This window comes from Gymnodraco acuticeps, unplaced genomic scaffold (assembly GCF_902827175.1).
Source record: "Gymnodraco acuticeps unplaced genomic scaffold, fGymAcu1.1, whole genome shotgun sequence".
Classification (NCBI taxonomy): domain Eukaryota; kingdom Metazoa; phylum Chordata; class Actinopteri; order Perciformes; family Bathydraconidae; genus Gymnodraco; species Gymnodraco acuticeps.
In genome coordinates, this window is record NW_022992351.1 from 2,465,849 (window position 1) to 2,537,341 (window position 71,493).

At 40.8% G+C, this 71,493-nt stretch overlaps 5 protein-coding genes across 8 annotated transcripts; 2 read left to right on the forward strand and 3 right to left on the reverse strand.

The window, feature by feature from the left end:
- Positions 1-340: 340 nt before the first annotated feature.
- LOC117541759 (probable E3 ubiquitin-protein ligase DTX3) lies at positions 341-2,489 on the reverse strand. Of its 2 annotated transcripts, none has more exons than XM_034208934.1 (3): positions 2,160-2,489; positions 1,233-1,450; positions 341-654 (listed from the first exon to the last, which is right to left on the reverse strand). In XM_034208934.1, the coding sequence occupies exons 1-3, from the start codon at positions 2,418-2,420 to the stop codon at positions 576-578; spliced, it is 558 nt and encodes a 185-aa protein (XP_034064825.1). In that variant the 5' UTR covers positions 2,421-2,489; the 3' UTR covers positions 341-575. The 2 variants fall into 2 exon arrangements, with proteins under 2 accessions (XP_034064825.1, XP_034064824.1); XM_034208933.1 differs by having other exon boundaries at positions 2,148-2,489.
- An 837-nt stretch (positions 2,490-3,326) lies between these two features.
- dtx3 (deltex E3 ubiquitin ligase 3) lies at positions 3,327-8,704 on the reverse strand. Of its 3 annotated transcripts, none has more exons than XM_034208835.1 (4): positions 7,984-8,704; positions 6,647-7,449; positions 5,464-5,681; positions 3,327-5,235 (listed from the first exon to the last, which is right to left on the reverse strand). In XM_034208835.1, exons 1-4 carry the CDS (start codon positions 7,994-7,996, stop codon positions 5,160-5,162), a joined length of 1,110 nt encoding a protein of 369 aa, XP_034064726.1. In that variant the 5' UTR covers positions 7,997-8,704; the 3' UTR covers positions 3,327-5,159. The 3 variants fall into 3 exon arrangements, with proteins under 3 accessions (XP_034064726.1, XP_034064727.1, XP_034064725.1); XM_034208836.1 differs by having other exon boundaries at positions 3,327-5,385; XM_034208834.1 differs by having other exon boundaries at positions 3,327-5,681.
- Positions 8,705-13,582: 4,878 nt separating this feature from the next.
- Positions 13,583-19,274, forward strand: ptges3a (prostaglandin E synthase 3a (cytosolic)). The gene is given in 9 exon segments (XM_034209569.1): positions 13,583-13,724; positions 14,557-14,670; positions 16,702-16,750; positions 16,752-16,772; positions 16,863-16,961; positions 17,457-17,546; positions 17,632-17,688; positions 17,833-17,860; positions 18,332-19,274. Coding segments are annotated over 9 exon segments (480 nt in total). The 5' UTR covers positions 13,583-13,722; the 3' UTR covers positions 18,352-19,274.
- A 2,180-nt stretch (positions 19,275-21,454) lies between these two features.
- On the forward strand, positions 21,455-23,421 carry LOC117541927 (lens fiber major intrinsic protein-like). The gene is made up of 4 exons (XM_034209259.1): positions 21,455-22,176; positions 22,472-22,636; positions 22,744-22,824; positions 22,917-23,421. Exons 1-4 carry the CDS (start codon positions 21,817-21,819, stop codon positions 23,100-23,102), a joined length of 792 nt encoding a protein of 263 aa, XP_034065150.1. The 5' UTR covers positions 21,455-21,816; the 3' UTR covers positions 23,103-23,421.
- A 2,413-nt stretch (positions 23,422-25,834) lies between these two features.
- Positions 25,835-57,491, reverse strand: stat6 (signal transducer and activator of transcription 6, interleukin-4 induced). Its single transcript, XM_034209203.1, has 20 exons — positions 56,961-57,491; positions 35,574-35,719; positions 35,196-35,340; positions 34,724-34,804; positions 34,195-34,381; positions 33,944-34,044; positions 33,345-33,493; positions 33,035-33,151; positions 30,470-30,637; positions 30,221-30,308; positions 29,582-29,704; positions 29,261-29,353; positions 28,922-29,125; positions 28,745-28,839; positions 28,517-28,650; positions 28,144-28,293; positions 28,000-28,060; positions 27,829-27,915; positions 27,313-27,393; positions 25,835-27,214 (listed from the first exon to the last, which is right to left on the reverse strand). Exons 2-20 carry the CDS (start codon positions 35,705-35,707, stop codon positions 27,154-27,156), a joined length of 2,259 nt encoding a protein of 752 aa, XP_034065094.1. The 5' UTR covers positions 35,708-35,719; positions 56,961-57,491; the 3' UTR covers positions 25,835-27,153.
- Between the last annotated feature and the right edge of the window lie 14,002 nt (positions 57,492-71,493).

The window sequence follows — 71,493 nt, forward strand, 5'->3', positions numbered from 1 at the left end:
GGAGAAATATGTTTTTTGTAAACTGCTAAATTGTGTCCTCAAACAGCTAGTAAATAGTGCATTTGTTGGGGGTTATGTTAAGCCACGGCATACGTGAATATCATATCAGCATTTAAACATAAAAAACGTTGATGATACCAAATACATTATCATCTTATTTCTCTAGCAAGCTTTAACTATCAGTTTGCTAGGTAAGTAATTGTACCACCTGATCTGTGTCCAATGTCCAGACCTGTGATCCAGGTTTCTAAAGATATTAGGAATAACAAAATCTGATGATTGGTACAACCCCTTTCACTTAACTGTAATATTTGTTTTGTTGGATCACATACTGTACAGGTTGTGGTTATAGGGTTTATTTGCATAGACAGTTGATAACTCTTTGGAAAAGCCACTAACCTTCATTTCTCAAGATAATAGTTCCATGTATCGACTTCATAGAGTAAAAACTTAAGCGGCATTAATCTCCATCGCTCAGAGAGTCCTGCACAAGCCTTGAACTTAAAATCAGAGACTTTGTAACAATACAAAGAGTCAAGTTAATTTGAAGGATGTCTTCTCATTGTCTTTACTCATCAATCATCCGGTGTGACTCCTTTAAGACGAAGCTCCTCTTGAACTCTGGACAAATAATCTGGATCTGGATATCCAAAACTGGAATGGAAAAAGACAAGCTGCAGTAAGTAAATCTCAGGATAAAGACTGTACCTTAAGCTTACTGAACCTGGATTTGTAATGTATCCATTGAAATGTATCTTGAAAAGGCTTTGCAACATAGGGTTATACAACTTATCCCACCAAATGTCAAATTTGCTAGACATGTTAACTTTGTTGCTTTACTTTGTTGATCTCTCCACTTAAATATATAGAGCCATCTTCAGATCAGCTTTTTTAATGTATTAAATACTTGTGTCTATAACCAATTCCTCACCTTTCCCAGCAGGCTAATCTGTCTATGAGTTTGAATAAAAATATAAATACAAAATATATATTGTATAGTTTTCTTCGGGCCGAACAGGGATGAAAATGGCTTCTGAATCTGAAAGGTAGCTTAAGCAGTCCAAAAGTAATAAGTCAACTATTTCCCTGTTGGATTTAATAGAGTAGAAGTCAAGTAAAAGCACCTCTAATTTATATTAAATACACTTTTTTTCTCCATGTGCCAACAAGACAGATTTCTGTACACTTACGGTTGACAACAATAGATGACTTTACTGTAATGATGTGCATACCTTTGTGGACCACCATCTATGTTGGTCTTATGATGAATGTCGTTCCAGGTGATGACGTTGTTGAGGCCTGTGGTGACGGATCGACCAACGGTGAAGACGAGTCTCCTGTCAAAGGCCTTCCTCAGCAACTTCAGGACTTTCTCCCCTTCCTCGCTGTCTGGCAGGAAGGCCGTACGAGACGTGCTGCCGTACCTCTTCCCGGGGTTTGGATGTTCAGGCTGTAATAAGGTAAAAAAGAGCAAGCATATATATTACAAAGATGAATGACAACTGTGTCTAACTTGTGATTACACCGAAACCTGAATATTATTTTTCTTTTTTTTGGTGAATAATGTTTGGGTGACACCTTGTGAAACAGCTATTTAACTGGGAAGGACTGTATTTTTAAAATAACATTTTATAGATAAAGTATTCCTGGTTCCTAGTATGAGTGTAATACTGCAATCACTGCAAGGTCACCTGGTATTTTATGTTTAGCAACTTTCAGCTCCAAAATCTATATTTTTACTTCAGCCAACTAAAACATTGTTAAAATAAAGTTTTTGCATAAATTACCATTTGATATTACATTTAAAAGGAATACAGAAAAGCAGACAAAACTATATTAATAACATTTTAGAAGTCTCTTTAATACTTATACATGTGTTATTTTTGTTTCTCTTTTATTGTATCTTCATGGAACTAAATTACCTTTTTATTATCGTTAGACTTTTGTTATAATTACAAAATTGTTTGTTAAACAATAAGAAAAAAATAGAAAACAGGCATGCTGTGTACTTGTGATCAATAACAAACAACAGCGCCATTTAGTGGACATGAAAAATCACAAACAGCTGATGAAGTCAAACAAACAAGAGCTCTGTTGTGTTGATATGTAGCCTCCTCTGGTAGCTTGTAGCTTAGTGTCAGTCTTACCCATGGTCTTACCCCTTGTATCCCCGCTGGGAAAGTGTACTGTATGACGATAGATCCGCAGTGCTCGAAGCCGGGCAGGCGCTGCCAGCTGCGCATGTCCGTCATGCTACCCTCCGGCTGGGTCCCCGTGTACTCTCCGTAGTAGGTATTGCATATCGGACAAGCAGGCTTCAATTTAAAAACCGAGTCGATACAAGCAGAGCAAAAAGAGTGAGAGCACTTTAACGTTTTCCTCTCACGAACTGTGTCCAAGCAAATCGCACAGTCCTCCATACTTTTAGGGACAACCGGAGTGGTTGTTTAGTGTGGTTGCCATTATTTTCCGGTGTGACGAGAGTGTTGTCTTTCCTTATAGGGATATGTGTGTCGGAAATAATGTGACGTCAAGCTAAGGAAAGTACCAATTCATACATAAGAAAGTCTGAAGGAAGAAGCAGATTTTTTTCGGCTGCGTAGTTTCAAATTCTAGCACTCGAGCTGGTTTCTCCAAAATTACCTACCCCACCTTTCAGGACAATCAATAAATTAAATAACACAGCGCTAATGTTATTTTCAACAACTGTTTATTCTAACTTCCTCTGATTAGAAAACGATGATAAAAGTATTCAAATACTAATCAGGTGACACGTTTTTGTTACTGATGTGTCATCATGGATTGATTTTCTAAAAAAACTGTTACTACCCTGGCCAAATAAGACACACCTATTTGTATTGGATTGTTGGGCTTTTTTAATTTACTCTAAATTAAAGCACAATACTCCATTTTAAGTCTGTTTAAATTGTATTTCTGAATTGTAATTATTGATGAATGAATTTGTCTATCAAGTTAATGATTCAGCTGCTAAAGGTGGCACTTATTTAATTACTGTTTATACCACTGGGTAATTTAATTTATAACGAATACATCATTGTTTATTTCTTAATATCTATATGATCATTAGAAGTGTGAGTGAATTCCATTGCAAGGAGAATTATAATGTAATGTGAAAATACGCTACAAGTATTTTAATCAAAATTGTACTGAAGTAATGTACTTTGGTAAATGTACTTAGGAGTTCAAATCAATTCTTGACTATAGGGGACAACCCAAACTCTTTCCAAATGGACACAAGTTTGATATGTGGTTGCTCGTGATGCACCTGCTTTATTTAGGTCCTACATTGAATATCCAACACAAACCCAAACATAACTTTTTATTCAAGTATTAAAATGTAAAGCACATTTTCTGAATATCAACAAAGTACGAATCAACACAATTATAAAAAGCAAAACTCCAACTTCTCCTCAACAATCAACTTGTAATATGTGTAATCTCTCCTACGATCAATTCTGCTGGCTCCTCCTCAGTCACGGTAATGCATAGAAATGTTTGCACAGTAGCTTTAGTGAACTACAATCCTGTGTCCCAAAAATATTTCAGTTGGTCCCATAACTTAAATACAAAGGGTCTGAAAACGGAAGAAAGGGGTCTTCTATGTATAGATCTAACAGGGCAAATGAATGACAGATGTACCACTAGCCAAGCAGGTTACTGCACTTAGCAAAGCATTTTCACACATACAGCTGTTCCAGTCTGAAGGTTTTTCAGCATTATGACGGCAAGGATGTTTTTTTTTATAGAGAAGCTTATTGAAAATACACATTAGTATACATATTTTCATGAACTGTCTTGTATTTGTACTTAAAGCCAGATAGTATAGTTACAAACATAATGCCGTTTACCTATCAATTAACACTGAAATATGCCCAAATTGCTTACTATTCAGTAGTAACATCATGCTAGATTTTTATCAAAAGTGAATGTAGGAAAGGCACAACAAAATGAGATCAATACCCCACCCTAAACCAGATACATTTTTCCTTTTTTTCTGTATCGTAGATTATCGTTTTAGAATTTGCAACAGTTCTCTGTTAAATGAGAAGATTAGCTGGCGAATCTCCCAGTTTGACAGGGAAAGAGGCATAGATAATTAAAGAGCTTTTGTGCCTTTGATTTGGTTTGACTGGTCTATATGCCCTTTCATCTTTGACATCGTCATAAATCTGGTAATTGGATGAACTCAATACCCACAATAAAGGTAATGTGCTCAACACCTGGGAGACATCTTAAAAAAACAGGAGTGAGCAATGGCAAAAACCCAGGGGAAAGTCCAAATGCACATTGAGAAAAAAAGGTGCTGCATTGAGAAAATTGAACATTCTTCCTATTTAAGTAAAGCGGAAGGGGAGAAGTAAATCGAATGCAAATGAAGAGTTCCAAGCAATTGACATCAACTTGTAGCCACCGAGCTTAGAGCCGATAGCCGCACAGACCTGTTTGCTCTGAGCACTCTTCCACGTAGAAGAAAAACTATGACTGACTTCACTGAGAAAAAAGACTCTCTTACAAAAGTGCCTGTGAGTGCTTAAGATTGCAATAACCCTTGAAAATAAATTATTTCTATTGAAGCAATGCTATTCTGCCTTATAACACAAGTACTTTCATTACAACCGATAATTAGTAACAATCAACTTAAACATTTCTGAGGAGATAAAACAAAGTATGTGTGCTTGTAGGAAAAAAGATTGTTATCCCCAGAGTAGAAATGAACATTAATATAACATCGCCTGTCTTTATAACATTAAACTTAGATGGCCTAAATAATATATAAGTACCATGATTTGCAATACGCCACGATGCTCTTAAATAAGTGCATCAGATACGGGCCCTGTTGCGAACAGTGACAGGTGGAGGATTGTGTAATACAAGAATGCACTGCACTCAAACTACTTTCCTCCAACTGTAGCACTAGGTTAAGCTGAATTATGGAGGAAAGATGAACAAACAGAGGAACAAGTAGTGGAGGGAAGTGGGCTCTGCTGCAGCATTAGACGCCTGTTTGCTGAGGGCCTCGTCTTCAGCCATCCTTTAAGGAACGGGCAGTCTCAGAGCACAACCTGGAGCTGAGTCATGTCCACCGCAAGGACACTCGGAAAGTCTTACATAGTCCTGGAAGAGTCTTTTTCCTGCTGTCAGTCGGCCGTGATGCCTTTCTCTCTGAGCTCCTCTGTCACTCGCACCAGGTAAGTGGGGTCTGGGTAGCCAAAACTGTCAGGAGAAATAAAAAAGCCATCACTTCATCTGAATGAGCTCAGGCAGCAATAGTGCCATCTAGCCAAGGACATCAACTGAAAGCATTTCCTTGTCAGGAACTTGAATTACATCTGTCAGTCACATCTGAGCCTCTTTCCCTGCTACCTGTTGGGGAGATTGTTGAGAATATTACCAAATCTAATCTCAGTGGCCATTTGCCTCCAGCTAAAAGCCCATACATACCAGCGGGGCCCGCCCCATAATGAGGTCTTGTGGTGAATGTCATTCCAGGTGATGACATTTTGCATGCCCGTAGTCATGGAGGTACCGATGGTGAAGATAAGGCGCTGTTCGAAGGCCCGGCGCAGCATGCCCAGCACACGGTTCCCCTCAGGGCTGTCAGGGAGGTAGGCCACACGGTCAGTTCCTGGGTACCGAACACCTGGGTTGGGGTGTTCTGGCTGTTGAGGAGGTGTAGAAAACAGGATCAGTTTAAATGAATAGCTTAAAAAGAAATGGTCTGTCTACTTGGATCTGGGGCTCTTTGCCTCTACAGTGATTGTTTTGCCAAGGTCATGTCTTGTACAGTATTTTTAACTGCATTTGCTACATGCTTTTGTAAGAACTATGTTTGCAAGTGTGTTCTTTTTTAAGAATCATTTGTGACAATACCTTTTTTGAATGCAGCATTTCCTTTTAATCCAAAACTATTTATCTGAATCTATTTCGTGAGAAAGGGGAACTCCACTGATTATTCACAAAACGGTCAGTTTGTAGAACTTCTCTGGGGAATTACTAATCAGCCTGTAATACAGTTTCATTTCTTCTTGGGGAAGTGCATCGTAAAGTCCAAGACTAAAAGGTGCTGATGTCATCAGGGGTTATGTTGTCCTTGATAGAGTTTGAAATATGTTGGCAATTACGAGTCAGGAGCTAAAGAAAAAATATTTTTCTATGACATCATATGAAATTGAGGATCGGGCAAATAGACAAGTTCGACCCATAACATTTATAAAATCATAGAAGATGCAATAGAGAATGCACAGTTCTTTGCATGGTGTCCTGTTATTTCACAGATCATCAAGTGGCGGTAAAGCGCCAAGATGTGCTGCAATGGGCCAGAAAAAACGTACAGATACTAAACCAGCTTCGGAAAACAATCAATTTTGATGAATCTAGTTTTCTTCTTTGTATCACAAAAGACAGGTCAATCAATTTGAGAGTGAAAGCCGGTTCAGTGGGCTGTACTACAAAGTGAGATTAGCAGGTATGCGAGGTATATTGAGTCTTAAGTCACGGTTTTTGTTACGAATGTGGTTGTCGTTTTATCCGGCTAAACTTGAGCACATTTTGCTAACATTTTATAAACCCATAGATGAATATATCAATGAGACTTAATGTCTGCATCTTCACATGGTCTACTCACTGCCTGTAGGCCAGGAGGGAAGCTGTAGATGATGCAGATACACCCGTAGCCGTCATGGCCAGGAAGCTCCAGATGAGGATCTCTCTCTACGATCATTGTACCGTTAGCAGGCTGGTTCCCAATCAACTGGCCATACACAAGCCTACAAACAGGACACGCTTTCTTCACCTTAAAGGCTTGATCCAGGCAAGAGCGACAGAATGAATGGCCACACCTCTCCAAGGTAGTCTTCTCTACTATGTCCCCCATGCATATTGAACATGTACCATTGTCCTCCGCCTCACTACGAGACGCCAAGCTGGAGTCAATGTCCTTCCTCTGGGCTGCCTCGTGGAGCATGGCACATGCCTCCTCATCTACAGGCTTCCTGAACTTCTGCTGCTGTCTCTGGGAGCGCCGAGGCTGGGGAGGTGGAGGCTGGAGCAGGCTCCCCTCCCCGTTTGGTTCCAGGAGTCCCACACAAGGCAGCAAAGCCCTCTTCCTCTTGGGTCCCCCATCCTGTTTGCTCATTTCTTTGCGGGCACAGCGGCATAAGTCAATGAAAGCTTTTCGTGTCTCGCTGGAGATGGGTCCATCCATCACCCCAGCTCCACCGTTCCTGGAGCCTTCTACAGGCTGCAGCCTCACAGCGCAGCATCCCCCCCTCTCTCCTCGCCTGACGATACCAGCGTTCATCCCCTGCTTGTGCTGGAAGTCAATGAGCCAGGGCCGCCCAGCTGCAGCCAGGTAATCCCACACTGCCTGTGAAACCAGCACCTCATCACTGCCCTGGCCAGCACGCACACTCATCTCATCAGAGGAAACTGCAAGGAGAGGCACATAAAAGTAATCAGCACATTATTATATGAACAAAAACACAACTCACTTGTTTGATCAAGCCTACATCAAGTTACAGAAGTTGCTCCCTCAGGTTAAGTGCTAACACATGATGCTATTTTCAAAGGCATTACAGGGAAATATGCTATATTTTTGCTCAGATCTGGTTACAATAGTATTTGGGTTTCTACTGACTGGGGCTTTACTTGTATGTCTATACCTGGCCTATAAGCTCGCAAAACGCAAATGTTAAGCAACATCAATTTAGTTTTTTTGTTTGTAGTGTGCATGACAGTGCAAGTGAATCTAATAGCTCTACATGGACAGCTGTTGACAGTGGATGTAGCACGAAATATACAACAGGCAGCATCACAGCATTGCTGGGGACGCATCAGCTGTTCAGAGATTCAGACTGTAAACAAAGGAAACTAAACCCGTCATACTGTACGCGGAAAACATGAAAGCCCACCGACAGCCACATGCAAAAACAAGATTGACACTTCTTTAGGTTGAGAGGTTACCTTGTGATCCCATAAATCCCTTCAATTGTGAATAAAGCGTCCTGTTGAACAGAAAAAGAGAGGAAGAAAAACTGAAGGGCTGGAACAAGCGTTATCACAGCTGCTCGGCGATATTTTGACTGAGCCATCCTCCGCAGGAGCAAAGGGAAATTCAGCGATTTCGCAACGTTAGCCTTTGATACATTTATCGTCAACAGTTAGCTAAGTGGTTTTCCCCTTTGATTTCTTCCGTACGTCACCCTCTGCCGTAGCTCGTCGCGGTCAGGGAGGTTTAGTGGATTAAACAGTGCTCCATCAGAGGAGGCCTTTATTTCTGACGTGCCGCTGCAGCTAATCCGCAAATAATTCCTTTTTGTAGTCAAGACATGATATCCCAAAGTATATCCAGTTCAAATCTCTTTAGATCCTTGTCCTGGCTCTGACAAATGCCATCCAAAGCCTGCACCTAGTCCCCAGTCTCTCCTGTGTTTGCCTTCCTCGTACGTCCTTGGGCTATGCGTATCACAGAGTATAGCATTTGTAGTTACTCTTCTTATCTGGCTTCAACCATGCTAGCTGTGTGTCAGCTTTGTCCAGGCAGATAATTTGCTCTTTCTTCTCATGTTGAGTGTGTGCCTGTGCTTTCACACCGCGTCCTCCTCTCTGTTGACTGTGCAGGAGCAAACATACCCATTAATAAGGGGACTGGGATTTACGAGAAAGTGTGACCAGGAAGTTCGTCACTGAGCTGACATGATTGGCTGGCTATGGTGGTTTGTGTTTTTCCTCCTTCATGCTGTGGCTGAATCATTTCTTTTGTCGTGATGACAAGCTTTAATCATAACGCACAATACACGCTTAGTTCACACAAGAGTCAGCCTACGCTCCATCGAGGGAATACCCACTCATTCAATTATAATGCAAATGAAGCTATCTCTCAGGGTACACCGACGTATTGACAGCAATTATGTAATTTTTGATACTTTTGACAAGATGTATTGTTTGGACATAGCTTTCTATGTGAGCACACAATAGCCTACACATTGAGCTGTTCCCAGTTTTTAGTTTACGTTTTCAGAATGTACTAGTTTTCTCTTTAAAAAAAAAAAACATCTCCACAAGTGTCCCTTGCATAAATAAAGTGCTTTCTCTCTCTCTATCTATCTCTCTATCTCTCTATCTATCTCTCTATCTATCTATCTATCTATCTATCTATCTATCTATCTATCTATCTATCTATCTATCTATCTATCTATCTATCTAGTAAAATTTAAAAGCACTCAGGTCAGATTAAAACTTAGAAGCCGGTTATTAGCACCATGGAAGTAGCAAAAGAAAAGAGAGAACATTCATTTTAGTAAGCTTTCCAAATAAAATATAGTAAAAAATACATTTTTAAAAAAAAGGATGTGATGTCCAGTATCTGCAACTGGATAGGACATATTTTCTCTGTTGAAGTAATGATTTACTTTAATGATGCTAATATTCTATTAAATCATAAAATGCTTGTAGCGACGCTGTCCACATAGCCTAAAAAGTCTACTTTTCCCAAGCTCAAGTAACATCCTTCTTTTCAGATGTGTAACAATGTGCATGTTCCAACTGATCCAAGCAGGTTTTTAAATAGTTTATTTAACCTATGAAGGAGTTCACCAACATTTTGAGATTCATGGTTTTCATCTGAATCTAAAGCTGTCGTAAAAATTATTTGGAGTAAAGTGTTTGATATACTTTATACTAGTATAAAGTACCATACTGAAAATGGAAATACTTGAATGTTCACTTAAATACAGTACCTGAGTACATTCCCTAATTATACCACCACTGAAACATGTTTATATTGAAACTATAGCCAAACAGAAGGAGAATCCAACCCAATACATATGTTACATTGTGTATTCTATTGATATTGGAGAATAAGGTGAACTTATTAATACACACAAATACCTCTCTCAGAGCCCAGCACATGTCCTCATAACACTGTTGTAGTCAGTTCATTAAAACAGATTTTTTTTTTTTGTAGATTTTGTGTCAAATGAGTTTTACATGAATGTAGGTCTTCCAGCTATGTATCACAAAATGTACTCATATGCCGGTAAAGCCTTACATGACATAGTGTACCAGGGGGTTGCTGCATTATTTATTGTATATGGAGCAGCTCTAGCATTTTCATCTAGCTGACGTCATCACTGTCTTGTCCCTTGCTATTTATAGGAAAGGTGTCATAAATTAAACCTTGTTATCAAGAGTTGGAAAGTTGTATTAAAATGATAGAAATTCTATTTTAAGGTTCTGACAAAGACAAAAAAAAGGCTGAGAGAATAGAGGGTTTTCCTTTTCTTTGCTTTCTGCTATTTTATTAAATGAAACTTGAAATTAGTAAAAAATAGTATTTTCTTGTTTTTGGCTTGTGACACTTTCCTGTTGTAACAAAGTAATTTTTCTAATTCAGATAACATTTGAATTTACAACTAATACAAGCATGTTAACAAATCCCTCTTTGACTATCTGCAAGAAATTATGTAAATGTATGAATCATCATCACAAATCTGTTATACCAAAACTTTTATTTGCAGTTATTATATCTGGAGCTATAAACGATCTTTACCACATCCGGAGTTTCAGCGGCTTGACAAATTATATAAATGGCATCATTAAAGTAAGGCTGGTGGGGAAATGTTTGTCAACTGGACCACAGTAATGTATGATATTATGTTTTCAGATCAGAAAAATGCATACAAATTAGTGACTTTTAAAAAAGACAGCAGCACAGCAAGCTATTACTAATTCCCTCTTTACTGTAAGTCGTTCTAGCTGCAGAAAGCTCTTGGAGAAATTCTGGTTACACTGATGTATTTTTTCTTAAATGATAATTAATTAATTTACATTGTAAATGAGCAAAAATAACCCAATAAAACACTATTTACTTATTTTGTAAAACATTACAGAGAAGATAATGTTGCTATAGAAATTTGAAATTGTTGCATTACTCAAATGTATTAATATTACAGATCGATTAGTTTGCTTCAAAGAGATTTATAAACCTAAAATCCATTGCTGACAATGTCTTTCAATTTGAAAGCGTATAATTTCCTCTCATCTGGCCTTAATTTCTCCTCCACTAAATGGGCTAAAATTAGGATTGAACGGTTATGCTGTGTACTCTAACTACAGCTTTTTCCGTGGCCAATAGAAACTCCCATCAGTCAACTACCTCCAGCCTCTCATCTTCAAAGTGTCTACTTCCCCAGTGTCCACGTCCCCCATAAGGCCTGACATGGTTTTGGCTCCACTTCTATCCATTTAAAAGCACATGTCTGGCACTAGGTGGAGAGTTGGAAAGAAAAAAGGATTGTTTTGTCACCATACCCATCCACCAAGCCCTTCACTATAATGTGCCAATCAAGTCTGTGTAAAACACCTATTCTGTCAAATATTTTCATCTCCATTGTCCCACACATTCGGCAGCTCCCTGGCAATGGTATTCTATCCCAGTGGCTCTCTCATTCCCTGCCTTCATGCTATTGTTCGCTTGTTTTATCGAGAGCTGCAGCCTCAGTGAAACTGCCTCTCAGACTATCCTGTCTGAGTCCAACGGCTTGAAGCTGCTCCCAAATTGACCATGTTTGCCTTTAAAGTCATCTGTCAGTTGACATGTCTTTTTCTGCTGCTTGAGTGCTTTGGCCTACTAAGACAACCACTACAAGTCAAACACCACCGCTAAGCAGGTGCATCTGACAGCCTCCACTCCTATGGGGGACTTAAACTGATAAAGCTTCACTCTGACATCATGGAGTGCTATGCTAAAAAGGCATCTGTTATTAAGCCGACTGAGAAGCAAGCTGTGAAGTGAAATGCTTTGGCTCTCAATACTGCATGTGTGCCTGCCTCTGTTCAGACATTAACAACAAGCCAAGTCCTACATCTTTTTTTTAATATCTCCCAATGCAGAAATGCACTAACTGTGCTCTGCGCATATGATCAGCAGAATCTTTTTGGGGGATGGTGTCTGTGACGTCCTGGACTCATGACACAAAATTAACCTTAGTCTTATTCGCTTTGGAGGAACTTGCAGGGGATCCAATGACGCATCATGATGAAGTTAACATTGAATGCGCAATACAGTGTAATGGCTAAGACACCATCTGTGTTTAGCTAGCTTCAATTTCACAATGCAATTCTAGCTGCCTACGGTTTGAACTTTAATATCCACAATACTTGAGGTCATGTATTTTACTTGATATTTTGATCCATGCCACATTATTCTTAAACCCCTCTCAATTAGGCAAATATTGCTACATTTGCTCAACAACATTTTTGATAGCTAGTTCAAAATTATAAAGCAAGCACCCCCCCCCCCCCCCCGTCGACCAGACGTGTAAGTAATGCTTACAAAAAGCCTAATGCCATTGGTGTAAAGTAACTAGATTTACTCAAGTACTGTACTTAAGTAACATTTTGAGTGACTTGTACTTTACTTGAGTATTTCAATTTGTTGCTATACTTTGTTCTTCTTCCCCACTACAATTCAGAGTTACATAGTGTACTTTATCTCCACTACATTTAATTAATAGCTCTAGTTACTTTGCAGATTTGGATATTAATGTGAAATATAGACAACACTTAAATAAGACTTTATTTACACCTGGAGTTACATTCACAAGCTACCCTGCAGCATACAAAGTAATTCAAACTAGCTGCACCTTTACCAACTTTGATAAACACATTAATGCATTAATAATTATAATCATACATTTGGTATATTGTTCTGAAATGGGCAAATATACATAATGAGTACTTTTAGTATATGTTGATGCTAACACTGTTGTACTTTTACTTGAGCAACATTTGCAATGCAGGACTTGTGCTTGTAACAACAGAGTATTACTACACTCTGGTACTTCTAATTTTGCTCTTTATACATCCATGCATACATTCAGATAAAAATGAACACATAATGAAATATGACCCCCGGTTTGATGATTGACAGGTCACAGAACAATGGGGGGCTTCTGGGGTTGGGTTTTCAGCTTGTGTGCCTTTTTATAATACAGTTCAACTTTGATTCCATCATCTCATTAAACCTTTTTTAAAAGCATACTTTAGTTCTGTGAATGGATATGCACTGTACTTCACCACTTTAATTAATATAATCTGCTGAAAGAGGTATATATATATTACAGCACACATTTTTGTTGAATAGATTTGAGTGGTTCAAAATTTCGGGTCGCGATTTATTGACAAAGGAAAAAGTGGGTCCCGAAGTTGAGAACCACTGAACTAGAGTACTTCTTCCTCCTCTGCCTCGGCCTGATTTTACTTGATGAGTGCATTTGGCAGTACACTTTTCAATGCAGGGACTTATTTAAAGGATCTTAATACTCCTCTTAGTCTAGACAAGGAAGGTCGAATGATTCCGGGTTGGCCCTGAAATGATCAGCTTGCACCCGTTTACACAGCTATGAGGATAATTTGTGTTAGACTGTAGTAGTCACCTTCTGGTGGTGGCACTGGCAGTGGAGCTCTCCCGTTCTAGAACTGTCTCAAACGGCTTCGGTCTGAAGCATGGTCTGAAGCCCCCGTGCAACGCGCCCGTGTCCACCAGCAGTAAGCAAAATCACGCGAGACTCAAACTGCGGTTTGAACGTTAGAGTTAACTGTTTCGGTTTCATTTATCATTTTACGTGGCTCCACTAGCTAGGTTACATTATAATATATACTGCTGTACGACGAGGAAGATACATTGCTAAAACAGTGGAGATGTAAGTCTGGGCTTAATATTTAGTCGTCAACGGTGTTGCTAAGTAGCTATAACAGTCTTGGTAACCAGCTAGTATTAAAGCTAACAGCTAATAACACGAGTTAGCCTCAGCCGGGGCTACTAGATGACTGTCAATACATCGTTAAATCCAACGACAGCTAACTTTATCAAGCCTTGTGTTACGTGGCATCATTGTGTTCCAGAATATATAAACCTCTAGTTAAGTTTGTCTTAATGCGCTTAAAGCCAAACCGTAAACTAGCAGGCTAATGCCAACCAAGGAAATATGAATGTTAGCACTGGAAAAGCGTGGTGTCACGATTATCTCTGAAGACTTTACTTGAGCTAATTTAAGCTAACACCACTTTAAAAACACCTGTCAGCGAAACGCTTAACACACGCTGCCTGCCTTCTTCGAATCAAATGTTGTCCTCACTGGTTTTAATAATAAACCATAACGTACTTGCCTCCCTAAGTATGATAATCTGTGATATATGTGCACTGTTTGTCATAATATGCTAGCAGGGGATCCTTTTTGATTGAAGGGCATAGTTTGTTTTATAGGAAGCAGTCATTACTGTAAAGTGAAGATGTGCATAGGACTACAGAGGCTCTTATGCTAATCTGGAATGAATGAGTGTCGCTTTCGTCAACGTGATTTTAAATGTATATGTGGGCCACCCTCTGGCTGTGAAATACGACACCGACCTACTTTTTCAATAAACTACACGCTTTAACTGTTTTATTGATTACCATGTCAGATTAGAAGAATCATGGGTGATATTGGTTTATATCATTGACAACTATTCCGTCTTTTTTCTCGTTGTCTTCAGGCAGCCTGCAGCAGCCAAGTGGTATGACAGACGTGACTCTGTGTTTGTAGACTTCTGCGTAGAGGACAGTAAAGATGTAAAAATACATTTTAAAAAGTCCAAGTTTGAATTCAAGTAAGTACAAAAATATTCCTATGAGGTTAAAGATGCTTTTTGGAATCACGTCCTTGATCTGTACTGTAGTGTATTCCAGTGGCGAACCGTGTCTCACAACTGGACCTTCTGTAGACACACACACCCCCCGTCGCAGTGCATACATTATTTGAGATATGACCATGAACAGTAATTTACACACATCTGGCTAACTCCATAGGTAACCTATATGCGGGTGTTCCCAAAATAAATTAGTTTAATCTTAATCTCGATGTAGTGCTAAATGCTGTCGGACGTGCACCGGAACGAACGTCACTATCATAATATCTCTGAAAACAAATGCCAGTCACACCACCACACACACCCCTCCTTCATAATGCGCCTTCTCCTTGTTTTCCCATGATTAGCCGGTAAATCATACAAACAAACCAAAACGTTGATTATCTATTTTCCCGTTTTGGTTTAAAAAACTGAATAACGTTGGTTTCCGTTTTTTCCTAAAAACCAAAAAAACGACAACCGGTTCTTTTTTAAACATTAATATGTTTTGGATGCATATTGTTCTAGTATTTGTTCAGGCTGTTACATTACATAGGCTACAATTAGCCTCTGTTGCTACCTGCTGTGGTGAGATAAAATATTAAAATCAAGTTAAAATGTACAACCGGTCCGCGATTTTGTTTTAATGTATCTGCCGGTCCTTGGCACAATAAAGGTTGGGAACCCCTGTTCTAGAGTACCCTAGAACCGAGGGGAACTCTGAAAGAATACGCCCATTGGCTACAAATCAATATATGATTGGTTTGATCAAACTGTCAGTCCAAACGTACACTCTCATTCAGTGCAACGGCCAGGGCATTCGATCAAGGATGTAGAATACCTTGGTTGAAGGACAAGATCTGATTGGTGCTTTCTTTTCCAACACCAAATCACTGAATATGCGTAGTGCTGGTCCGAGAAGGACAAACAAATCAACGTAACACTAATATTACAGATCAACAACACAGATACCATTCTCATTTATATTCATTTGATATACATTAGGGATGCACATATTGGTTTTTTGAAACCGATACCGATAACTTCCTGCTTCTCAAGACCGATACCGATAATAATATAATATATATATATATTAAATGTACCTGTAGTTTTTGCACACCTGGTGGTAAAAAAAGACTAGTAGTGAGCAAATGACAATGAGCATTACTACTATGAACAAAACAAAGCCAAGGACAGTTTTGACTCTTCAAAGTGACCATATTATTTTCCCAAATAAAGTCTTGCCTTTTTTCAAAAGCCTCGTCGATAGGTAAAAGCCCCGGTGCCTTTGCGCTGGCTTTGGATTCGCCGCTAGTTTAGCAGCGCAGGCGTCTTCGTACGCTTTTAACACACCATCGTAGCGATGGCGATGTTTCAGGTGACTAATCAGGTTGGAAGTATTATAGCTTGTTGCCTTTTTCCTCCTCGTGGAACTTCCTGCATTGCATTTGTTCAATACAAATAGCAAGCGAACTATCTAACCTCTGAAACTTTGAAATAGTCCCATACTACCGACGACATGTTTGTTTATGTCCTGGCTTCACGGCCGCACACCATTTACGTCACAGTCAGGCATGAGTTAGGGAGCGCTGGATTTGTGAAAAAAACTCCCCTCTTCCTAACCACTAATACCACAGTACTGGCAAACGGGAGGAGCCGAGTGAAAAAACAAGCGCCCCTCATCCCAATCCCAACCCCACACCGCAGTATTTTTTTCTTTTTTTTTAACCCAAAAAATATATTGTATATTATCGGGGGGCTATTAATACTTTTATCGGGTTTATCGGGATGACGTCATAATTCCTAATATCGGACCGATAATTATCGTGCACCACTAATATACATTTTATTTATATAATTAAATCGATGTTTTTGTTTGTTTTATCTGAGTGTTCCAGGGTATTCTCTGAATACCTTGAAGGCCCTGACGGTTCGCCACTGGTGTATTCATGATGACAATCAGAATTGTTGGCGTTTTTAAAGGAAATCTCATGAACTCTTTTCACCTTACAGCTGCGTCAGTGGAACAGATAATATCAAACAACAGAACTCAGTGGACCTGTGTGCGGGAGATTGACCCCAAAGTAAGTTTGTCAGCACAGTAGACGTAGTTGCAGTTCCCTACATATCTGATTCTTTCAAAGCCTTCATCAAACTCTCTCTGTTCCACACAGGAGTCTAAATACAGGCGCACTGACAGGTCTGTGTTGTGTTGTTTACGAAAAGTGGAGGCTGGGAAATCATGGCCACGTCTTACAAAAGAAAAGTCAAAGGTAACTTTCATTCTTTAGAAAAACTAAAGAAAAAAACTTGTGGCAATACGGTAGCTCACCTGTTGGGGCAGCGACCCATGAAGCGTCCTGACTGCATGGGCCTGGGTTAGAATCCAACTTTGATGCAATTTTTCACTCTGTCCTTTAAAAGTCTTGAATTTGATGTTTAAGAAGGTGTGTAAACACTGTTAAAATAGTTCAAGCATAGCAATTCTTCGTTCTAACAATGGTAATATAGCACTGAGTTAAAAGCTTGTTTAATATCAACGTAATCAATTAATGGCTACAATGCTACTTGGAGTGCACAGACATCTGCCAGACAATTTTTTTTGTGAAAATAAATGTGAGGAACCGCACCTTGATTCGGATCAATGTAGACACAGCCAGTAGTTGTGACCCTGTTGACAAACAACCATAATCAAAAACAAAACTGCCTGGAGGAGATAATAAAAATGATTACCTGTTGTGAACATTGCGGTATATATCTTCTCTTAGTGCAACTGGCTGAGTGTGGACTTCAATAATTGGAAAGACTGGGAGGAGGACTCAGACGTGGACTTGTCAAGTTTTGACAAATTCTCAGAGGTAAGTACAGTGAATAAAGTGGGAGTACGTCCAGGTTTACTGTGGTGGTGACATAATGATTTCGGTCTCCTGTGCAATTCTCTAGATGATGAACACAATGGGAGGAGATGATATACCTGATTTAGATGGTGCAGAAGAAGAGGTATGTATGTTAGTACACAAAGTACTTTTTATATGCTTCATATCTATTACAGCGACAGATGTTTTGTTTAAAGTCATTTTAACAAAGTGAAATGTACCATCTGCAGTGTATGACCATTTGTCTTTCATTGTTTTTGTTTTGCAGCATGAGTCTGCAGACAGCGACGATGAAAGTAAGTACTATTCTGAAAGAGCTATCTGTTCAATTGTAATCGGTAGTCACTTATCCCATAGGATAACAAATATTACTGTCATGCATCTGTTAAGTAGGCTATAAAATGTTTGGGGGGGAAATGATATGAAAGCCAATGTAGGATGTTATTAAGTTTCTACGGGCTTTCATTTTGATTGCTGTTCTTACTGGAGTATGAATTGTATTCAATCAAAAATGGCTTCTATTAGGAGTTACGTAAGAGCTGGTTAACTTTTGCATGAATTCTGAAATTGGTATGTTTAGTGAGTTTGAATATCCTGAACTCCATCCAAAAAATAAGACGTGATTTTGTCATGGTGTCATCATTTGTATTTAATTTCTTAAGTACTTCCTGTTATAACTTGATTTTATTGTGCGTTTGTTGTATATTACAATCATAAATAGTTGAGTTTAAGATTTAAATCTGATCAAAATGTTGTCTCTTTTCCAGAAATGCCTGACCTTGAGTAGAAGAATATGGCCACCACCTCAGTAGCTATCAAAGCAAGTTTAAAGTCTGTTGAAGAGAGAGAGACGAGACATAAGTTGGCAGCCATGTTGGAGAAGGGACCTCCTCTCTTAACGCAGTTTCCAAAGTGAAGCCCCTCCAGGTAGAGATGGTTGGATTCTGACATGCACAGGAGTCCATGGTGACATTCAGTGCTATGCTTTGCTGTTCTGTTCTGCATGGACAATTCTGTTCAAATGACATTGTTATTGTTCTTAAATGACTGTAATGGGATGTGCTGATGTCTTACACTTTCTCTCTCTGTTTATTAGCGTGGGGCTGTGAATTGTGATTTGTAATGAAGAAAAAATACCTATTTTCCAAAACTTAGATTTTTTTAATGATAGAATCCCCCTTGTAATGTTTGATTTGTAAAATGCACTTATTTTATTTGTTAATTTAAGAAGCAGGAGTTCCGCTTCAAATGGGTTTACAAATGTATGCCAATATCTGCAAATATTTAACAATTTAATTTTAAAACATTCAGAATATATAAAAAACACAGATGTTGGTGCAACTAAAAGCTTGTGTTGAGATTATAATAGTAGAGTGGTGCATTTTCGCAAATGATCAAATCTTAGCTAAGAGTTTTCTATGCCAGTGTAAGTACATTGCACATTGTAGCTGATACAATATTAACTTTCTTCCATATGCATACTGAGGTGAGGGCAGAAATCCTATGTAGTCTACCAAGAGTTTCCCCAATTACTTTAAACAATACAGGTTCTGAATGTTTGTTTATCAGATACACTAGTTCTTTGCTTTGGAGGCTTGTGTGTTTGATTGAAAACGTGCTGAACATTTGCGTTTGTATTACTTTTAGGCTTGGGAGTTTTAGTATACATTTCTAATAAACAGTTTCAGATTGTTGAACACAAAGCCTTAATATTTCCACTTCATGTGTCTAACTCTTTGGTCTGCTGAAACCTTGTATTCACTTTCAAATGAAATATTGAACTGTGCCTCTCATTCTTGCATTGGAGTAACTCCGGTTGGAGCCAGTATAAAAAGGGAAAATTACTTATTGTATACAATTACAAATAGCTTCTTCAATATACGTAAGACAATGTGAGCAATAAATGAATAGTCTTCAGACAAATTGCCATGAAACCGTTTGTAACCACTTGGGAGTGCCACTCTCATTTCTCTTTAGTGTTACACAGAGTATTTCCAAACGTAGGGAAATGGAAGCATGAATTTCCTTTATGGTTAGGATTTTCCGTGTGTTTTGTTTTGTCATTTTAAAACAGCATCGGTAGAAGATAATTCCCTCGAAAGCGAAGAGGCCACCTCTTAATTTGGGGATGTTTTTTGGATCTGGTATTAAGAGATAATCCATCCGTAAAGGTCATAATTATTCATGAGCAGGAGAACTGGAGATGGAGAAGATGCTTCATTTGTGGATTATTGTTGTCAATTTAAAGAGTTGAACATAAATATCACTTGCTGAGGGTTTTTACATCGACCCCTCTGAAGTCTGGTTAATACTATGTGTTTTCTGCAATACATGTTTTCCCCACTGTGAGGCGAGATCAGGCCAGAGCTTCTACCTCAGTGTGAGATGTTTAGGGGCTTTATGTTATTGTGTATGTGTCAGCAGTCTGGACCCAGGGAACAGGAAAATACAATGCAAGCACCTTTTCAACATCCTCCCCTGTAAAACTGAACTGTGGGATTAAACCCACAAAAGGTGGTTTACCACTGACTGCGGGAGTCATGAGAAGGACATAATACTCATCACAATAGAGGTGCACCTGCACCAACTGGCAAACCAATAAACGGTCAGAATCAGGACAACAGGATAAACACTATTATCAAAACGCTATTTCTTTCTCTATCAAGTCCTTATAATATGATGGTGGTACATTTTGTTCACTTTGTTTCCATGTTAGAGAAATCTTTCAAACGTCAGGCTGCCATGAGAGTGAATTGAGAAAGCACATTATATTACAACTTCCAAATTGACCTACATCTTTGTTGGTATATACAGTATTTGTATAGTCTTCTGATACCATTCAATCACAACACAGATTCAATAGTGATTGCAAGACAAACAGACCATAGAAACCAGCAGAAACGGTTGCTGCCAGCGTTTTGTCTATGCGTGAAAGGAGAAAAGCAGTGTGAGCTCAGCATATTCCTTTCAGAGGGCTGTGGCCGGCCCTGGTCAGCAGGATGCTCCAGTGCAGAAGCTCAATGCCAGGCCAGCTCTCCCTTCTTCCTCTCCAAACGTGGATTTTCCAGCGCTTTATCCGACCTGAGCTTCCGAACCTGTTCAGCACACACACAAACAAAGTAAAACTGTGCCTAATCAGTTCTGCTGCCACCGACCTCATTTGTACCAATCGAGAGCACAACACGTTGCTTGTACTTTGGTGATCACCGTTTTTATTGGAGTAAATGTGAACTGTTCATTGCAGAGAAAACAATAAAAAGAAAATCCATGTAAAATCAGTAGTTGGGCCCTGACATCAATCCTGTGCTTGTAAAAATATTAAAAATAAGTGTAAATTAAGCAAAACTCCCTCTGCACTCAACTTCTACCAGCTCGCAGGTTACGCACATGCCCACTGCTCTTATATTTTCAGGTTTCAAGGTCCGTCCAGGGCTAATGTTCAGTGGTGTTATGAATAAGGTTTTTCTACCACTGACCTTTAATCCTGACATAAGTAGTGAAATCAATCAATTCAAAAATACCATCGATGGTACTCTATTGGATTTGAAAGGCCCAAGAAAAAATAATGAGATGAGTCAAAGCATTTGACATTTTGCTTTCTTCTCTGTCCTCCCGCATATAACTTCAACCTGACATCTCAATTTCAGAAGTACCCCTTAAACTGCAGTGTGTTATAGCTTTATCTTTATAGATTAATGACATTATCAAGTGTTGACTATTTCCTTTTAAACCTGTGACCCGTTAAGGCAGACGAAGGGTTAAATGATTTTGTTTTGATCTGTAGTATTGTGTGCATGCCCCTCCCCTGGCCCTGGTGGGGCTGCTGTGGCCCCTGGGCTGTTATAAAAAGGCCTCTGAGCTCACCCTGCTCTGGTAAAGAGGCTGAATGTCTGCAGGACATGCTTAACGTCTGTCTGTCTATGTTCTTCTACTAAAACCAGCGGGGTTGGCCCATAGATGCACAGAGACTGGCAAATTGCTTCACTCAGGAGCTCTCTATGACAGAAATCAGAATTTAAAACAGCAGATTGTTCACAGTTACATGTTGAGCAGTTAACTTGTTGTTGCATTTAGCTTTAGCAAGGCAGCTTCAGTTTGAGAGCAAATTATTTTCATTTGCTCTGTTTTTTATAGATTTCAAACACAGTCACTGTTTTGGAGATAGTTCCTCTCCTTTTAGGTCACTAGGTAGATTTTCTCCTGACTTTTCATCCCTCCATTGCTTAGAGGTCGCTTTTTGAACCTTTGCACCATGTGGGAGTTCAGGTCCATGTCATTCTGGCGCGCTGTATTTGCCGAGTTCTATGGCACCATGTTCTTCGTATTCTTTGGGCTGGGGGCAGCCCTCCGCTGGACCACGGGGCCCCTTAATGTTCTTCATGTTGCCTTTTGCTTTGGGCTGGCGGCTGCCACCCTCATCCAGTCCATCGGCCACATCAGTGGAGGACACATCAACCCAGCTGTTACCTTTGCCTACCTGATTGGCTCTCAGATGTCGCTGTTCCGCGCTTTCTTCTACATCGTGGCCCAGTGTCTCGGCGCACTGGCCGGTGCTGCGGTGCTCTACGGGGTCACCCCGACCAACATGAGGGGCAACCTGGCCCTCAACACGGTAAGATCACCTGCCACTGCAACACCACATTAATTATAGGTTCTGACTCCTGTATTACAAATCTTTAAAAAAAAGTTCACATACACTTAAATATTAAGATAATTAATTATTTATGACAATTTAAGTATTGCTTGTACACAGAACATATTTGCCAATTCTGCCTGAAAATGTAATACAAGGTCGACCAATCACAATGTGTATACAATAATGTAATAGTATCTGATTGAACAAAGAACATAAGTATTTTTAATGAATGCACACATAAATGTTACCTTTTATTCCTCTGGTCTTTCAGCTGCAGCCAGGAATCAGCCTGGGCATGGCCACCACGATGGAGGTGTTCCTCACCCTGCAGCTTGTCGTGTGCGTCTTTTCTGTGACTGATGAGAGGCGCAATGGACGCCTGGGCTCTGCTGCCCTGGCCATCGGCTTCTCTGTGCTCATGGGCCATCTTCTCGGGGTAAGCACCAACAGGGAGACTCACTGAGTTCATCCAAGAATGTGACTGTTGTATCCTTTCACACAAGCAGTCCTAACTCTAAACTACTCTTGCTGTCTTTCACTTAGATGTACTACACTGGAGCAGGAATGAACCCAGCAAGGTCCTTCGCCCCTGCTGTCATGGTCAGGAACTTTGTCAACCACTGGGTAAGATGATCTGTAAATCTTACACGTACACTTACACTTACTGTGACATCTACAAAAACACTAATACATGTTGTCTTTGCTGTTAATTGCAGGTGTACTGGGTTGGACCGATGATTGGAGCTGCCTTGGGTGCTCTGGTGTACGACTTCATACTCTTCCCCCGTGTGCGCAACCTCTCCGAAAGGCTCGCTACACTGAAGGGCATTCGGCCCCCAGAGGCTGAGGGCCAGCAGGAGAACAGGGGGGATCCCATCGAGCTCAAGACACAGGCCCTATAAGCCTGGAGAAGAAGATTGGCTTTCTGACCTCCCCATCCCTCACCCCTCACCCCAATATCTGCACCCTCAGTTCCCGGTCCATCCTTAGCCCATTCAGCATTTCTGCGCACTTACCCTCCTCCCCGCCTTCACACATGCTCACACGCATCCCAGACACCTTTGTTATCCTGTTCTGCATCCAGAACTGACCTACTGAATTACAGTGAAGCGGAACCCGAAGCCCTGACAATCTCGTCTGATTTCACCTCCACCCACCCACCCTTCCTCCTCTTCCTTTTCTTCCTCCTCCTCCTCCTCCTCCTCCTCCTCCTCCTCCTCCTCCTCCTCCTCCTCCTCCTCCTCCTCCTCCTCCTCCTCCTCCTCCTCCTCCTCCTCCTCCTCCTCCTCCTCCTCTTCCTGTTCTTCCTCCTCCTCTTCCTCCTCCTCCTCCTCCTCCTCCTCCTCCTCCTCCTCCTCCTCCTCCTCCTCCTCCTCCTCCTCCTCCTCCTCCTCCTCCTCCTCCCCTTTGGACTGCAGGACAAAGATGGAGGGTTAGAAGAAGACTTGTCACTGAAGGAAGCACCCTGCGCCCTATGGTGTGGGGATTCAGTCTCTCCTGGTTGACCAGGTGGCTATAACTGCTCAGGACAGGGGCCTCTCTCGCTATTTTTCTTTCCCTTTCTTTCTCTTGTTTTTTTCACTATTTTGTAGTCTGCTAGGAGTGAAGCTACAGTAGAGCAGTGGACTTCTGCATGCTTTTCCATTTTGATCCGGTGTGATCTCTCCATTTTGTTTAATGAACTTTGGGTAAATTACATGTACGTATTGTACTTTACCAGTATTTATTTGGCTTTTAGTTTTACGTGTGTGATTGTTTGAGACAGAAGGTGGGTGTGCATGCATATCTCTGTGCATGAGTATGTGCCTGTTTTAATTGATCATTTTTATTTTTCACTTTTCATTGCCAAATCCCTTTGTCTGTATCATGATTTTTTCTTTTAAGCATGACAACATATTTTAGGGGAAAATGCAGCCTTTTCCATACTGATACTGCATCATTTCAACATGTTTAGAGAGATCCTCTTTTTATATCAGATACAAATAAATCATGCCTAGGAGTCAATTCTGAAAGCCACATTTATTCAGTTTGGAGATTTTGTTTCATCTAGTGAAGCATGCACACATATTTACATTAAAATTACCACAAAACATAACGCTACCTGGTCGTTTCTGAGCTCAGTCTTCCGCTAGGTTACATTACAAACACTGGTATAATTGCCACCAAATGTGTTACCCATTGCCTTATATTGGGAAATCTGCAGGTTTGTACCACTTTAGATAACTTTAAGAATATTTGTTTTGAGTTACATTTTAAATGATTTATTTCTGCTTTTAGAGCAGGGCTTATCACAGATTCATGTATAGGTGTGTGATAGTTGGTTTGCTTTTACTTTTGCGTGTCTGCCATGGAAAAACAATACAAGCAAATCTGACAAGCTGTCATGAGGAACACACGTTTTTTCTAGTTGAATTATGTTGTTTGACACAAATGAAGGGTCTTTGTTACATCAATTCGAGGTTAGAAATGAAAGATTGCATGAGGTGTGGTGGCTTGTTGCTGGTGTTGGCAAACACCTGGTGCCTTCTCTTTTCTACGCTCAGCTTGGTGGCTCTTACGGAGTGAGATCGTTTTATTGGACAAGCCCGTCTCTGATATTTGGGTGAAGAGAGAAGGTCACCGCAAGATGATGTAATCATTAGTGTGTTTTGTAGTGTGATAACTGTACACCTTTATTTTCATACAATCGACTGAAGAGAACTGACTTGGAAGTTGAAGCTCTACATTGGCCTGGCATCCCCTCTCTCTTCCATCCCTCCTTCATTCACCCTACCTCCTCCCTTTATTTACAAGGCAGCCATCTTGTTCTGCTCTAATGAGGGGACATCTAACTGCTGGGATGGAGGGAAGGGTCACTGAGATATGTTAGCATTTTGACACATTTCCCCAGAGCAGTATTTGAACCAGACATGTAAGCTGATTCACTTTCTGCTTCCTCTACATAACCTTTTTTTTCAGTGTGATTTCCCTGGCAGTGGTTGATTAGAATTTACATTTTAGTGACATAAAATTAGATTTATTGTTCTAATGGAAAAGCTTTGTGATGTACAGTGTAAAGTGTTCTTTCTTTTTTAAAATCATTTCATGATTGTTGAAACTGGATGGATAGGAAATATACAATGCTAGTAATACAATGTATCCTCTTTGGCTTATGGAAGTGATCCCGTTTATGTCATACACCAATATGCTTTCACTGATTGGACAGCCTTTTTGGTACCAGGCACACCTTCCCGATCACAGTGCCATTGATTTATCATTTTATATGTCAAAAAAATGAGAAAATTCTTATGTTTCCAATCATTTCTTTGTCTGTTTTTATTTAAGACTGACCATAGAAAAGTATGTGCTTTAAATAGATGATATAGGAAGAAAATATAATCTTAGATGTAGGCAACAATCGTCATATTTGACATATGTTACTTCTGAGAACTTAACAAAGTAACACATTTTATTTACTCAAACATTTCCCAATCAGATAAGGCTATTTGTGTGATAGTACGGGGCAGTTAAAGTTAAGAATCAGCCCGCAACCACTTCTAGGACATATTCCTCTATCAGCAGGGCATCAATAAGTGCAACACAGCTGTGATATCAGTAACGTTTGGCTTAATGGAGATAACTGAGTTATTGCAAATACATTTCACAAGTTTCTTTATTGAGAAACACTGAGACTTTATTGGTCACCACAATTAAACATTTTAATAGATTATAGTAGTAGCCCCAAAACTATTTATCTAAAAGTCAATCTAAAGATAAAAAGGTTCTCCTCCGGAAAACAAACATGCAACACTGTACTTCAAACACATCATTATAGCAACACGTGCACAACATTGACTTTGAAATCCAAAAGTTGGTTTATGAGGAAGATGGATTTGACGTACATGCTGCTGTGGATAAAGGCTGCTAATATGAGTACACATTTGGATTTAAAGCTCCCACAAAGTAAAGAAACGGCTTCCTCTTTCAGACTAATATTGTTCTTCACCCTGCAATGCATCATATTAACTGCAATGTTAATCACTTTATTCTGTATCCCATGAGCAAACATGTGTTTACTCTCCAACACCAAGAAACATTCAAATGTCACGTAAGACATAAAATAACATCTAATTTGAGAATTTGCATAGGAATAAAGGTCTGGACATACACTGGTCATTTATGTATGATTTGTATCACTCCAAAGACTTTAGACAGATACCAATCATTTGTTTGCATAAGGTCATGCATTATTGGCTGAGAGTGACGAACAACACATGTAACAAAAAAATACACATTATCGAGTATTTAAGAAGGCAGATATAATATAAACATCACCCACCACCATCAACACTGCCACTTCTGCTATTTATAAGTGAATTGTAAGTGTCCATCAATGTTGTATAGTTTCACAGTGCATGGTTATGGAAAAGCTTATTGTCCCTTTAATGTAACTTATCTTTACTATATCATAAAACACGTTAGGCTTAATAACATTGTCTAAGTTAGGAAGTCCTTACCATGTATACTGTAGGAGGGGTGTATAACATTATAGAATTCTTGAGCTGAGGCTTAGGAAGGGTTATATACAAGAGGGAAATACTTGCCTCATCATGGCTAAAAACACACATACTGATGTACACTGATGCAATCAACAAAAATCCCAAAACCACCAGTGTACAGGTGTACAACAAGAAGAGCCAGCGGGCAGCGACGATTCTTTCTGTTCCTTAGTTCTCCGTTTGACTTTGTCCATAAAAGGATTTCCTGCTGTCACGTAGCATCAGCTCAACAAGTTGTATTGCAGAGACATCTCATACATTTTTACTCAAAAGTTGGATTTATCTGGAGGATGATAGGGAGGAAGAAAGTCAGCATGCCCTTTTTTATTTATTTGAAGGTGAGACAGACGACGTTGGCTCTGGTCTCTTCCTAATGTCTGCTTTGCACTCCAAAAACAACTTTAATGGGAAATCCTCATTCCTGCAGATTCTCTAAAATACTGTCGAGATCTATATCCATATTGGTAGATGCCTGACTAGAAGACAGAAATACACACATTATGACCATTAAACACTGTAAAAGCAACATAGAAATAGATTGTATGAATAGACGGAAACATTAAAACCTACTTACTCATTGAAGCCAGAGAACTCCCCACTAGGTTCACCTTCCATGTCTTGCTCCTGCTGGCCTAAAGGCTGCTGGAACTGATTCCTGAAAAAAACAGTAATAAAAAAGCGCTTTCAACAATCAATAATAACTGTTATTATTAACAGTACGCTAACTATGGCCAATTGGAGAAGGTTCCTTCAGTCACTTAATCAAAGGACTAGTATTTGCACAGTATTTTCTTTTCCATGAGACTTTATGGTAGATGGTGTTGCATAACTAATATGTAAGATAAGTACACAATGAGACAAATGACCAAAACACGAGCACAAGAAAAAATTACATAAAGAAGCAAGTTTACCACCTACTCTTGCAACATAACATTCACAGACATCACTAAAATATTTAAATGGAAGACATCAACTCCTAAAACTCCTTAACATGACAATCATTTAAAACCAGGGAATATGAATGAGAGGAAGTTAGTTGGTAATATGTAAATAAATTGAAAGAGAGAAAGAGAAGAGAAGTGCCACTTACACAGAGTAGATAGTACTTGCTGGGCTTACAGCGATGGGGGTCATACTACGAGTCAGGGGGATGGCTGAGCTGCCCTCTCTGCCCTCTCTGCACACACAAACATGTGACCTTACAGCCATTTTACTCTAAGTGCATCAAATGATATGGTTAACTTATAAAATAGTCCCTTACGTGCCAACTCTAGTCTGGAGAGACACAGGGATGTAGCCCCCGATGGGTGAGGCTCGAGGCTCTGTTAGCAGGAAAAAAACAATCAGTTATACTTCTCACTTAAGCTGAAGAATAAACACCTGATGTGTGCATGAAGACCATTACCTGAGTAGAATCTTTTGAATACTTCATCTTTAGGAAATGCAGGATACAAGTATGTTATGTCGTTGATGTCCCGGATGCGGTCACCAAGGTTACGGATATCAAGATCTTTCTTGGTGAAGGGCTGGATGTTCTGGATTTTCTGTCCCCCATCTAGAAGAAATTAGGTCCAAATGTATGGTAAGAGTCTAAAATCAATGTCCGATCTGTTTTGGTCCAGGATTTAGGATAGTTCCGGAGGACCGACCACAAAATAAGGGAGGGTTTGAAAGAATCAAATACTAAAATAAAATATATAAAGGATATACTGTATGTATGCCAACACTTTATTTACAGTGTGCACCGTAGCATCATGACAGCCCAAACAGAAACTTACTCTCAGTAGCAGACACATATGCAATGGTGATGCCTCCGATCTCAGAGTCACTAAAGCGAAGCAAGAAGGTCCCGTTGGGCATGTCTTTGAGAATCAGGTGTAGATGCTGCTTCCCAATGAAGCCAAATATAAGCCTAGTGGAACACACACTTGTAAATATTAACAGACTGTAGCAGGTTGATACTATCTAATATCTAAATATCTAAACAGCAAGGGAGGTGTCATCACCCTTCGCTCCAGTAGGTCTTTAGGTGCTTCTTGCTCAGGTCCATCACTCCTTCAAACCACTGCCAGAAGGTGAATATTCGGCCCGGGAGCACCTCCTGTAAGATTGAAACTGCATCATGAGATGTCAGTGTGTGTGAGCCTGAATGTCTGTGCAAGAGGACATACACCTGCGTTTACCTTATTGAACTGGCCCCAGGAAACCAAAATGTTGCTGAAGTCGTCGCCAAAATCTGGCTTGTCAAATATCTTCTGGGCCAAGAAGTGCTGGTTGTAATGGTCCAGATTGTGGTTGGTCTGGACCTCAGAGGTGAATTTACTGTTGAGAGTGCTGTACATCATCCTCCAGGGCACGCGCTCCGGCACCATGAACGGCACTCTGTCCTGATGACAATAACAAAAAGGCTGACAAGGCGAGAACACTCATATTCATTTACATTGATGTCAGGGACTAAATAACCGAGAATAAAGTGAAGGAACATAAAAGCAATACAAATAAATCACACATTTTACACTTACTGATTCGGAAAAAGCACAGTCCCATATGATGGTGGCCAGAGCGTTGTTGTCTTGACTACCATGGACAATGACTACCACCGGCAGTGAGATCATCTATAATCAATGACAGTTGTTAGTTTTATGAGATTATTGTTGTCAGCTCATTGTATCACTGCTTTAATGTGTGTCTGCTGGCAAATGATATGCCAGAAAATTGGATGCCACAGTGTTAAATCGAACAGGAAAAAGCATGATTATCTAAAGGCCCAAATCCCATACTTTCGAAGAGCAACAGGATATATAGAACAGTTTAAAACCGACAGAACAATTGATATGTCAAACCTGTATCCTGTAGGGAGTGTCACAGCCTGTGATGGTGATCTCTGCCGAGAACAGGAGAGCAAATTTCTCCTCTGTCACAGACTCCGATCCCCTTCTGTCGGCCCTTTTGATCTTCTTGATGGACTGTTAAAGCAAAATGAGGGTTTGAATTTCTTGACAAATAAACAATTATCTAATCTAGGCTGAGAAATACATCTGCTCCCTGATCTCACGGCAAATTGTAAGTGGCTACTGCCTGAGATTGCATGCTGTGTTTCTATTAAATGTGCCAACTGCTAGGACTGTCTTAGGGAAGACAGCTTTTAGATGCGCAGCTCCACTGTCTTGGAATAGTCTGCAATTGGAATGGAAACTGAGCAATCTGGTGCCACTAAATGTTTTTAAAGCTCGGTTGGATGCTACTCAATCGGAAGCTGTTGGTACCTGTTCATGTGGATAGTTATTGTAAATTGTAAATCCCTGTAATGATGCTGTATGATGTCCTTTTTGTTGTTCTGTTTATGTTTTTATGTTTCATGTGGAACCTACTTGAGCAGGTCTCCCTTGAAAAAGAGATCAATGATCTCAATGGGATACACCTGGATAAATAAAGGAAGAAAAAAAAAGAAAAAAAAGAAAGAAATTAGGATTGAATAATACCATGTTCCTGAAGGTGGCACACGTGCTCTTGCTGACTGTGTTGTGTTCCAGGATGGCTGTATTGTTGATCAGTTCCCCAACATTATCGCTGCAGATAACAAAACAAAGAGTGTCAATGTCCATTAATTAATAGAGCCTATTCTGAAATGATATTATATTAATATAAATAAAATATTTGTTAAACATAGCAGAGGTATAGAAGATCTGTTTGCAGTGTGCAGTTTTCCATGTTGTGTAAATATGACTCACCCGGGAACACTGCCCAGATTCCTGGCCTGCATTTCATTTATGATCTGCGCCTTCAGCACAACAGGCTTCCCAGAAGCAACTTTTTCCCCCAGCAAATATCGCACTGTTGTACAAAACTTTGACTGGGTCTTAATGACCTGAGGCGGCTGCTTTTCCACCACGAGAGAGCTGAAAGATAAATCAGTTAAAGGAGTGAGGAAAAATGCTTCCTGTTTGGAAACAAGTGTTAAAAGCCTGTTTTTCAGGTTTCAGGCTCGAAAATGACATTCCCAGAACAAATGACCATATCTTCCCTTCTAAAAGGGTTACATTAATAATCTTTTTTCTCAAAGTAATGATAAACCTGTGAGTTGGATGTAGAAAAGTCAGAATCAATATAGATGTTTTTTATTTTAAAGAAAATTCAGATTGAACATGATAAAAAACTGTAAATTATAGTGTCCGTCCAAAAAATATTTTGTACTTATAGTGAAAACTAACCTTGGATGATGGGTTAGTAGACTAAAAGCTTTAGGAATCCAAAGTACAGAGATAGTTTCCATATCTCTGGCCCCCCTTGTTCGATTTTGACATGTGACATATCTTTCTGACCGTTAGAGCCAATAGAATCCAAGGGAAATCGTCCCGCACACACTCATGTTAAAAAACAAAAAGGTGGCGTCTCTGCGCATGCTAGCTTTCAGCAGAGGGGAGAAATATCCTGCTCTGATATCAAGCAACGGAAAAGCTGTTTTATTGCTTATGGATTATCAGAACATTTCAAAGGGGATGCAGTCACATTGGATATTGACCTATGGATTAACTACAGCATCGTTTTTATCGTTGTAATGCCATTGAAGACCAGTTTAGACCAGACAAAGACGAAGGTAAACCATGTTAGCATTGTGGGCTACTTAGCGCCACTTGTTTTGATTACGTTTTTGTTGATAACGAGTTTGTATCTTTCAGTGTTGAGGTGGACACAGTTAGATTCTGTGTCTCCTTGCGATCATAAACGGTGTCTTGGATGTGCACCTAGGATAAGTAATAAGGGAGCTAGGAGTGATTATCGGCGCAGTAATAGGTTAGCATTTTTCGCTCAGGGGTCATTTAGATGCTTCTTATGAGACTTGTGTTTTGTTTTGGTAAAAATGGTTTGTATCGTCAGTTAGCTGAGATTATTCCCGTTAATCTGGTATAACACATTATAGGTTCTTAAATATTAAGCAGGGCTGCCAACATTTGAGTTCAGCTCGAAGTGAGATTTTTTTTTGGTGAACCGAAAAAAGAAACGTTCATGTACAGTGTTACAAATGTATTGAACATGTACAAACTAGGGTTTCCCATTCATGTACCGGGCTCTACAGTGGAATACACACATACACAGTGTACCCGCAACTCTTACAATCAAGTGCTATTTTATAAGTGGGGGGGGGCATGCTCCCTCGGGAAGATATATATTTTTAAATATTGAAGTTAAATGCATCAACCTGGTGCACTTTGAGAGCAAAATGAATTTATGGTAAACAGATTTTCTTTTTCTTTATGGATATTTTACAAATCACTCACCTTTTAAACTGTATAACTAGATAACTAGACTAAAGTTAACTATCTAAACAGAGAGTCCCTTACCTCACTGAGCTGTAGTTATCTCTCAGTCTGACAGGACAGAGCTCTCCCTCTCCTTGTTTTAGAAACAGCTTCTAATATCCGTTAAGCTAACCAGATGCTAACAACAACAATGCAAATAGTGAGTTTGGTAGAAATATACTGTATAATAGTAAAGTTATTTAAGATGATGCCATATTTATTGAAGATTTTACATTATAAATATTCTCCAAAATTATTCAAAAGCATATTCTTCCAAACTCTCTGCTGTAGTATGACACGCAGGAGACTATTGATGTGTGTAGTGAGTTTGGTAGTAATAAGCTGTATAATAGTGATTGAATATTATTGTATTCTCTTTTTTCGGAGTTGCACTTTGCAGACGGTCCCTGAGCACTCGTTTCTTCTCCGGCTGCGGATAGAGACCAATGTAATGTGTCCAGCTTGGAGGACGGCGCGTATTGGCTTTTTTTGATCAAAATGTGATTGTAGTTCGTTGTCAACCTTACTACGGTACTTAGGAGACGTCATTTGTGTTCATGAGTTATTGATCTGGGAAATCAGAATCTCCCAATATCGTTCCCAAATTTACTGAACTAAGCCAGAAGACCGTCTCATTTCGTAGACCGCTCGGTTTGCTGTTCCTTCACTTTATTTTTATATACATTTATTTTGGACGAAAACTTAGCGTGAGGAAAGGCAAGTGTGGCGTGAGTGCGTGAGATATGGGTTAATTGCGTGACTCTCACGCTCAATGCGTGAGTGTTGGCAGCCCTGTATTAAGATCCCCTGAGACACAGTGTCGTGAAAAAAAAAAAAAAAAGTACCCGCCGGCGGGGACCTTGGGGTTTAACAGGTTAAAAGTAGAGTAAAAAGGAAGGGAACATTTTAAGATAAGTAAATGTACTTTATTCATAGTTCTCCAATGTAAAGGGAAATACAAATATATAAAAAAAGAAAGCCATGTGACTGAGCTACCTTTGGATCAGAACCTGCAGAAGTTTCCCCAGCCTCTCCTGGAGCTCTGGGATTGGTTCCCCTATCAGCATTAACTCCTGTCTCAGCTTCCCATTCACGCCAAGCAGCTGCTCACACCTAACAGATAACAAGTTAAAAGATAGTCAAGGAGCAATAAAGAAATAACAAACACAAAAAACGTAAACTCATATGATTGTCACAACCTACAGTATTTCCTACATTATGTGTTTGCCAAAGAATATGATGTTTTAAAGCGTAAAACCAAAAATCATCAAACTGGTTGGTATTTTCCCAGTGGGGTGTGCCTCACCAGGTCTGCAGAGGGTGGAGGTTCTCGTCAAAGGGATGTCCGATGGTTGCCTTGTGCTGTTCCCACCGCCATGTCTTCAGCCTGCTGATCAGTCGGGTCTGACATTGATCCAAACAGTCTACACACTCCTTCAGCAGCTGGAAACGCTTCTACAACAACCCACATCCAAACACATTACACTTTCGCACGTGGGAAAACACATTGATTCATGTCTATGTCATCAAAACACATCATGCATACACATCATGCATACAAACACAGCCATAGTAAATACATCTATACCTATCCAAGACTGCATTTATGCATCAACTGTTACATTTATATTCTAATAAACGTATGAAACTGAACCTTCTAAAATCTCCAAATGTAAATTATAAATTTGAAAACAAACACAAAGTAAATCTGCAAATATTATACTGTACTGGTCAGAATATACACACATTTGACACCTCAGTATAATCAGTATTCTTTCATAAAATAGACAAAAGACATCAATGAATCTATTTTAGAAAGATAAGTAGCCTCAGACTGAAATAATAATCAAGCAATATCCCTCTAAGAAGCCAGTAATGTTGGTCTGAAGCCATTTCCAAGCTCACCGTGGCCAGTGCTTTCACGTTGTACTCCAACTGTTGGATGTGATTCTGGAGTTTCTGTATTTCTGAATTCTTGGGATCCATTCCGTTCTGTTGGATCGGTCCTGTGCAAACAATCAATAACATCATATGTTGAGTCCAAACAAACAGAAATTAAAAAGCAGAAAAACAAATAAATGCAACCATGCATTACGCGAAGATTAAGCAGGGCGTTACTAAAGAGAATCTCTGTGTTCAGTGTTTGTGTCTCTCACCTTGTAAACCCTCAAAGTTCTGCCTTTCCCAGTTGAGCTCTTCTTGCAGCTGGTGCATCTTCTGCCGAATGTCCTGGACCTCCAACACCTTTAGAACCAGGTGGTCTACATCCTGCATGCTGGGAAACGAGTTCTCTCTATTCTGGTGCTGTTGGTACTGTGGAGTACTGCTGGGCGTCTGAGGAAGCTAGAAACATAGAAGTGCACTTAATACACTTACAGTATTGTTTGTGGCGTCAGAAAGATTTAACAAAATGATGCTTCCACTAGTTATATTAAATTAAAAGTGGAATTGATTTCAAAAACAGATTAATTGTTATTTTCACGAATCTCAGAGCAGAACAATAAACACTAAAGAGACATTTCCAACTGGTGACTGTTACTTGCATACTAAAATGCACACATTTCCCTTGAAAATGTCTTGAAAGAAGGCTGTAAAATAGTTTGTAGTAGTATGCCTTTCACACACTAAGAAGAGGGCTGTAGTTAAACTAAACACAGAGCGTATTTCTTATTTTAAAGATCTTACCGTGCCGAGCAGAACCCTCTCCTTCGCCAGGATTTCTTTGACCATTACTGCAAATCGTAGAGGCCGCTGATTAAGCATGGTCTGGAAAGCAAGCATATTACAAATCCTTAAAAACAATCCAAAATACTACTGTGTGGCTACTAGTATTCAGGTAATGTCACTGACAAAACCTTTTTTTTCCCTTAGCTATCTTGTCAGTATAGTGTACAATATGTGGGTTTTTATGTTTACAAGAAGTACTTAAAGAATGTTGTGGTCATCTGTAACGATTTATACCCAACAAACACAATATTCCCATACATATGACACCATCTTCGTGGTTTCAGCCATATGAGCGACACAAATCTGCTGCAACCACTGGCATCTACTCAGAATTAGACATGTGAAGAATGTAGACCACAACTGCCTTCAATCTAGATTGCAAACAGCATGGAGACTAACACTGTGTTATTGAGGGTTTCTATTCCCCTACCATGTTCCTGCTGATCTGCATCAACTTCAATCTGTCCACCACGTTGGCATTCTGCTGCGAAATGGATTGCAGCATGCTGATGGTCTGGTCCAACAGAGTCTGAGCCTGGCTCTCCAGCTCCACCTTTTCCAGTGCAAAGTCGTCCCTGGGAGAAGAACACACACACACACACACACACACACACACACACACACACACACACACACACACACACACACACACACACACACACACACACACACCAATGCATATAGATCCACACAAACACAAGGCCACAGACTAAGAAAGAAACATTAAGCATACGCATGAATATTGTGTACATCTGCAAGCATGTACATGTTACTTTATAAAGTGTGTGCACATGTGTTTGTGCCATACCATCTTTGGCTCTCAATCCATTCAGCTAAAAAATGTCTGACTTCAATGGGAAAGGCGGTTGGGGGATAGAGGTTGTTGACCGTGTCATCAGACAGGCGCTGGATCATCTGGGACATGTGTATCCACTGGGCCATGATCAAGCAGGGCTACACAAGTCAAAGTAGAGGACATTATGTATAACTTTTCAGTGTAAACAAACAGGATGTGTTTTGATAAAACTCACCACACTGGCATCAACAGTGATTCTATGTTTTTCTTATTATCAACAAATCCCATGAAAACCAACAATTCATAAGACTGTATACTTTCCTACTTTCCTATCCTTTTTGCAACACTACCAAGCAAATGTATTCCTCCCGAAGATGTGAATCTTTAAAGATGGCTAACTATTTAAAAGTACATTTTTTATTTCAATATTCTCCCGATGTGCAAGGTTTCAAAAGAACTAAAAGGACAAGTAGAGTATTTCCATTTCATGAAATGAAGCAGCCAATTAAAAAGTATTGCATTAAAATAGGTCACTTCAAGCTGGAACAAGCTGATACGCTGTGATACGTTCAAACAATGTTGAATAAGATATCTTTTTTACACCACCAGCATGGCCAATGTGGGATTCAAACTACAGTTCCCATGATAACGGTTTGAGAAACACCCTAGCTCATTTATTTGTTTAAAACGTTTTGGGAGATCAATTAAATTATTTGCCAGAGAGTATTACTCTGCGTCAGGATTCACAGAAAACATTGGTTTTAGTCTTTGCACAGGGATTTTTATTAGTAAAATAAATGTAGTTCAAAACCACTGCATGTACAGTAGATCAAACAAAGGTTTGTAAAACACCATAGCTTTGAGGAGACAGAGATAGATGTATTTAGTATGTTGTTGGCAACAAGCACATATGCCCTGTGAGCCTTATCAGCTTCCAACATAGGGAGAGAAACACATACTGTTCAAACTCAAACCGTCTGAAAGCTTGATATCTGTCTGCAGTCTGAGTTTTGTGTTTTGTCATGTGTATGCTGAAAATGACTTTCTGTTTATTTGGTGATCTCTGTTATGTCTGTGTTGACAGATTTCCCATTATAAAGTATCTTTAATTTCGCCAGAAAGAGAACATCCAGCCAAATAGGGCCAGGGGCGTACAAAGTCAAGGTTCAGTATGTCATAAAGTAAGTCTCGTTAAATATCAAAGTATGTCGTTAAAAGCTATAGTATTGTAAGTCATAAAATGTCATCTTAAAAAGTTAATATGTCATTATGTACAGTATGGGGGTTAAGTATCTTGCCTAGGGACAACATAGAATAAAGGGAACAGGGCTCAAAGCATTTACCATCCAAATGCTGTACGGCCATCTCACTACTGAAACATTTCATAAAAGGTCATACTATAATAGTTCATTCAAATAAATGTACAGTAAAATATACAGCATTCCAACTATCTGTTATTCGATGCACAAAATTCTTTATTATTCTGCCGGGTTATTTTGCGCCTCTTCTTCTCCCACATTCCACATTGCAGAAACTCCGTTCAAACATCAAAACGTTCAGCTCAGTCGGGAATCGATGGTTATTACTTTTCTCATTCATAACTTTCCTAATTCCAGAGATACATCCCATAATTCATCACATTTTTAACATTGGAGTCAATGGAGAAACTCTTCAGACTTGAAAAATCTTCATGCGACTTCAACTGCTAACTGCTCCTTCATACTTTCACTCAGAAACCTCATTCCAACTTTAAAATGTTTCACATCTTTCTGACAGTATTCATGTTAAACAACTTTTAAATCTGATATACTTTTACAAATATTAAACATTGTTCAGACCTTGGTAAAGAGGCCTTCTTCAGATTTGAACATTAGTGTGTGTTGAGCAGCTCGTTAAGGTTTGTGATCTCAAAGCTAGAGTGGAGGACAGCTTGAAATTCGCCTTCATATTTGTTTTTTTAAACCTGCCATAATTCCCAAACCCTACACTCCTGAGACATAATTTGTCATGACAAACATAGGAAAACATCTCGTAGCTTGAAAAATGAAAAGAAATTAAGCAAAAAATAATTAAACAAAATGCCTCTTGAGGGCATGAAGTGACAAAAAATGTCTCCATTAAAGCCAATTGTAAATTCAAGCTGATCTTTACTCTCAGCATTAGCCGCACACCTTTTGTTAATCTGCCAAAAAGGCCACATTATTAACCCGAAGGTACACAACAAGCACACTTCAGATGCTCAACTTCTTACAGATGCTTCACACGTTGAAATTTCACCGATATCTGTTACGGTTCTTCAACAAAACGTTCACATGTACATGTAAGAGGTTTATCTCTCATTCAGAACAATGGAAACCTTTGAATCTCTGGACACCTCGTTAGCTCAAATATAAACACCTGTGTCATGGAACACGATGATGTCATAACTCCAACTGACATGTTCAGAGCAGCAGACTTCAGATAATGGTTAATGGTTAATGGTCCAGCCTTCAACATGTCTACAGTATGTGCCATTAGTGAGTTTTCCTCAAAAGCTGTTACCATGGCAACGCATCCCTCACCGTAAAACACGATATTGCTATAGCTCCTATGAAAATGGTCAAAAAGTGCTCAAACTTCACATGTGTGCTAACAGTCCAGCCGTGAAGACATCTATTTGACAGTTTTAAGATTTCTTCAAATGCCGTTGCCTTGCAACACAATGCTCACTATGAAACACGGTTTTCTCACAACTTCAGTTCAAATTCTCTAAATGGCCCAAAACTTCACAGGTTTGGTAACGATGCAGCCATCAACACATCTAAGCGTATTATGGGGTGTCATCAAATGCCGTTGCCATGGCGACAGATCATTCGCCATCAAGTTAGTTCAAAAGTTTGCAGTTCAAATATTCTGCTGCTTTCCAAGCCTTTTTACTTTCTTTTCTTCTCTTATCACACATTCAAGCCCCCAGTGTTCATGTATCATTTCAATCTAAATTCTTCACTTTCTTCTTACACATTACATTTCAGCATAGCAGTTTAGTGTCAGCTTTTCAGCATAAAGCATTCCCACTAGCAATTTCTTTAGGAATTGCATTCTCTAGTTGCAATTGTGAATGAATGTTTATCACGCCTGAGGTTTTTTATGTCAACCTCTATCTGGCTGTTTGTTAATTATTAAATGCTGACTTGTGCTTTAAGTTATCTCAAAGACACTGTTTGTAGCTTAGGGGATTTAGTTTGTTTGTGTTTTGGTAACTGTTCAATTTGCTTTCCACACTTTACCTACACTCCACGCTGCCAACTCCCTAAGCTCTAAACTCTACGCTCTAGACTACATTGCTGATTAGAACAATTTATATATTTAATCATATTTTTGTTTATTGTTTATTGTGGGTTGAATACATTTGTTTAACTTTAAACCTTGAATATCTGTGTGGTCTCCTTTGTTTTGTCTGAAATCGGGCGAACATTGCATTTCTAAAGATAATATCAACAGGTTGCTCTTCCACTTTGCTGCTTTTTGAAGTCTAGAATGATAAATGTAACATCATACTTTCATTTGATGGTTTGGTTTCATTGCAGTTTACTCCCTCTCAGTTTCCATTAATTGATTGGATATAGAATAAAACTCTGGACAATACCGCCCAATACAACTTGGAGGGTCAAAGCATTAGAAAGTGTAAACGAGCATGTCAGTTTCAGCTTCAACAGTAAACAACAAACAACCACAGTAAGAGCAAAGGAATTCAGACTTGTTTCACAGATGGCTATTCAATGTGTTTTGGCTTGAACACAAGTATCAGTATGAACTCTTAGTATTGAGAGTTTAGAATAATAAACACACAATGATCCTGTCATCCTCTTGCAGCCATCTTGGTCTCTTTACATTACATTACATTACATTGCATTTAGCTGACGCTTTTATCCAAAGCGACTTACAATAAGTACATTCGACCAGGAAGACACAACCTTGAAGAAAACAGAATCATATAAGTACATCAGGTTTCATAGAGCCAAACATTTCAAGTGCTACTCAACTGGCTTTGTGCTTTGCTTTGTTAATAATTCTATCGCTCGAGGTGGAGTCGAAAGAGATGAGTTTTCAGTCTGCGCCGGAAGGTGTGTAAGCTTTCTGCTGTCCTGATGTCAATGGGGAGCTCATTCCACCATTTTGGAGCCAGGATAGCAAACCCACGTGTTTTTGCTGATGGGAACTTGGGTCCCCCTCGCAGCGAGGGTGCAGCGAGTCGTTTGGCTGATGCAGAGCGTAGTGCACGCGCTGGGGTATACAGTTTAACCATGTCCTGGATGTACGAAGGGCCAGATCCATTCGCAGCATGGTAAGCAAGTACCAGTGTCTTGAAGTGGATTCTAGCAGTTACCGGAAGCCAGTGAAGGGAGCGGAGGAGCGGAGTGGTGTGTGAAAATTTAGGAAGGTTGAAGACCAAACGAGCCGCTGCATTCTGGGTGAGCTGCAGAGGTCGGATGGCACATGCAGGTAGACCAGCCAGGAGGGAGTTGCAGTAGTCTAGGCGTGAGATGACGAGAGCCTGGACCAGAACCTGCGTCGCTTTCTGTGTCAGCTGGGGACGTATCTTCCTGATGTTGTAAAGCGTGTATCTGCAGCAACGGGTTGTAGCAGCGATGTTTGCAGTGAAGGACAGGCTGTTATCTAGGGTCACACCCAGATTCCTTGCAGTCTGAGTCGGGGAAACAACTGAGGTGCCGATGTTGATAGTCAGGTCAAGAGTGGGACAATCTTTTCCCGGAAGGAAAAGCAGCTCAGTCTTGTCAAGGTTGAGCTTGAGGTGATGAGCAGACATCCACTGAGAGATGTCAGCTAGACAAGCAGAGATGCGTGCGACGACCTGGGTCTCTGAGCGGGGAAAGGACAGAATTAATTGCGTGTCGTCAGCGTAGCAGTGGTATGAAAAACCATGCGGGCTAATGACTGATCCGAGCGAGTTTGTGTACAGGGAGAAGAGGAGAAGAACAGAGCCCTGAGGGACCCCTGTAGTTAATTGACAAGGGTCGGACTCAGACCCTCTCCAAGTTACCCTGTAGGTACGGTCTTTGAGGTATGAGGTGAGGAGGGAAAGTGCAGAGCCTGAAACCCCAAGTTTTTGGAGAGTGCGAAGGAGGATCTGATGGTTCACCGTGTCGAATGCAACAGACAGGTCCAGGATGATGACAGAGGAGAGGGATGCTGCTTTGGCAGTGTGCAGTTCCTCAGTGACAGCAATGAGAGCAGTTTCTGTGGAGTGACCTGCCTTGAAACCAGACTGGTGCAGATCCAGAAGGTTGTTCTGATCGAGATAACAGGAGAGTTGTTTAAAGACAGCGCGTTCAAGTGTTTTAGACAGGAACGGGAGTAGAGAGACAGGCCTATAGTTTATAACATCAGACGGGTTGAGAGTGGGTTTCTTTAGGAGAGGGTTTACTCTTGCCTCCTTGAGACTGTTTGGAAAGTGACCAGAAGTTAGAGAACCCTCCAAGAGGGTGGAGAAGATGGAAAATAGTTTTTTGGGATTGGAATAGGAAGATTGGATCTTATCTTGAAAGAAAGTGCTTTTTGCCTGAGAGATCAAAGCAGAGAAAGAGGAGAGGAGAGCCTGATAGGTTAGGAAGTCGTCACGGTGTTTGGATTTCCACCGTTTCCGCTCTGCTGCCCTAAGGACGGTTCTATTAGCACGCAGTGCGTCATTTAGCCAGGGAGCAGGAGGGGACTGACGAGCCTGCCGAGATGTGAGAGGACAGAGAGAGTCCAGAGAGGATGAAAGAGTAGAGAGGAGAGTTTCTGCAGCAGAGTTTGGAGGCAGCAGTTGGAACGAGTCAGAGGAAGGGAGGGCTGAGAGCACCGATGAGGCAAAGGTAGAGGGGGAGAGGGAACTAAGGTTACGGCAGACAGGTGCTGGATGAGAAGAGATTAGTTTGTTATGTTTGGAAAGGGGTAGAGAGAATGAAATGAAGAAGTAATCGGATGTGTGGAGCGGGTTTACAGAGAGGTTAGAAGTAGCGCAGTTCCTTGAGAATATGAGATCAAGGACATTGCCAGCTTTATGAGTTGGTGGGGAAAGAGACAGTGAGAAAGCAAAGGCGGTTAACAGAGATGTTAGTTTGTCTATCTTCCCTGTCTGGAGGTTGAAGTCTCCAAGAAATACAGCGGGAGGACCAGTTTCAGGGATGTGTGAGCGGAGATTATCTAATTCCTCCAAGAAGTCCCCCAAGGCGCCTGGTGGACGGTAGAGAACAACAATGGTTAACTGTATAGGATGGGTTACTGTGACGGCATGGAATTCAAAGGTGGAAGGAGTGAAGTTAGGTAGCTTGAAGAGGGAAAAGCTCCATTTGGAATTTGGGAGAGAGCAGGAGACCAGTGCCACCACCTCTGCCAGTGGGTCTGGGTGTATGGGAGAAGGAATATGCTGTGGAGAGAGCTGCTGGGGTGGATGTGTTGAATGGAGTAATCCAGGTCTCAGTGAGAGCAAGGAAATCCAGAGACTGCAGGGAGGCGTAGCCAGAGATGAAGTCAGCCTTAGGAACAGCTGACTGGCAGTTCCACAGGCCACCTGAAACTATATGTTGGATCTCAGTGGAGCATATGGGATAGACGAGAGCAGGCCGGTTATAGCGATTAGGAGATACACGGGGCCAGTGATAATTGCGAGAAGACACATGAACAGGAATGGAGAAAATACACATGATTATAGCATGAGGGGCTAGAAAACTAAAGAAAATAAAATAGGACACCAGCGGTAATTAGCTCAATCAGAGTAGGATTTGCCTCCTCTTTGCCTCCCGCAGGACTCCAATGTCTTTGTCAGTCTTCGGCTGTCTGACGCTGAAGCTGACACTCCAGGAAAGAGCTACCTAAAATGGACGCCTGATTGCTGAGTTCTCACAGCTGATGGGCGACAGCAGAGTGGCCCTGCCTATATTGTAATGCAGGCTTGAGTGCCCACTGCGACCTGTGTAACAGGTTCCCTGGAGCAGATCTGAGATTTAAAATCTCTCAAAAGCGCCGTTTTAGCTACAATAACTACAGAACAATTATACAGAGTAGAATAAATGAAACAGAGAAGTCTGATTAAACAAGAATATAACTTACAGTGGTTGCTGCGTCAATAGGTATTTACGTCACCTGGTCTAGATGCACACTGAGTTCATCAGATTTTAAATGCGGTATCAAGTTAAGCCCGAAGGTCCCCCCAGTGGACCCCTCCCACAGTTTTTTTTTTCTCACATGTCTCAGGGCTTCTTAATATTTATGAAACTATTAATGTTTCATACCCTTTTAAAGGTAAGAAACTCCGCTAACTGACAATAAGAACAATTGTTAGCTAAAAAAAACACAAGAGTAATACCAAGCCTTTGAATTAGTATTGAGCGAAAAAATGCTAACTAATGCTAACGCTTTTTTACACACAACACACGGTAGAAATGCCCTTATTACTATCTTAACTGCACAAACAAGATATACGATTTAAAGCTGAGACTCCACAGATTCCACACATGTAATGTCATCACTGTAAGACCTCGAATTCCTGGAGCTATCAGCCAGAAAAGAGAAAGTAAACAACATCCGGTTCCAAAAATATTACAATAATTACGTCTTACCTTTTTTGATTTGTGATCAAAAGTTGTGTTCAACGGAATAAAAACGCATCTCAAGGTTAATCCAATGTCTTTGTGTCACGTATAATTTTGTACTGATAATCAATCATCATATTTATGGCAATATACTCGGTATAAAGTATTGCCGTCCAGGCTTGCACTTTCAGATATGCTTCGTTTGCTTCTCTATTATGTCCGCAATGGTAATGTTTACGTAGATTTGGGAACTGCCCATCGATTCTATTGGTTCTGGTGGTTAGGAAAAAGGTGTAAATCACACGAATCGACCAATGGGTTCCAGAGATATGGTCCTGCGTAAAGTATAAAGAATGCCAGCCAGCGTAACAACATTACGCAGCCGACTTCATTTATTGTTTACAACGTAACGAAGCAGGAAATGCAGCAGGACCCAGAGCGCACGGAGCACAGAGCGGACAGCAGATAACGGAATTGCAGTTTTATTGCTTATAGATTATCAGAACATTTCAAAGGGGACACAGCCCCATTGGATATTAATCTATGGATTAACTACATCATCGTTTTTATCGTTTTAATGCCATTGAAGACCAGTTTAGACCAGACAACGAGGAAGGTAAGTCATTGTTAGCCTAGCGCATGTTAGTACCACTTGTTTTGATGTACGTTTTTGTTGATAACGTCACGAGTTTGTATCTTTCAGTGTTGAGGTGGGCACCGTTAGATTCTGTGTCTCCTTGCGATCATAAAAAATATGTTGGATGTGCAGCTAGGATAAGTAATAAGGGAGCGAGGAGTGATTTTCGGTGCTGTAATCGGTTAGCATTTTTCGCTCGGGGCTAATTCAGAGGATAACAGAGTAGGTCTATGTTTTATTTTATTTTTAAATTTTTTTCACAACAGTTGTATTTGGATGGAATGAATACCTATAGTGATAATTCAAAGTAATAAAATGATTTTTACAGTGAAAAAGTTCAAATGGAACCGATGGTTCCCAAATTACCCAGAGGTGAGTCCGATTGGACTTTATTTTTCTAAATCTCTCTAAAAAGGTCAAATTTCACTTGTTTTGCATCAATCTTGATACAGGGTACTTATTATATGTTATAGTTTGGCTTCCTAAAGCTTTTAGTCTACTAACCCATCATGCAAGGGTGGTTTTCACTATAAGTAAAGGTTTTTTTTAGGTGGACATTAGAATTTACATGTTTTTACTATGTTCCATCTGAATTTACTTTAAAATAAAAACATCTATATTGATTCTGACACTTCTACATTCAACTCACAGATGTAACCTTGCTTTGAGAAAAATAATTATTAATTTACCCCTTTTAGAAGTGAAGATATATCATTTGTTGTGTTAGTGGCATTTTCGAGCCTGAAACCTGAAAAACAGGCTCAGGGCTTAACTGGTATGCTTTTTAGCTGGAAGATGACTAATTTACGCTGTTGTACTTCACGCAATCAGCAGACTGGCCCTGCCTATATTGTAATGCAGGCTTGAGTGCCCACTGCGACCTGTGTAACAGGTTCCCTTGGGCAGATCTGAGATTTAAAATCTCTCAAAAGCGCCGTTTTAGCTACAATAACTACAGAACAATTATACAGAGTAGAATAAATGAAACAGAGAAGTCTAATTAAACAAGAATATAACTTACAGTGGTTGCTGCATCAATAGGTATTGTCGTCAACCGGTCTACTCTAGATGCACACTGCAGTTGAAGTTGTGTTCACATGTTGCGGCAGCACCTCAGTAAGGCTGCTTTATAACTACATTGTCCACACTGTTACTCTGGAATCAACAGTAAAACCATGGCCATGGTACAGGACATATGTCTGCCTCTTTAGCCACTGTTTACATACTTTCTTCAAACTGTGTTGAATGTCTATAATGTTGGCTAACACTGTGAATTACAACTCATATACAGTACAAGTGTTCAAAATACCCAATGAATAAGACAAATGAAGCTTAGCGCAAGTTCAGACAGGAAGACCTATCACTCCGTATTGCACGTCATGGCAATACTCGCTCCCTGCACTAAATGACAGGGAGCGCCACTCCTCAGCTAACCTATCACTCCCCTCCATTTACAAGCCTAATCATCGCACCTGTTAATCCCTCTATATATGCTCTCCCCTTTCCTATCAGCTGTCTTCCAGGTGTCAACGCGCAAGCAGCAGCAGGGCTTCGTCCCAGCTCCAGGCATTATTCATCAGCTCCGCAGTCTTGCGGATTAAGCTACAGGCGGCGTCCCCCAGTCGGCTAGCGGTTCCAGCCGGCCGCCCCGCAAACCCGGACGCGGGAGGAAAAGACAAGGAAATCTGGCTCCACGGAAGTTCCTCCGGCTAATGGAAATGGGCTACTTCACGCAAACAATTGACGCACGCCTTCAGTCTCTCAAGAGGGCATCACTGGCATCAGAGCCGCTCAAATGCGGCGCTTCCGGCTTCACGCGGAACGGGTCCTCATCGCATGCGAAGCTTTACCCATTCTGGCTTCAACCACAACCCCTCCTGCAGGCAGGCAGGGCGTAAGCTACATCCCATTGAAGCTACTTCCTCCTGCGCCTCACCTCTAAAACAGGCGTCAGGGTAGCGCTGGCAAGAGGCAGCAACAAATTCACGAGATGTTTCGTATATCGTTATGACATTTGGGTCATGCAGAGTGAGATCGCTACCCCTTTAAGAGAGGGTGTGGCGCGTGCATGGTATGGTAGACCGAGCGGGATACATGTTTTCTAGAAATAACGAGGCAGCTGAAAAAGGAAGGTCTGTGATCTTGCGAAACAGAAGAGCTAAATAAATGCAACGACCTCCCAAGAAGAGCTCGCCTCTCTCCAGTCTTTCCGATAAAATGGGTTATTGAACCCGAAGCGTGTTGCTTCTGCCCTGGGAGACGACAGAGAGTCATCCCCCCCCGTTTCCTCGACTACGGTCTGGGAGCCGACAGGAAGTTCAACACTATGCATTGCTACCTTTAGTTCAGGGTTAAGGTGAGTCCCAGCAGGCAGTGTTGGGTGTAACGTGTTACAGTATGGAGTTCAGTAACGTATTACTTGCATTACTAATGCAGTTCGGGTAATTACTACCCATTACAATGTTCAGTAACTAACGCAGTTTCAAGCTTCAACACAGTGTTACCTGAAATAAATGGCATTTCGTAGGGCTTCTTTTTCCTCAATGACCAAGTCGCTGCACATTATCCCGTTTATGACACGACCAGATACTAAATAAATTAGGAATTCACTCCCAATATTAATTTAATGATTATTGACTGAATGATCGTATGTTTCTCTTTTTCTTCTCCACTAAGAAATATTCCGTTTCTCGTTGCACCAACGGCTGGATCTGCGACAACAACATCTCCTCGGCAGTAGGGGTGCAACAACTAATCGACTTAATCGATTACCAAATTAGTTACCAACTAATTCAGTCGTCGATTCATTGGTGACGTCATCACGTGTGTTTTACGCGCCGTTAAGTTCCAACGTATTGGTCTTTTACCGGTACCGGAGACATTTATAAAATATATGTCATGTATTATTGCTAAAAAACATTATATCGCAGTCTGAGTGTCGCCAACTCGTTTCTAATATGCAAAAGACAACAAATGCGTCTATGATGTATTTTCGATCAGACGAGATCTCTCTCCTCCGTCTGTGTGCGAGGGGGCGGGGCAGTTTACACACACGCAGCTGCTACATGCAGCGAAGCACACTGCGGAGATGGCGGAGAGAACGCGCTCCGAGGTGTGGTTAAACTTTACCCGTCTCGATGTGGAGAATACTTGTTACCAAAAGTGCAATAAGAGTTTAGCATGTAAGGGCGCACGAGCAATTGGTCTAAACATTTAGCAAAAGTGCACCGCATTCAGACGGAGGAATGTACCGGGTTCGACCGTCTTTCTAGCAGCTCTGTAGCCCCATCCACGAGTAACGTTTCCACGTCAGGTGTTATGTATGCTAGCAGCAACACACGGAGTTAACTACATTATACAAACATGGGTTAATGATTAGAGGAAACTGAGTTATTTAGTTTGTTAAAATTTCAGCTATTCTGTTTACAGTCTGTCATCAGATTATTTAATACGATTTGTTAAAGGCTCAGGGCAATCTCGATGACAAAGGTCAATGTTCCCCCCTTTCTACGCACGGAGATAATGTAATCTTAATAGTGTGCAGGCCAAGGCTGGCTCTTCAAAGCAGATATTAACGACGCACTTTAAAGTTCCCATCATCGTTCAGCGGAACTCTTTCAGCATTAAGCGGCAGTCAGTAAGGAGAAACTACGTGTGCACCGGCTATTCGGGTAAATAATATTAATAGCTGTCTCTCCCCAGTTCAAATCACCCACTGCTCAGGGAGATCTTCTCATGCGTTGCCTTTACGCATCTAGTGTTCAAATACAACATTACTAACCTATAACTCCGCTCAACTGGGAAAAGAGAAGAAGAAAGAAGAAGATAATCCTCCAGGAGCACAGCGTTCCTAATCATGAGGAACTATAGGCCCAGTCACACACCTGGAGTTCCTAGGCATCACATCAAGCTCATGGTATTAACGTTCCTCTAACCAAACTGCGTGCATCCACATAAACGTCTTCCACGACAGTTGCTCTTCCTCATCGGGCAACCGTACTTTACATGCGGATATTCTTCGGCACGCCATCATCTCCCGTTTCCTGGACGTGGCATCCGCCGGCCTCACGACGACCGCGTTTTCCCCGACTTAAGGACGTGCACCGCACATCCTCCGTTTTGGGGGGGACATCTGCATGAGATCATCCGCATAGCGGCACACTCAGATAGCTTTTTATGCCTTTCTCAGACCAGGTGAATTTACCACACACTTCCCTTACATTCGATTCCAATCGAGACGTCAGCTTTTCTGACATATCCTTTCACGCTAGCCACTTTAGCTTATATCTTAAACACTCCAAATGCGGCGGCGCCTGCTCCGTCATCGCCGCCCGCATCGACTCCCAGTTCTGCCCTTATAAATCCATGATCAAATTCCTACAGCTTAGACCTACCTCTAATCCTCTCTCACCATTATTCCTTATCTCAGGGAATTTTCCTTTAACTCAACGACAGTTCAATATCTATTTAAAACAAGTCCTCATTAAATCCGGGTTATCACCCCTTCTATACACGGGGCATTCCTTTAGAATAGGCGCAGCTACTTCCGCTGCTAATCAAGGTGTCTCATCCTCATCCCTGCAACAACTCGGACGGTGGTCCTCCTCCGCTTTCTCATCCTACATTCGCCCTGACCTCAATGCCGTGCTGGCTATCCAAAGGTCTCTCCAACCTTAAAATTGGTACGTATGCATATAACTGGTGGTGGTTCCTAGCATGTCAGCAAGTATGTCGCCCCGCGGCTCATGTTTATTCCTGCATATAGATACCCTGTATGTCCAGGTTGTAAAACCTTCGGGTCTGTATAAATGTGTCCCTGCTAAGGCAGGTTGCCCCGCACGTTCGGGAAGCCCTGCCCGTTCCGGGCGCCCCGCACGTCGGGTCGCCCGGTGCGTCCGGGATGCCCCGTTCGCCCGGGATGCCCTGTACGTCCGGGACGCCCTGTATGTCCAGGACGCCCTGTATGTCCAGGATGCCCCGTACGTCCAGGATGCCCTGTATGTCCAGGATGCTCAATCTGATCAATGATGACATGTATAGCCGCATGTCATCATTTCAGCGCTGGTTGTCTTGGTGGTGCCCAGCAAACAATGTGGGCTTCGTAAATAATTGGACAGCCTTCTGGGGAAAACCTGGTCTGATTTAAGAGAGACGGCATTCATCCTACTTTGGAAGGTGCAAATCTCATTTCGGCAAACATTTCAGGGCTTTGTGGACTTAATCCATGACAAACTGGAGTTGAGACCAGGAGGCGGAGTCGCAGTCTTACACGCTTCTCTGCGCTCTCTCCTAGGCAGTCATCCATAGGAATCCCGAACCCAATAAAATACCCAATATTAGCGGTGTGTGTGTCTGCCCAAGGACAAGTTAAGGTAAAACCTAATAGAGGTGTCATACATAATAACCTAATAAAAGTAAATGTAACAACTACTACAGTGCAACAAAACAGGAATATTAAATGTGGTCTCTTAAACATAAGATCTCTAGCATCTAAAGCAATATTGGTAAATGATTTAATATCAGATTATAATATTGATATATGCTGTCTCACTGAAACTTGGTTGAGACATGAAGAATATGTCAGCATAAATGAGGCCACTCCACCCAGCCATATCAATACTCATATTGCCCGAGGCACGGGCCGAGAAGGTGGAGTTGCAGCAATCTTTGACTCAAGTTTACTTATCAATACTAAACCAAAATTAAATTATACCTCCTTTGAAAGTCTCGTTTTTAGTCTTACGCATCCGACCTGGAAAACTTTGCAGCCAATCTTATTTGTTACAGTGTACCGTGCACCAGGTCCTTATTCAGAATTCTTATCTGAATTCTCTGAGTTTTTATCAACTTTGGTACTTAAAACAGATAAAGTAATTATCGTAGGTGACTTTAATATTCATGTTGACGATGATAAAAATAGCCTTACTGTTGCATTTAACTCTATATTAGATTCTGTTGGTTTTTGTCAGAGTGTAAATAAACCAACCCACTGCTATAATCACACTCTCGACCTTGTTCTGACTTATGGTATTGAAATTGAGCAACTATTAGTCGAACCGCATAATCCTGCTTTATCCGACCATTTCTTAGTAACTTTTGAAGTACTGTTACGAGACTACAAAGCATTAGTCAAAAGCTCCTGCAGCAGAAACCTATCTGTTAGTGCTATAGCCAAATTTAAGGAAGAGATTCCACCAATACTTAACTCTATAGCATGTCTGCTTGTAAGGGAGGAAACTTATACAAAATGTACACCACCCCAAATTGATCATGTTGTTGATAGTGCTACAGATGCGCTGCGAATAAAATTAGACTCTGTTGCTCCTTTGAAAAAGAAGAAAATAAAACAACATAGATTAGCTCCATGGCATAATGCCGAAACCCGCAAAATAAAGCAAAAGTCGAGACAACTTGAAAGGATATGGCGTTCCACTAAACTTGAAGAATCTCGTTTAATTTGGCATATTACTCTCAATGAATATAAGAAAGCACTGCGTAAAGCGAGAGCAGCCTATTACTCTTCATTAATAGATGAGAATAAGAATAATGCAAGATTTCTTTTCAGCACTGTAGCCAGGCTGACAGAAAGCCACAGCTCAATTGAGCCTTCTATTCCCATAGCACTCAGTAGTAATGATTTTATGTGCTTTTTTAATGATAAAATTGTTACTCTTAGAAACAAAATTAATGACCTCTTGCCTTTGACCAGTATAATGTTATCAACAGCTCCCGGAAACGTAAGTTCTAATATTACACTAGATAGTAAACTAGAAGGCTTTTCAGCCATAAACCTTGAACAATTAAATTCAATGATTCTCTCTTCTAAACCATCAACGTGTATGTTAGACCCAATTCCAACTAAGCTGTTGAAGGAAGTTTTTCCATTAATTAGCACTTATTTATTAAATATTATGAATATGTCTTTATTATCAGGCTATGTTCCACAATCATTCAAAGTAGCAGTGATAAAACCGCTTCTTAAAAAGCACAACCTCGATCCAGAGGTTTTAGCCAATTATAGACCTATTTCCAATCTTCCGTTCCTCTCAAAAATTCTTGAGAAAGCGGTCGCAAAACAGCTGTGTGATTACTTAAAAAACAATGATTTATTTGAAGATTTTCAGTCTGGCTTTAGAACACATCATAGCACAGAGACAGCTCTGGTTAAAGTCACAAATGACATTCTAATAGCCTCTGACAAGGGACTTGTCTCTATTCTTGTTTTTCTCGATCTCAGTGCTGCATTTGATACTATCAACCATGATATATTATTGCAAAGACTAGAGCACTTAGTTGGCATACAGGGAACTGCTTTAGACTGGTTTAGGTCCTATCTATCTGAACGCTCTCAGTTTGTACGTGTCAATGATGAATCTTCCACGCAAACCAAAGTTAGCCATGGAGTGCCACAGGGCTCAGTGCTCGGACCTATTTTGTTCACATTATATATGCTTCCGTTAGGCAATATTATAAGGAATCATTCTGTACATTTTCATTGTTATGCGGATGATACTCAACTATATTTATCAATCAAGCCTGATGAAATTAATCATCTAAATAAAATTCAAGACTGCCTTAAGGACTTAAAAACGTGGATGACCTTAAACTTTTTGATGTTAAACACGACCAAAACTGAAGTTATTGTACTTGGCCCGAAGAATCTACGAAACAAATTATCTAAGGATATATTAACTATGGATGGCATTAATTTGGCCTCCAGTGAGACTGTAAGGAATCTTGGTGTTATATTTGATCAGGATTTATCCTTTAACGCCCACATAAAATCAATTTCAAGGACCGCCTACTTCCATCTACGTAACATTGCAAAAATCAGGCATATCTTGCCTCAAAACGATGCAGAGAAACTAGTCCATGCATTTGTTACTTCAAGGCTGGATTATTGTAACTCTTTATTATCAGGGTGTACCAAGAAGTCAGTCAAGTCGCTTCAGCTGATTCAAAATGCTGCAGCTCGTGTACTAACCAGAGTTAGGAAAAGGGACCACATTACTCCTGTTCTGGCTGCCTTACACTGGCTCCCTATAGAACACAGGATAGAATTTAAAATTCTTCTTCTCGCCTACAAAGCCCTTAATGGGCAGGCGCCATCTTACCTTAAAGAACTCATTATACCCTACTGTCCTACTAGGGCATTGCGTTCCAAGAATGCAGGGTTGTTGGTTGTTCCTAGAGTCTCTAAAAGTACAATGGGAGCCAGAGCCTTTTCTTATCAAGCTCCACATTTGTGGAATCAGCTTCCAGTTTGTGTTCGGGCAGCAGACACCCTATCCGTTTTTAAGAGTGCGCTTAAGACCTTCCTTTTTGATAAAGCTTATAGTTAGGGCTGATTAGATTCAGCCCCTAGTTTTGCTGATATAGGCTTAGTTTGTCGGGGGACATCTTACTTCTTCCTTCTCTCTGTCTATACTTGTGTACTCTCATGTTCCGACTTTTTGGTGTCTGTATACGCCGGGATCCGGAGTCATGGATGATCCTGCGCTCCTCTGTCCTGGATCTTGAGTCGTGGCTGTGGTCCTGGATCATAGGTCCTGGATGGATATCCTCGTGGATTCATCTTCCTATTATACACACATGCATTTCCAAACATTTGGACTACCTATGTTGCAAATGTATTATCTTTTCAATTTACAAACGGCATCTATTGCACGTCTGTCCGTCCTGGGAGAGGGATCCCTCCTCTGTTGCTCTCCCTGAGGTTTCTCCCATTTTTCCCTTTAAACTGTGGGTTTTCTTCGGAAGTTTTTCCTTGTACGATGTGAGGGTCTAAGGACAGAGGGTGTCGTATTGTCATACTGATATTTTGTACAAACTGTAAAGTCCACTGAGACAAATGTAACATTTGTGATATTGGGCTATATAAATAAACATTGATTGATTGATTGATTGATTGATGCCCTGTATGTCCAGGATGCCCTGTATGTCCAGGATGCCCCGTATGTCCGGGACGCCCTGTACGTCCGGGATGCCCCGTACGTCCGGGAAGCCCCGTATGTCCGGGTCGTTAACCTCCGGTCCGTATAATGTGTCCCTGGTAAAGTCAGGTTGCCCCGCACGTTCCGGGCGCCCCGCACATCGGGTCGCTCGGTGCGTCCGGGATGCCCCGTACGTCCGGGATGCCCTGTATGTCCAGGATGCCCTGTATGTCCAGGATGCCCCGTACGTCCGGGACGCCCCGTACGTCCAGGATGCCCCGTCCGGGAAGCCCTGTATGTCCAGGAAGGATGCCCGGGAGGCATCAGATGTTTAAATTCTCACATGTATTAACCTCTCATTTCCATCCATAGATTTCCACTGCATCCCACAAGGTAAGATTCTTCACGTTCAGTACTTCATACTTCATTCTTTTGGGGGTTCATCGGAAACGGTTCTTCCCTTCCTGATTGATATCCTACAAAACCTGGGCCTAATCGCCAAAACACCATTTCATTCACTTGTTATAAACTGTCATCATTATGTTTCATTTATATAATGTGACCGATAATAAATATGTATTCCATACATCACGTCTCTCCCGATTGAACTAATGTTGCTCGTATTTAACACAGAAAACCAACTTTAGTTGTGTTGTATAACGTTTTTTCTTTTTACTTTCCCTTTTTCATAGAGAGAACAGACTGGAAAGTGGGAGGGAAAGAGTTTAACGACCACAGCTCGGAATCAAATCACGGTCAGATGCAATAAGACTCAAACATTTCATTGTGTTGGTTATTCTGTACACACTGTCCTATTCCTATACATCCGTCCAGTGAGAGGGATCCCTCCCCAGCTGCTCTACCTGAGGTTTTGACTATTTTATCCCAGTTCAAATGTTTTGGGGGAAACCTTTTTTCTAATAGGATAAAAGACGATGTATATGCTGCGCAGAGTGTAAAGCCCATGAGTGAAATGTGTCATATTGCTGGTTCTAAATAAGTCAAATTGACTTGAAACAGGGTCAGCAATATATTCCCCTGATGAAGCTACACTATCTAATGTACAGAGAGTCTGCACACTTAGTGCTGACAATATTTAAAAATATTACGTGCAGAAATAAAGGACCGTAACACAGGGGGGGGAGTCAAACGTCAGAGGTAGCACTCTCAACAGACTCATTTTTAAAACCCAAAATCCCAAATCTTTCTCTGAGGACTTAAATTGAGTAATAAAAACAGAGATGTAGCACCTTCTGCAAGCTGTTGATATGATACACAAAATAAAGATATATTTTCAACTTTAGCTACATTTCTTGTTGAAGATGACAGACTGTATAACTGATCCTATCTGTTAGAGAAATAAAAATCACATGTCATGGTGGTGTTGTTGAAGTCACTGCATAATGGGAAGTCATACCAATACTGGGCACTTTCTACTAGCATTCTCAGAAATTAATTTGGGGGAATTTGACAATCATTGTGTGATCATTTAGAATTCGTAATGTCACAAAAGTCCCATAATATCAATACACACACAACAAGTTATAAATTATACTACAAATGCAGACTCCTTTAAATCAGCCTCAGGGGAACAGACAAACAATCATCTTTCAAAAACACAAATCTAAGTGTTATTGGACTCCAGCAGCCTTCCTCTAATGCCAACAATGAGCTTCAAAACCCTGAAAAGGAAAAAAAATCTGAGCCATTGAAATGTGGCTGCCAACTGACACTGTAAATTGCTTCACTTCCTCACAGAAAGCCCAACGTTTACTTATCTGACAGAACGCATCGTACAAGTCATCTGCTGAAATATCATTTATCCAATAAGTGAAGCTGAACATCTATAGGTGAGGTCTGCAAAAAGTGCTCTCTTGAATTCATCTGTGATTTGCAGGTTCAACATCCATACCAATTTAAACTATTCAATTTGATGTGAAAGCGAGTGTACAGTACATTGTGGTAAGGACCTCAAAATTGATCTTTCAAGGTTGAGACACTGAGGAAACCAGAGGCTCAATATGAGCTTTTATTGTGTGTACAAGAAGCATTAGCATCATTTAAGTAGCCTATGTCATATTATCATTTTTATGGCACATTTTTCAAAAAAAGAGTATAATGCAGCAGTTAATACTAAAATATGATAAAGCTAGAATATACTACATGTAAACGCAGACTAAAAACTCATCTCTTTCGACTCCACTTCGAGCAATACAATTACTAACAAAGCAATGATATACTAATAAAGGACTGGCTTATCTAAAGCCAGTTGAGTAGCACTTGAAATATTTTGGCTCTATGAAACCTGATATACTTATATGATTCTGTTTTCTTCTAGTTTGTATCTTCTTGGTCGAATGCACTTATTGTTAGTCGCTTTGGATAAAAGCGTCAGCTAAATGCAATGTAATGTATAAGGATAATTTGGTATTTAGTAGTTAGGGTTTAGGGTCAGCCTTACTGTAGTTTTGTAGGTTGTTAATATTACTGTATAAAACATACACATTTTCAAATCAAGACAATGTTTAAGTATACATATATTCTAAGTACTATCTGCTTGGTGTCTGTTTGTCCCTAGTGTGTCTTCCAGGAGTGTCTCCATTGGATTGTGTATGAAGATCATCTGCCTCTTGTGTTTTCTTTCACTTAACCCTCATGCTGTGGAAGTAGCAGCTGATCTAACTTAGTTGGGTCATGATTGTCCTCACCTTGTTGGTAAAAGGTTTTCAAGAAGTTCAGTCTGATTGTTAGGATCAGCTAGACCAGGGGTCTCAAACTCAAGGCCCGGGGGCCAAATCCGGCCCGCGACTTCATTTGCAAAGAATATAATAAGTTTATTATATCGGTTACATGCCACTTTACAGAAGCAGGTTGCCCATAAGCTACATGTCCCACAATGCATCTCGTTTTGTGACATGCGCACTGAAGAGACCTGGACTTCTGCTTTCAGACGTAGTTAATTACTAAGTTATTATCCTATCCGATAATAATCCAATTCAGAGGCAATAATGTAATATAATACATTATTTTATATTTATATTATATATTTATATCGTTACAACCGGCCCTTTGAGTGCAACCTTTATGCGAATGTGGCCCGTGATGAAATTGAGTTTGACACCCCTGAGCTAGACAGTCTTCCTTTCCCTGGTGTACACTGCTGAACCTGGATGCCTTTCAAAACTGAGACACACAAGTAACTAACTCTACATCAAGTCTTATAAACACTTCACTTGTTTATGCAGGTTGGATACTATCAACATTAATCCCAGTCCTACGAAGATATGAATACGTGTTTAATCCTGTAAGAGCTAAGATCCTCTGATGGGTACCTTCTAAAAAAATGTGGGTGACTCAGGAAGACATCAGGCGAGCGACACCCTGTCCTCTTTTAAATATCCAGCAATTTAAAAGAAATGCATACATTTGAATTTAATTAAGTCATTGCTGGGCTAATAAAAAAGTATATTGTTTTGTTATTTTAATATCTTATTGTATACTCTATTTTTGTTTATTCCTACATGAATGGTTTTATATAATTATGTTATTTTAGTGTTATTGTATTGGATTATTTTGTATTCTGTTTTGAAGCACTTTGTTATTATGTATGGGTAGGTGCTATACCAATAAAATGTGTTTTTATTATTTTCATTATTAGTATTGTTGGACTGTAGCCTATTGTACTTTTACATTGCTCTCTTTTAAGGTTAGTTATATATATCATTAAACATCTTAAATAATTAAATAACCATGTACTGGATGACAAAGCCCAGCTGCATACCTGTGGCCTGATATGGTATTTACTAAATGTTATGTTTAATAACATTATATGAACTGTATTTGTAATGAATATTAATATATAACCAGTTCCAGTGTTAATGCCAAACATAAAAAAGAGGTAAGGCTTTAACAGAAAACAATGAATCCTATTCAGTTTATAGGCGCAGGGTGAAGGAGTTGATAAAGATGGTTGTTCCTTCGATCATTGCATAAGCAAAAACAATGATTAGCAGAACTCTCTTTAGCTGGTTAAAGTTTAAATAAATCCTGAGATAATCCCTATAAAGGATCGCATGACTGTAACATAATATAAATCCGACAAATATTCTTCAAGTTTTTTTTAACTAAACATGACATAGACTACCTCCTTTATTACGCAACATTGTTACTATTGACAAGGCCTTCTCAGCTGCAGGCCGTATACATTTACCAGAATAATATTCCTACGAAAAAAACAAACAACAAGGACACTTACCTTCAGTTAAATATTGATTTCAAAACATTAAAAAGGGCTGTGGTCCGTTTCCTCTTCGTCCTCCGCTGTCTCATAAGTATTCCGCTGGATCGAACACCCTACTGAACATTTCCTGCCTCCATCTCTCACTTTAATGCTCACATTTGTCCATTAAAAGCTGCACAGTTGCTATCTTTTTAACCGAGGGCAAATTAACTTAGAGTGCCGAGCATTTGAGCACACCGAAAACTTCTACCAACGTATAAGTCTTACTTCCCTGTTACACACGACCAGAGGCGAGCTTTATTTCCTGCCCGTGCACGTTCAAGTTCACACAAAACCAAATGATGTCTGCCATTCAAACATCACGGCTGCTGTTTAATATGATGATGATGTGTACATGTAGGCGGTTTCATGCAAACATAAGCTACGTCTAAAAATGCGCCGTGTGTGTTTAGTAGCAAAGATACCAAGATTACACTGCCCTGAAATAATGCAATCTCATGCATGAAACGACAGAAAATAGAGCATATTAATATACGCATTTATCTCCTCCCTATGAGACGAAAGTCGAGTCTGGTGGGCTGGTAGTTGGCAAACTTCCAGAGAAGGAGACGTAGGCGGAGTAATGTTGCGTAATTTCACCAGATGTGGTAACTTCCAGTAAATATCTGCTGTGACACATGATACCCTATCTGCAGATGGCAGTGCCATGGCAGACATCTTCCCAACGGCATCCATTGTACAACAATCCACAGGCCCACACATTATGATTTTACCTCTGTGACCTCAAGCAGATTCATTCTTCTTATATAAGTAGGATGACATTTAGGATATGAAAATATGGAAAAAGATTCCCAATCAGGATTGTTCTACATCTTGTATGCATAGGCTACAGCACATGTATTCCAGATATAACATTTTTCAGTTTTTATGTTTAAAAAAAAAAAAACTCAAATAATATACAGTATAATAATGACATAACATGACACGTGTTAATAGGCGGATTTTGCGGGGCCCTGGTGGCTGAAATATGTTACAGCATTACTAAGTCTAAAACTGTTCCAATACAAATATTTCGTATATCAATATTTTAATAGATGTAATAAAATGATTGTTACAATACAAATCTGAATAATATCATATTTTGTTTGAAATCATTTCATTTTAGAGCAGTCGCATGTTGTGACGTGTGTGTGTGTGTGTGTGTGTGTGTGTGTGTGTGTGTGTGTGTGTGTGTGTGTGTGCGTGTGTGTGTGTGTGTGGTTAAGGACAAAAGTTCCCTCGCTTTTTTTTGTATCCAAGTGATTCAACTATTGTATTACAAGAATTAACAGTAATGAATATTCGGCCTTAGTTCATGAGAACTCTTTAGTTCTCATGAACTAAGTACAGATCGCGTTCACACCGGAATAAGTTCCTGGGGAAGGATTAGGCAAATGAAGCCGCTGACGTCACTTCTTCTTCTTCTGCTTTGGGTTTACTGGCAGGCCGCAAACAACTTCACGGCGTATACTGCCACCCGAAGTCCCCGGCCGGAAGTCCCCCGAGTAAATCGCCAGAACGCCGACACCTCCTCATCTCCACCGCTCCCATGTTTTCTTTTGTGTTGCCATAAGTTAGTCTCTCTGCGTTTGTGCGCTGGGCTAATGCTAATAATGCTAATTCGAGGATAATAAAATGGCGGCTTCACAAAACGTTTTGGGAGTTTTACGGGCCGTGGTTTGCATTCCACCCAGCCAATGAGACATAGGAACTTTTTTCTCCCACGAAAGTAGGCTACCTGCTCTCTAGCAGGAAAAGGGAGTAAAAAAAGGTTCTGATTAACTAATTTTAGTTCCGGCTCTTTTTGGTGTGAACGCGACATTTCGGAACTATATCGGAACTAAAGTGGGAAAGTATACTGCTGTGTGAACGCAGCTATTGCAGTCTTCTTTGATATTGAAAAAGCTTAGGACATGCTCTGGAAGGAAGGACTACTAATCAAGTTAAAATCATTGGGAATTGGTGGTAAATCATATAATTGGGTTATGATTTTGTTACTGGAAAGGAAAATACAAGTAAGAGTAGGTGCAGAATATTCAAGTGTTTCTGATGTGGAAAATGGTACTCCGCAAGGTAGTGTATGTAGTCCGTTGCTGTTCAATATAATGATACATGACATTTTTAATCAAGTTCATCCAAGTGTGGGAAAATCTTTGTATGCAGATGATGGGGCTTTGTGGGCAAAAGGCCGCAATGTAGCACATGTTGGAAAGAAAATACAAGCTGCAATAGTTGAAGTGGAAAAATTGACAAATAAATGGGGATTCAAACTGTCAGTAGCTAAGACGCAGGTCTTTTGTTTTACAAAACGGCATAAAATTGCTCCTATATCGTAAAAATCTCTTGAACAGGTAAATACAATAAGATTTCTTGGTGTTTGGTTTGACGGAAAGCTAACATGGAGCAATCATATAGGAAAAGTTCAAAATAAATGTAAAAAGGTCAACAATGTACTTCGGTGTTTGGCGTGACAGGAGTGGGGAGCGAGTAGGTCATCACTACAGAACTTATATTGGGCACTCATGAGACCTGTATTAGATTATGGGTGTACTGTATAGCGTTCATGTCAGCAGTAGAATCAAACCTTAAAAAGCTGGATGTCCTACAAGCTCAGGCCCTGAGAATTTGTAGTGGAGCTTTTAAAACATCTCCAGTATCAGCAATGCAGGTGGAAATGGGAGAAATGCCTTTAAGGATAAGAAGAGTGACGTTAATGTTGGCATACTTGGTAAACCTTCAGGGGCATTGTGATCTTTGTACAGGGGAAAAATACTGAAATAATCACATCCTGTCTCTCAAATGCATTGGACAAGGTTCAACACTGGCTGAACAACATTTGCTTACAGTTAAATGCAAAAAAACAGTATGCATGATGTTCAGTAAACGACCAGATCAAAGGATCCAATGTGTTTTTAAACGGAGCAGAATTAGAACTAGTCCCCCACTTCAAGTATCTTGGAGTCATACTGGACTCGAACTTGACTTTTAAGAAACATATTAGGAAAGTATCCAATACCGTTAAATTCAACTTGCACACTTTTAAACAAAGTCATACCTCCACTGTATGATTCTATCCCACATTGAATACTGTTTTACAAACTGGTCGTTTGCTTGTGCCAAAAACCTGAAACCCATAGAACAGACGAAAGCCAAATTCATACCACCAGTACCATCCTTGAAAAACACAATTTATTGAGTTTTGACAATTTTAAGTCTTTTAAAAGTATGTGTTTTTTTAAATAAATGTTTACATGGACTGCCCCCCCCCCCCCCCCCTTAGGGGAATTCAGCCACAAAAAACACACTGGACGCTGCACTAGGTCAGAAACCAGAGGAGACTGAAGTCCACCGCAGACTAACCACTTTTGGACAAAATGTCCTCTCCGTTAAAGGCAGCGCATTCTGGAATAGCCTCCCAACTGAGATACAGGATTGTCCCACTCTCAATAGCTTTAAAGGTCAACTAAAAGAATGGTTGAGAAACAAATAGATGTGCAATCACCGCTAAATGCACTTTAATACAGGGGTATCTCCTCTTGCACTTTAGGTAAATCTTTTATCTTTTCTTGCACTTTATATGTCGTTGCTGCTATATTGTTGTGCCATGTGGTAAATACTTGTGTATGCTGCTCTTGCTCTTTTGCACTTTTTGCATATCATGTATTTTGTTTTTGCTATGTTTGTAAAATGTAATTTTCTTAAATGTTTTATGTGAGGGACTGCGGATGGAAATGAGCTCAAAGCTAAATCTGGCACTGTTACGCTTGACACATTTGAATGTTTGTTAAAACAGGGTACAAAAATACTGGACTCAAATGCGACGACTCATATTTCAATGAGAAAAACTAAAACAAAGTTTTAACAAAAAAATCACTCTTGCGAGGACAAAACAAAACTTCTTGATTTCAAACAAACAAAACTCTCCTCTCTGGTTTAACGCTGGGTCTCTGGACATAGAAGCGCACTGAAACAAGACGAACTGGCACAAGACAAAGGGAGACAAGGACTATTTAAACATGAGGGAATAGGGAACAGGTGGAAACAATCAGGGGCGGAAAAACACCCAAAGTGAGGAAGTAACAGGACCTGAAAGGAAAGACAAGAGGTAAGTACAAAATAAAACAGGAAATGGGAAAACGAGACATGACATGAAACATGGGGACTTGACTAAAGATGACCGACATAAAATAGACAGACAAGATGTGAAGTAACAAGAAAACCTGACTCTACATAGAAACCTGACTAGACTTGGAATTACATACCTGACTAAACATGAAATGACAGACATAAAACAAACACGACTAACACAATTGACGAGACACCACAGTACTCCCCCCTCTAGGGACTGCTCCGGAAGTCCCAGACACTCCTGGATGATCCTGATAAAAGTCAGTGATCAAACTCCGATCTACAATGAAGCTTGCAGGGACCCATTGTCTTTCTTCGGGACCGTAACCAACCCAGTCCACGAGGAATTGTTTCCCTCGACCACGGTTACGGACTCCAAGCAGTTTCTTAACAGTGTAGACAGGACCACCATCAACCATCCGGGGAGGCGGTGGGGGCATAGAGGCGGGCACCAGAGGACTCTCTCTTACAGGCTTGACCTTCCCCACATGAAACGTCGGATGGACCTTGAGCGACCTGGTAGACGTAAGCGCACAGACACTGGGTTAATCCCCGTAGACACCTGGAAAGGCCCCACGACCTTGGGGCTAGCTTTCTGGACATGACATGAAGGGGTAAGTCTTTGGTAGTCAGCCAAACGCTTTGTCCAGGCCTATAGGATGGAGCAGGTCTGCGATGCCGATCCACCACCTTCTTCATCTGGTTGGCACTGCGCAGGAGAACACGACGAGCACCTGCCCAGATCCGGCGGCACCGACGGACCATGGCGTGTGCCGACGGGACCGCGACCTCACCTTCATTGGCAGGGAACAAGGGTGGCTGGTAACCATAAACACACTGGAAAGGAGTAAGTCTAGTAGCTGCGGTGGGCAGTGTGTTGTGAGCATACTCGACCCACATCAGGTGCTTGCTCCATGATGCCTGGTTCTGGGAAACGAGACACCGCAAACAGGTCTCCAGCTCGTGGTTGATGCGCTCTGATTGGCCATTGGACTGCGGGTGGTAACCCGAAGACAGGCTGACGGTGGCACCCAAGAGATGGCAGAACTCCTTCCAAAAACCTGAGATAAACTGGGGGCCTCGGTCCGATACGATGTCCCTGGGAAAACCATGAATGCGGAAAACTTCACGTAACATGACCTCTGCCATTTCTTTGGCAGAGGGGAGCTTGGGTAATGCAATGAAATGTGCCATCTTACTGAATCTGTCCACCACCGTCAGGACGGTGGTGTTTCCCTCTGACATGGGTAATCCAGTGACGAAGTCCATGGAGAGGTGTGACCATGGACGGTGTGGAACAGGAAGAGGCTGCAGCAGACCCATCTGAGCTTGTTTGGAGGTCTTGTTTCTGGCACAAATGGTGCAGGCTGCCACATACTCTGCCACCTGTTTCTCCATAGCCGGCCACCAGAAACGTTGCTTTATCATAAAGATTGTGCGTTTAACCCCCGGATGACAGGTGAGCAAAGACGTGTGAGCCCAGTGAATTACCTGTGAGCGAACTGAAACAGGTACAAACAACCTATTTTGCGGGCAACCACTAGGGGCCGGGCTCTCACCATGTGTTTGCTTCACCACAGATTATATTTGCCATGAAACTGCCCCAACCACACAATGAAGTGGAAGGATGCTTTCAGGTTTTTTGGCAGCAGGTTCAGGATCATACATGCGTGACAAAGTTTCACATTTTGAGAGCCTGGTCTGTATGACAAGGTGAAGTTAAAGCGACTAAAAAACAATGACCATCTAGCCTGGCGTGGGTTTAGTCTTTTGGATTTTCTAATGAATTCCAGGTTCTTGTGATCAGTCCATACTAGAAATGGTTGTTCCGCCCCCTCTAACCAATGACGCCAGTCTTCTAAGGCTATCTTTACTGCCAAAAGTTCCTTGTTCCCCACATCGTAGTTCCTCTCTGCGTCTGTCAACTTACGTGACAAGAAAGCACAAGGATGGAGCTTGTTGTCCTGAGCAGACCTTTGGGAGAGCACCGCTCCGACACCTTCGTTCGAGGCATCCACCTCCACAATGAATTGTCTCTCTGCGGGTCAGGCACTGTGAGGATTGGAGCGGTTGTGAACAGCGTCTTAAGTCTTTGAAAGGCTTTCTCCGCCTCAGTGTTCCACTTAAAAACAACATGAGAAGAGGTTAGTGCATGTAATGACGCCGCAATGGCGCTAAAGTTTCTTATGAACCTTCTGTAGAAATTGGCAAAGCCTACAAATTGTTGGATCTGTTTCCTGTTTGTGGGAGTTGGCCAATTTTCCACAGCACTAACCTTTACTGGATCCATCTGAACATGGTTAGCAGTGATGATATAACCCAAAGACCGTCTTGACATGAAACTCACATTTCTCAGCTTTGCAGTACAGTTGATTTTCCAACAGTTTCTGGAGTACTTGGCGGACATGTTGAATGTGAGTATCCTCATCCGGTGAGAAAATTAAGATGTCGTCAAGGTAGACGAAGACAAACTTGTTGAGAAAGTCCCTCAACACATCATTGATCATACCCTGAAAAACACCTGAAGCATTGCATAAACCAAAAGGCATTACAAGATATTCGTAGTGGCCACTCGGAGTGTTGAACCCTGTTTTCCACTCATCCCCCTCCCGAATTCTGACGAGATGATAGGCGTTTCTGAGGTCCAGTTTGGTGAATACTTGGGCCTCCTGCAACAGTTCAAACGCTGTAGACATTAGTTGAAGGGGGTATTTATTCTTGACAGTTATTTAATTGAGTGGACTATAGTCTATGCATGGACGGAGAGAACCATCTTTCTTGCCCACAAAGAAAAAGCCTGCAGCCGCAGGTGATTACGACGGTCTAATGAGTCCAGACTTAAGGGAAGAGTCAATATACGTCTTCATGGCCCCTCTTTCTGGTGCAGAGATGGAGTAAAGCCAACCTCTAGGGATCGGAGCTCCAGGCAAAAGGTCAATAGGGCAGTCATAAGGTTGATGAGGTGGTAGCGAAGTAGCCTTAGTTTCGGTTCCCAACCCTAGCCGTAGCCCAGGCGGCAGCTCGCCCGGTTAAATGGGACAGCATAAAGGCTACTCTAGCTTGGTCTGAAATAAAGGCTGAGGGGTTATGGGCGAAATGCAGTTCACACTGTACCAGAAAGGGGCGACAGTCCCCAGAGTCCCCGGAAAACCTCTCTGGAGATGCAAGGCGAAGCGACATTCCAGAAGAGGGAATGTGGTCTGCAGCAGCAGCAGCAGAACCAGCGGATGCAACGGATGGACTTGGCATAGTAGGAGACCGTGTAGATGATCCAGCTTCGAGTTGGGCAAGAGCTCTGTGCACTTGAACCGCCAGGCAGTGGCGTAGCTGTGGGTGGGCCCCATAGACCCCCATGTTAAAAATGCCCAAATTTACAGCAGAAATAAACATGTTTCTAGCCTGGATCCAATAAAACTTATTCTGGATATAGTTAGATTCCACCTTCATGACAATGGAATAGGGAGTGCATTTTCTTACCGTGAGTTTTTATAGTAAGTAAAGTAACTTTTGCCGTGAGTGAATGAAAGTATTATTTCTTCTTGAGGTCTGCAGTTTAGCGTGTACACATTTGCTGAATATGAAAACACTCAGTGTGTGCCCACTGTGCGACTGTCAAGGATAAACAACCTGTGGCCCCCAATATATGTCCTATGTATTATTGCTAAACAAACATTACATTGCAGTTTAAGTGCCGCCAACTCCGTTTCTAATATGCAAAAAGACAGCAAAATGTGTCTGATTATTTTTAGTATTTTAGATCTTTCCAATCCAGACAAGAGATCTCTCTCCCCCGTCTGTGTGCGAGGGGGCGGGGCAGTTTACACACACGCAGCTGCTACATGCAGCAACAACACATCCTCACTCCCAGGTCGGCCTATGTTGACGTTATGTCAAGTCCCCTGTCGGCTTTTTCCAACGCAAAGGGGGGGGCTTAGCGTCCATTTTCAACGCAAGGGGGGGGCCCCTTAGCGTCCATTTTCAGCTTTCCGGGATGTCCATATGCTTCTATGGACGCTCATGGAAGCACGGCATTCGTTTGTGTCGGCTGCCCTTAAAGGCAATGTGAGCGTCCATTCTCATTGGATAACGGAGAATTGTACACCCGGAAGTAAGTATTCCCCTTACTGTCGCTTGATTTTACAGTGATATCTGCACTACTCATCGTCTAAAAAACACCAGATTATCCTTGTTAATTACACAACATTGATTGGTTTAAATTGTGTACAATGCTTTTGTATTTTTCCCCTTCGATTCGGAGAAACAAATATGTTTTCGGAGTAAAGGATGGCAGAAGACACTACACTACCTAGAATCCCCAGCTATCGTTTGGACTACACCATGTGCTCTGTTTGACGTCACGTGATCTTCAAATTTCTCCCTGCATAAAAAAAAACATGGCCGAACTTCGTTTTATTCTCGATGGAAAATGCCTATTTTAAAGTTAGTTTGGCCATTAAAATGCGTTTTGATGTCATTTGATGCGAGAAATATGAGTTGTTATTTCAGATTATGTGTGCAGTGGATGTACATGATCTTTAGTTTACTAGTTATTACGAAGATTACTTCAGGAAATTGCGTCCATAACGTTTTCATTGTTACCAAGGTGGTTGCTAGGGACGCTGCCATCGATATTATTTCTGTTATGTTGTGTAACTGTTTAATGGTGTTATCTTTATTGCTACCCCCTTCCCCGTCAATGTATAGTGTTGGTCCACAGCACAAACATATTAGTTTAACAAAATCCGCATCTAAAGATAGCCTACGTTATTTTCCCCTGTGCAATTCCAGTCTCACATCTCACATCTCACAGCACATCGTCATTAACAAATACCGGAAACAGACCGAAAACATTTTTAAAAAAATACAATAATACTTTATTCCGAGTGTGCTTGCTTTTCTCTTTGGAAGTCATCACATAACGGCATTGTAATACACGGTTCGGCTGCATTAAATATTACATATCTGCCGTAGTTCTGTATTTATGATCCCTGATGAGAAGACTTATAGACAAACATGAGGAACTGAAAACGTGACGTGGATCATAAATATATCAGCCATTAAACAACATCTTATATTTATGTTCACACAATACGTCTCCTTGCAGTATCAACACTAATTCGGCTGACTTTTATATTTGATCCAATTGGTAGATAGGCTGTATTTACACCATAAAGGTGCACACCTGATATAAAGGGACACCTAGTGGTTAAATCATGTTATTGAATTTCATTATTTTTATTATTAGATATTAATAGGATCCCTATAAAGTATATTAATTACTCGTTATTCTCTACTAATAGTTAATTAAAGACTGTATATAATGACTATTTTGCACATCCCTTTCAAGATTTCAAGATTTTCTAAGGTTTATTGACATATCATATAGGCCTACACAACTATGGTGTAGTTATGCATTGAATGAAAAACTTGGGTCGCAGGTTCCTCAATAGTGCATTACAAGACATCTATCAATATTTGTGCATACCTCCAGCAATGTTAACTATGTTGAAGCACTTATTTTAACTGATATTATACATAATGTATTATACTCTTATAAGATGTATGTAGATATTTCATCTCCGACCTTGTCAGGTCAATTGAACAATCAATAAATAAAGAACACAGAATTGTTGAATATAAAACACAAAATTTGTGTGATTATACTAAATGATTTACAAATAAACACCACTGCATATTTAACTGTTACACATGCTGATGTAACGCAAATGTTCCAACTTGAGATCAATAAAGTATATCTTATCTTAAGCTGATCGATGGCTACTGCCATATTTGCAAAATGTGCCTCTGAACCTTAACAAGTGCATGTTTCAGGCTTTTCAATTAATGTAATGTAATGTTATCAATTAACAACAGGGGTCACAAACATAAGACCAGCTGTTAAATAAAGCTCTTCTGACCTTAGTTGGCATGTGTGTATATATATATTAATGCTGCCCATTATGGGCACAAGCAATTTTCACCCATTTATTAATTATATGTTTTAAATGTGAGTGTTTCCTATCCCCTAAACCTCCAGGGATGTACACAGTTTAATACTGGCAACTTCTTATTATGGGAAATACGGAAACGTCTTTTAAAACTACAACTCCCAGTAGAGACGTGCCATAGATACAGAACATGTTGCGAAACAGAATTGCCAGCATTTGTAGTTCTGGGGACGGGGTGGGGGAGGGGGGGACGCGGTGGTCCCGTTCAAATCCAGTTTTGGACAGTCTGCCGTGATTCCATCCCATTTCAAGTGCTGTTCGAGGCTCGGCGTAACCCTCGGAGCACATTCTCCAATCACAGAGCTTGAGGACTATCACGGGGTTTGTCAAACAGAGCACATGGTGTAGTCCAAACGATAGCTGGGGATTCTGGGTAGTGTAATGTCTTCTGCCATCCTTTACTCCGAAAAAACATTTGTTTCTCCGAATCGAAGGGGAAAAATACAAAAGCATTGCACACAATTTAAACCAATCAATGTTGTGTAATTAACAAGGATAATCTGGTGTTTTTTAGTCGATGAGTAGTGCAGATATCACTGTAAAATCAATCGACAGTAAGGGGAATACTTACTTCCGGGTGTACAATTCTCCGTTATCCAATGAGAATGGACGCTCACATTGCCTTTAAGGGCAGTCGACACAAACGAACGCCGTGCTTCCATGAGCGTCCATAGAAGCATATGGACATCCCGGAAAGCTGAAAATGGACGCTAAGGCCCCCCCCCTTGCGTTGAAAATGGACGCTAAGGCCCCCCCCCTTGCGTTGGAAAAAGCCGACAGGGGACTTGACATAACGTCAACATAGGCCGACCTGGGAGTGAGGATGTGTTGGCAGCAACACACACACACGGAGGAGATGGTGGAGAGAACGCGCTCCGAGGTGTGGTTAAACTATAGCCGTGTCGATGTGGACAATACTCGTTACCAATAGTGCAATAAGAGTTTAGCATGTAAGGGCGGTAACACGAGCAATTTGTCTAAACATTTAGCAAAAGTGCACCACATTCAGACGGACGAATGCACCGGGTTCGACTGTCTTTCTAGCAGCTCTGTAGCTCCATCCACGAGTAACGTTTCCACGTCAGGTATGTTATGTATGCTAGCAGCAACACACAGAGTTAACTACATTATACAAACATGGGTTAATGATTAGAGGTAACTGTATGGGCTCAGAACAGTCTCATAATACACACATGCGCACAGAAGGATTCACACTTGTATTTCATGATCCGCAAAAGGATTCAAACTTGTATTTCCGGATCCACACTTGTGTTTTTCAATGCACACACAAATGTATTCCGTTTCATATACATGTAAATAAAATCCAAATACAGAAAAAAGTTTTACATGTGTATTTTTTGATCCTCACATATTTGTTTTTCGTTTAAAACCTCTGAACCTGCAAACACAACCCGCTTTCTCTGCACGGATCGCTGTGCATTCGTGTGTGTGTTTTTTGAGACTCCCCTGACGGTCAGCCGATTCGTACTTGTAATTATTTCTATCGTAATCTTACCCTCGTGGGGGCGCGCTCATGTGATTGGCTTAGAATGAAGGAGACATCTGATTGGCTATAGATAGAAAAAATTACAAGTACGAATCGGCTGACCGTCAGGGGAGTCTCAAAAAACCCACACACGAATGCAAAGCGATCCGTGCACAGAAAGCTGTTTGTGTTTGCAGGTTCAGGGGATTTAAACGGGAAACTAATAAGTGAGGATCAAAAATACATATGTAAAACTTTTTTCTGTATTTGGATTTTATTTACATGTATATGAAACGGAACACATTTGTGTGTGCATTGAAAAACACAAGTGTGGATCCGGAAATACAAGTTTGAATCCTTCTGTGTGCATGTGTGTATTATGAGACTGTTCTGAGCCGATATAACTGAGGTATTTATTTTGTTAAAGTTTCAGCTATTCTGTTTACAATTCTGTCATCAGATTATTTAATACGATTTGTTAAAACATTGTTGTTTCTTTTGATGTGAAATATTATGTATTTCAGTGGCGAGCCGTGACTTTTATACCTAGGCCCTCTGACTTCCCTCGAAAAAAAAGAAGAGATATTACGTCTCAACGTAGACTTCAGCGGAATATCAAAACAGTGGTCCGGGGTGCAAAACGCATCAATGACAGCGACCCTCTACCACACAAAACAACATCATTTATATAAACACCTATCATGACAGGGCACCCACAGCCAAGTAGCGATTACAAATGAACTAAGTCGGCACGGCGGCCCACATTGAAAATGCCTACCTTTGATGATCAAATCACTTAAACACAAAGTCCATCCTCCTGTCCTTTTGGATGAAGCACTTGATGGCGGGTCATTCAGTTGATCCTTTGCCACTCCAGTTTATCATTGTAACTCAATCTTGAAAATGACTCGGTTAATAATTTCGCAACGATGTCATCACTATCACTGAATTGTGAGCCATCATGAACGAACTTATGCTAATCATAAATCTATCGATTAGATTTATGATTCAAAAATAATAAAAGTAGGATAGACATGTGGATATTATCCGGCTGAACACAACGTGCATTTATCTAACAGGTTCGTTTTCCACAGACCTTATTTCGAGCTATTTTCCAAAACCCTATGGAGAAATCCCAATGCTCTCTGTCGAGGGAATCCGAGCGAAGCTTACTTCCGGGTTTTAGGATGCGTCACTGCACCGTGTTCTTATTATACATCCATGCACTGCACCCCTTGCATAGAACTCACAGCGGGCGGAACTAGTCATAAAGTCCGCGAAAATAAAGCCCGCCCATTTAGAGGGAAGATATGATTGGTCAATTGTACTGTCATTTGACATTACTCTCTCGTTGAGTTACTGTAGCTGGCCCTCTGTGAATCTACAGAGGGACCAACAAGCTCTCCCGTCTTCACAGTAACTTGCAGAGACGGCATTTCCCTGTTGAAAAAACCAGCTTGGACCAGCATGGACTTCAAGCTGGTCCATGCTGGTCCAAGCTGGTCTATGCTGGTCCATGCTGGTCCATGCTGGTGGACCATGCTGGTCCATGCTGGTCCAAGCTGGTCCATGCTGGTGGACCATGCTGGTCCAAGCTGGTCCATGCTGGTGGACCATGCTGGTCCATGCTGGTGACCAAAACACAACACCATGCTGGTCCATGCTGGTCAACACCATGCTGGTCCAAGCTGGTTTTTTCAGCAGGGGGGTAACCCTTCACATTCCAACAGAAACTGAACAGGCAGATTCGAAAGATTTATTTCTTTGGAAATATTATTTTTAAATTAATTAAATCAAGTTATTTTGGTAAAACTAATGAAAAATGTAACAATAAAAAATAATATTTTTTTAAAAAATGTTGTTTTTTTAATGTTATCAAATATTATTTTTTAGAATATCTTAGGCCCTCACAGAGGCCCTAGAGGGCCCTGACGGCTCGCCACTGATGTATTTAATTTAAATAAAAAGCAATGTTAGTTTTGTTCACAATTTGTTTAGTTAGTTTATCTTATTTTTTTCTCCAAAAGAACCGATAAAAGTACTGTTAAAGGACCGGATCGATAAGCGCTATCGATAAAAGTAGTAGTACCGTTAAAACCTTAACGATACCCATCCCTATGTGGATGTCAGTTTTACACACATTCTGAGGCCGCCGTGCCTATGTTTTTTGTTTTCACTGCTAAATTATGCTTATGTTCAACTATTAGTGCATTAAAAAATCATTAAAATCATTAATGAAGTTTCAGCTCAGACCCCACGCTTAATATGTCTCCCCCTGGCCCACCTACATTTCTCCAGGCCCACCCACACAATAATTCCTGGCTACGCCACTGCCGCCAGGTGATTAACTTGATTAGTTACAGCCTCCTGGAATTCTGCTTGGCGATAAGTGAGGTTACCAACTCCTCTGTTAATGGAGTGAGCAAGCTCTGCTCTCTGTCCTTCGACATCCGCTTTAAATCTTTCTGAGTCGGCTGAGTCCATGTTGGCCAGTTCGTTCTGTTAAAACGGGGTACAAAAATACTGGACTCAAATGCGACGACTCATATTTGAATGAGAAAAAATAAAACAAAGTTTTAACAAAAAAATCACTCTTGCGAGGACAAAACAAAACTTCTTGATTTCAAACAAACAAAACTCTCCTCTCTGGTTTTAACGCTGGGTCTCTGGACATAGAAGCACACTGAAACAAGACGAACTGGCACAAGACAAAGGGAGACAAGGACTATTTAAACATGAGGGAATAGGGAATAGGTGGAAACAATCAGGGGTGGGGCAGACGCTGACGATGGCGGAAAAACACCCAAAGTGAGGAAGTAACAGGACCTGAAAGGAAAGACAAGAGGTAAGTACAAAATAAAACAGGAAATGGGAAAACGAGACATGA

Bases quoted from the DNA above. Each gene is read 5' to 3' on its own strand.
- stat6 (XM_034209203.1), bottom strand. From the start codon at position 35,707: ATGGCCCAGTGGATACACATGTCCCAGATGATCCAGCGCCTGTCTGAT. The intron at 30,638-33,034 runs GTAGCTCAGTCA...TTTATCTTTCAG, and splicing joins CTGCAGGTTCTGATCCAAAG to CTCTCTCGTGGTGGAAAAGC. The intron at 29,354-29,581 runs GTTTGACATATC...CATTGATTATAG, and splicing joins ACACTCCCTACAGGATACAG to ATGATCTCACTGCCGGTGGT.
- dtx3 (XM_034208834.1), bottom strand. The intron at 5,682-6,646 runs GTGAGTAGACCA...CCTCCTCAACAG, and splicing joins TCCCTCCTGGCCTACAGGCA to CCAGAACACCCCAACCCAGG.
- LOC117541759 (XM_034208933.1), bottom strand. From the start codon at position 2,420: ATGGAGGACTGTGCGATTTGCTTGGACACAGTTCGTGAGAGGAAAACG. The intron at 1,451-2,147 runs GTAAGACTGACA...ACCTTATTACAG, and splicing joins TACAAGGGGTAAGACCATGG to CCTGAACATCCAAACCCCGG. The intron at 655-1,232 runs GTATGCACATCA...TTTCCATTCCAG, and splicing joins ATAGATGGTGGTCCACAAAG to TTTTGGATATCCAGATCCAG.
- LOC117541927 (XM_034209259.1), top strand. From the start codon at position 21,817: ATGTGGGAGTTCAGGTCCATGTCATTCTGGCGCGCTGTATTTGCCGAG. The intron at 22,637-22,743 runs GTAAGCACCAAC...TCTTTCACTTAG, and splicing joins TCATGGGCCATCTTCTCGGG to ATGTACTACACTGGAGCAGG. The intron at 22,825-22,916 runs GTAAGATGATCT...TGTTAATTGCAG, and splicing joins GGAACTTTGTCAACCACTGG to GTGTACTGGGTTGGACCGAT.